The sequence below is a fragment of the Lipophrys pholis genome (assembly GCF_963383615.2).
Source record: "Lipophrys pholis genome assembly, chromosome: 2".
NCBI classification, from domain to species: Eukaryota; Metazoa; Chordata; class Actinopteri; order Blenniiformes; family Blenniidae; genus Lipophrys; species Lipophrys pholis.
Window position 1 is genome coordinate 6,107,694 of NC_137636.1, and position 56,873 is coordinate 6,164,566.

At 39.8% G+C, this 56,873-nt stretch overlaps 2 protein-coding genes across 2 annotated transcripts; both read right to left on the minus strand.

Moving 5' to 3' along the window:
• Nucleotides 1–11,364: 11,364 nt before the first annotated feature.
• LOC308128515 (uncharacterized protein) lies at nucleotides 11,365–25,121 on the minus strand. Its single transcript, XM_080493505.1, has 5 exons — nucleotides 25,000–25,121; nucleotides 22,325–22,580; nucleotides 17,469–17,527; nucleotides 15,741–15,934; nucleotides 11,365–12,396 (listed from the first exon to the last, which is right to left on the minus strand). Exons 2-5 carry the CDS (start codon nucleotides 22,574–22,576, stop codon nucleotides 11,585–11,587), a joined length of 1,317 nt encoding a protein of 438 aa, XP_080349631.1. The 5' UTR covers nucleotides 22,577–22,580; nucleotides 25,000–25,121; the 3' UTR covers nucleotides 11,365–11,584.
• Nucleotides 25,122–27,556: 2,435 nt separating this feature from the next.
• Nucleotides 27,557–47,316, minus strand: LOC308106348 (aggrecan core protein-like; the record flags this gene model as incomplete). Its single annotated transcript, XM_080458046.1, has 20 exons — nucleotides 27,557–30,699; nucleotides 30,811–30,993; nucleotides 31,470–31,614; nucleotides 34,366–34,448; nucleotides 34,542–34,700; nucleotides 38,737–38,850; nucleotides 39,972–40,046; nucleotides 40,396–41,811; nucleotides 42,046–42,609; nucleotides 42,698–42,796; nucleotides 42,898–43,191; nucleotides 43,828–43,955; nucleotides 44,147–44,321; nucleotides 44,418–44,681; nucleotides 44,898–45,191; nucleotides 45,280–45,407; nucleotides 45,521–45,695; nucleotides 46,198–46,489; nucleotides 47,051–47,142; nucleotides 47,229–47,316. The coding sequence occupies 20 exons, from the start codon at nucleotides 47,314–47,316 to the stop codon at nucleotides 30,629–30,631; spliced, it is 4,839 nt and encodes a 1,612-aa protein (XP_080314172.1). The 3' UTR covers nucleotides 27,557–30,628.
• Between the last annotated feature and the right edge of the window lie 9,557 nt (nucleotides 47,317–56,873).

Sequence of the window (56,873 nt, forward strand, 5' to 3'; positions counted from 1 at the left end):
ACTGCTGATTGGTCACTGAGGCAGGTTGTGTCCCAGGTCACACCACTGTACTGGAGTTACCAGTACCACAGTCAGTAAAAATTGTCCCATAGTGCATGTTATTCATTCGCTGCACAGACACAATGCAAATAACATGGCCAAACACAACCGCACTGAGTTTACCCTTCAGAAGTCAGATGTCAAAAATTCTGTTTCATTAAACATTGGTAAATGAACAAGATACGTATAAGTAACCACAATTCTAAACACGTGGAAAACACCTGTGAAGGTAGTCATCATAAGGCATGTGACTAATGTGCATGACTTGTATTTTATGTATGAAATAGAAAGATAAATTTGCTTAATATTCACCAGCCATACTGAATTTACCCTTTTTTAGTGTAGAGACTGAAAACTGCCACGACACGGGGCATAGCGGAACAATCATACTTTATTAATTAGGCCCCAATGCATTAACCACTGCAAATACAGATTAAATGCGTATTTTACTGTATACAAATATGCACGTGTTTCAAAAGTGTAAAATCTTCACTGAAGAAACACAATGATGAGTTGGAAAGACAGACAAATAATGTCCACAGGAAATGTTCTGCAATTACCCACACCGTGTGCATACATGAAAACGACTGGCTGTTCCAAACAATACAGAGGAGAACATAATCAAACATGTGGGTGACACCATCCACTGAGGCATGTGTTAGCATTAGCATTGTTACTAATTGACTAAACTCCTGTTTACCTTGATAATCCCCAACTGACGTATACAGAAACGCCTGTATTTCATACTTCCGTGCACAAAGTCAAGCAGGGTTTGACAGGAATCAACGTTCCCCTCTAGAACCTTTTACTCTCCAGTGACTTTTCTCTTCACAGTGAACTCAGACGTTCTGAAAGGAGCTCAAAAATAGTAAAAAAAAAAAATACATTGGAGTGTATTTTTTATTTTTCCCTTCAAGGAGCACAGAAATATTAATAGATTTTTTTTTTCTTCTTTTCTCTGTTACTTCCTCTCGCTACATTCGTCAGAGATCCATTAGCGTTTCAAGTCTGGTTGCATAGAGGCTGTTTACTTTATAGACGCCACCATGCTGTGGTTTGCTTTCATTTCCAGAACGGGACAGCGGCTTCGTGTTACTTCCGTATGAGTAATAAGATCTGTCAGAAAACAGCATGCTGTTGTTGTGCACCTCTTTTTGAAAGGAATTTTCATAATTTTACATGGCATGATGTTTCTGTATGGTGAGATTACTGCAGCGGGTACCAACAAACTTTAGTCTATCAAATGTCAGCCTGGTGGTACAAAAAAGAACAGAGTTGGTTGTTATTAACAGAATTGGACAATTGTTCGCAGAATGTTGGGACAGATGATGCAGAAGTGGTTATTATAGGTGTTATGCCAGCATCTAATTAGACCTACAAGACACAGTTAGTGTGTAAACTACAGTAGAACTGTTTTATAAAACTGGTCCAATGACATGTTTTCGATTTATTTAAAACAGGAAAATAATGCCACAAACATAGAAATGATGGTTCCTCAAGGTGCCTTGGGCCCATCATTAGCAGAGATCAGCTAAAGTGTCACCAAACTCTACTTTGGATGAACAGAAGACAGAAGGGAATCATTTCATTGAAATACACTGAAAAGGGAAATTATGCTACTTTTTTTTTAAGAGTTTCAAGTGTCTGATAGTTTTTTTTTTATTTACTTTTGATTGTATGTGTGTTTTTGTAGGTTTGTGTGTAAATCCTCCTCTACTCCTCTGCTATATGGGGTTCCACATGGCTCTATCTTAGGGCCACTGCTGTTTTGTCTGTATTTTATTTCCTTTGAATTTTTAGAAGTATGGTAGTACTTTCCATTGTTACACTGATGGAAGCCACGTGAATGTACCACTGAAAAACAACAGTGCTTTTTCTATTACTTTAAACTGGTAAACTTTGGAAATTTATATGAAACTGACATCATCTTGTTTGGTCCCAGTGGATCCTGTGATTGACTCCTGGATGTTTTGAGGTGTTGGAGGAAGCACAGAGGGGATAGAGGACTAAAAAGCCAAGGAGTTTTACTTTTTGTTTTGGTAGCTGGTACCTCAGCCAGAGCTGTCAACACAACACATCTTGATCTTTATGGGACTTCCCAGCAAATTGAAGAACACAAATGTATTTTGACACTTTTGCTTCATGCAATCCTACAAAGTTTAGACATTTCAGTTTAGCATCTTTATTCTATTTAATAGCTGAGAGGTTATAGCGAACCATTAGATTAGGAAAAGAGAGGAGAGATGACTTGCAACACAAGTCTGCTGGCTGGCCTCCAACCGGAGACACTGCAATTACACGGTGAGTGCCTTCACACCGACAGCAACATGAGCCACCTGAAATCTATCTAACCTTTCAAAAAGCCCCTTTTAAAGAACACAAATTGGGTGAAAAACTATTTGCTGGTGCCTACTCATTGCTACGCTGGAAGAATTGAATTTTATTGAGTACATCTGTGCAATCTATTGTAATTCATTGCACCAGTTCTGCCACAGGAATCACCTTCACAAAGATTGTAGTCTTGACATTTTGGGGAAATTGTGTATGATATGGTAATACTACTGAGGCCATGGGTCCTTGTTGCTGTCAATAGTTTAGGAATACGTTTGTGCTTGGTGGTCTGCATGATAAATTGAGTACTTCTATTTCTTCAGGTGAAACAGCAGTGCAGAGGATTAGTGGATCAGCGTGATGACCCCCCCCCCCCCCCCCCCCCCAAAAAAAGCCTTCGTTTAAACCTTATATCCTCTCTGCAGAAAGTATATGTGTCAAACGAGAACCTTAGCGGGTGAATCAAACAAATATTTATGTCGGACTCGATGGTTCACATGTGGATAAAGACACTCAGACAGAAAATGCTGTCCTGTATTGTTTCCACCTTTCATCCATCTCTGCATCTTATATACTGCTTTATCCAAGTCACTGTCATGGAGCGCTGGAGCCAATCCCTGCTGACTTTGGGCAAAGCGAGGTACAACCTGGACAGGTCACCACTATCAGGAGAAATATAGAAACACACACTTACGTTAGAGACAATCCCAGACTCAAACCAGAGAAATTCTGGCTGTGAGGTGAGAATAGGAACCATCCCACCGTTCTCAGTGTATTTCATTTCATATTTTGTTCAAACCTTGCTGGCTTTGACTATTTTCGGTTTATTCGTTCATTAATACATTTGAATATCGTTGAAGATTTTTATTGCTTTACTACATTCTGTGACTTTTGTTGGTTTGATTTCTGTTGGATTAGTTTCGTATTGTTAAGCTGATTTCTGTTTGAAAACAACTCGGTAAAACTGTAAAAAGATTCTAGATAAATAGTGATTTAAAAAAAAAACTGGACAACTGGCAAAAGGCTTAATGTCAAGTAATTTCACAAAAGTGTAATGATTTGTCAGAGTGCAACCTCAGAATAATTTCAGCAAATAAATGGCGAGAGCAATAAATGTCAGCGCTGGGGGCTCACAAAGTCACAAAAATAGAAAAGAAATCCATCACGGAAGAGACTCGTCCTCAAAAGACACGTTTTCAGTTGAAACCAGAAGCAACTGTTCATAGAGCCTTTTCTACAAAGGCCATTTCAGGAATGTAAATAAGAATGAACTGGAGAAAAATGTCGACGAGGTAGGGAGTAGAGTAATAAGATGGAGGGAAGCCGAGTCGCCACACGAGGAGATGATGTGAAATACATTCGTTTCCAGTTAAACTGTGTTGATCTCAACTGTCTGAGCCACTGAGCAGAGTCTGCTCCCTTCCTCCTGTAAGATCAGCAGCTCTCCGACCGGCTGCTGCCCGTGGACCACAATGCACTGCTCCGCACCCTCCGATATCACCACCTCCACCAGCTCTTGCTCGGAGCCTGCGGGGAGCGAGGCCTCCGAGGCCAGGAGCAGAGGGGCGGAGTTTGGCGTGGACAGGTCATCTGTGTGGAAGTATACGATGGTGTGCTGGACATTATCCGGGTCCTCTACTTCTTCTCCTGTGAAGGTCTCGCCGCTCTGGAGAGTCACTTCCTTCTGCTCCTGCTCCCCTTTCCTTCGACCTCTCCTTCTCCTCACCTCACCTCGCTCCTTCCGCCCTGCGTCAGGGGGGAGCGGCGAGCGCTTCTTCGGTCTGCCCCTGACTGGCTTTGAATGTCCACAATCTGATGGCACCTCCGTGTTCGCCTCCTCGCCACATCCTTCTCCTGACTCCACCTCCTTTGTAGCTCCTCCGGGTGAACAGTGCTGCGCTTGATGCCTCAGCAGACTTTGTCTGACGGTGTAGGAGGCGCCGCAGTGGCAGCTGAACGGCTTCTCCTTCTGGTGGGACGACCTCATGTGCCTCCTCAGTTTGGTGGCCAACGTGTAGCCTGGAAAACAAAAAAGCACATAAAATGAGCCATAAAAGCCATTAGTTAACTCATTCAAGTTGTTTATAGAGAAAATAATTGACTGCTATGATTACAAAACTAAATGAAACAAATTTGTCACTTAAATGAAGAAAATAAAATTGTTCTATCATGAGCGTGACTTAAATAATTAGATATGTTGCATTATGATGGTAGATAAGATGTGTTAGTTAGTAATTAGTTAGTTAGTCAGTTAGTCTTTGTCTCATTCATTAACAAAAGAAGAACAAAACAATTCAATACACAAACGTTTCCAAACGTCTGAATGAAAAAGGAGCATAAAGAAGATAAATCTTAAGTATATCGGCCCTTTGGTGTCAAACAATTGCAATGTGTTAAATGTTCCTAAAGTTATTACTGCAGTGTTTTTTATAATTTACAATAGTAATAATTATAATATAACAAATGATAATTTTGAGGGATTTCAACCCGTTTCGTATTATAAAAAAACTTTAACGCAGACATGAAACCCAGAGAAACTTCTTAAAGCAAAAAAAATTCTAAAGATGCGTTTACATTTTTTAATATGTTGAAAGAAAAACAAGTAAATAATCATAATAATAATAATAAGAAGAAGAAGAAGAAGAAGAAGAAGAAGAAGAAGAAGAAGAAGAAGAAGAAGAAGAAGAAGAAGAAAAAATTCAACACATGTTCAATATGTATTGATCTCATTCACAAAACGTTCTTTGAGTACATAAACAATGCCCGTTGACTGCTGGATATTTGGTAAGCTTGCTTTAGAGTTTTGATCAAAGTTGGGTGTCTAAAATGTAATTGTTTTTTAATGTTCTTTGGTTTTTTTTGGGTCAACGCACTTTAAAATCGTTCCATATAAGTAAACACATTTGTAAGTACTGATTTATTCAACATGTCAGGAAACATGCTGGTTCCCGCCTGACGAGAGAAACAAGGGCCTGCGAGGCAGCCATGAGGGAAACAGGGTTAGAGATCATCAATAAAACATGGTGAACTCCAGCACACACGTTTTGGTGGCGTTAACGCTTCATAAAAAGAACATGTTGACAGACTCTTAACCGGAACTTTGTGCTTTTCCCATCATACAGCAGGATAGCCCATCTGCAGCCTGCTGAGTAAAATAGATGAAGCTGGTTGGAGAAGAACCCTCCAGCAGGGGCTTCATGTCTCTCGCAGGCGTTTTGCTGACTAACATTTCACTACATGCAACATTTTTTAGAGATTCTTCTTGAAAAAAAAATTAAAACAATAAAGTTGTGGAATCAAAAAAAATATATGAATTTGAAAAGATTTGTCAGGAATGTTGCACTTACAAACATTGATGTGTTAACTGACACTGTAAAACAGCAGGTTCATAAAACATGAGCCGTCGCACCTCATGTGTTTCAACAACATTTCGTGGCGACGACTATTTTTGCTGACCTGAAAGAAAATCCACATGTCTTACAAAGTGCATTTACATGTCTCGATAAGTGCTGCTGCATATGTGGACTAAGCTGCAAAAAGTCGGTGGATAAATAGATAAACTATGACACTTGACGTTTTTGTTGCACTCGTTCATCCTGTGTGAAATTGATGAAGTGTGATCAATTCTAAATGTGTCCATGCAAAGTGCATATAAATGATTGATCTTAAAAGCATAGCTTCATCCACCTGTTGACTTACACAGGTAAACTAATACCAAATAGTCGGGCTTTTCCAACTGGTAAACGGAGTAATTATCACTTCCTGCTTTTCAAACAAGTGTATTCTCACCTACTCACCTAAAGATATTTACACGGGAGTCCTGTTTAAGCTGCTTTATAGTTGCGTTTTTACGTTAAAATAACATCGTCTTGATATTTACTGTGTGTTACCGTTAACTAAATAAGAGTGGGAATCAGAGAAAGGATGTAATAGTACCCAGAATGCTGCAAATGTACTTAAATGTTGAATATAATATCAATAAAAAAAAAAAAAAGTGATTCCTAACAATCAGCTGATTTCTTTCCCCCTTTAAATAAGTGCTGTGGTGGGTATTGAAGAAACCTGAATATTGGATTTAAATTAAATGCTTGCACATATAATCATTCCCTATCCGTTTTAACTGAAGTGTAAAGATTAAAAGAAAAATGAATTTAGTTTCACCAAAAACTTTTAAAAAGTGGTTGTTACAGTGATAAGCTCTGCTGCTCAGAAGGCTCTTTTAAAGTGGGACCAAACTTTCTCAAACTACAAGTAAGAAGTTATTAGAGGGCGAACCCTCATCGCCTCCATCCCTCCGCAGAGTTTCCCTGGACTGTTTCATTCTGATACCACGTGCTGACCTTTTCCACAGACAGAGCAGCAGTGGGGTCTTTCCCCGGTGTGCAGCCGCTCGTGGGCCCTCAGGCTGTGGGGGTCCCTCAGCGACTTCCCGCAGTAGCTGCAGAGGAAACCCCCTCCGGTATGAGAGAACATGTGCCGGCGGAGCTCCGGTTTCTGGGAGAAGGTCTGGCCGCACTCGGTGCAGGCGAACGGCTTCTCCCCGCTGTGAATCCTCAGGTGACACTCCAGGTTCCCTGAGACGGTCAGAGGGGCAGAGATAGAGCCGGTCAGAGCCGCGGCGGATCACAGCGGGATGAATATGCAGCTATCATATAATATGCAAGGCCAGGTTCTCTCATGGAAGTGATGCTGCCACTTTGAAGGATGAAAACATAAATTGCAGGAATTGATCACAGCTGGAAGCAGAAAAACAACTGTGTAATGGTCTCTTGTTAAAAGTAATCGAGTCAGAGCATCACATCAATATCACCATAAATAACCCCTCGTGAAAGATTTATTCTGACAGTGGAAAACATCGAGTTCAGAACATAAATCTTATTAAACTGTGCACATATGACAGGCTGGTCTGGAGGTAATTCTCTCTGAGGAAACTTTGACTCGGATTTTTCACGACATTGTTTTAACTAAATCAAGTTGAAGAAGGGAAGAGTGCTGAAAATCTTGATTTAATTCATTTACAATCTGTCCCATGTGTTTCAACGTGCAAATAGTTTACACTTATTCCACATAAACTAAAAATCCATAGCCTTTAAAACCATCCATCCATCCATCTTCACCTCGTCTGAAGGGAAATAGCCCAAACAAGCGATATAATCTCTTCAGCTCATAGTGGGCTCGTTTCCCAGTTAGATGTGCTTGATACACCTGGAACAAGTCGTGACCAGGGGGCTTTATAATCGCATGGCCGAATGTTCCTTTCAATGATTTAAATTTATGATAAATGTTACATGTTAGTGAAAATCTCAAAATGTTGTATTCAACAGAAAAAAACACAAGTGGTGGTCAAATTGTTAGAATTTTCCTGGTTGGAGCCAAAATAGTTTTTCTCTCAGAATAATCATATCAGCAAATCCAAACAAAAGCTTTTGCTCACATTCATGTTTTAATATAAGACTCCCCGAGACTTTTGTTTTTTACAGACTTTGTGATTTGTTTGCATGTTCTCCCTCTGGATGTTGCTGTTTTTTCCAGCGCCCCCCCCCCCCCCCCCCAACCGTTTAAAAACATACATTTAAGGTTAATTGGTGAAAATGGAAGAAGTTCCACGGGCCTGCCTGATGAGACTGAAACCATGCATTCGCCAATGGTGAGCTGGGATCGGTTCCCCATGCTAGAAACAGATTGAGGTCGACCTTTTCACTTCCTGTTTTGGTTTGGTGCTGAATTATTTGTGTGTTCTTGTTTGAAACTGCCTTTCTTTATTTTGCTTTCAATGTGCAGGTTTGTACAATTTGTTGGCCTTTGACAACAAATACTGGCAGGGGAAAGATAAAAAATTAAAAGATTTGGCCGCAGCACAGCTGATTGCTGGCCAACTTGTATCACACAGAATCACACCCGAGCATCTGAGTTACCTTTCTGACTGAAGCACTTCCCACAGTGTTGACAGATGTGCTGCTTCTCCCCAGTGTGAAGCTTCATGTGGTTCCTCAGAGAGCCTGAGTTTGCCAGCAGCTTGGGGCAGACTGAACACTGCATCTGAGAGAAAGGGAACAAAACCACATAAGGCTCCCGTCTTTAAATAACATTCTCTTTTATCTAAAATAAATAACTCAATTTATGCAATAAAATTAAATAAAATTTGATAAAATAAAATTTGATAAAATTTGATGAAATTTGATAAAATTTGATAAAATTTGATAAAAATTTGATAAAATAAAATAAAATAAAATAAAATAAAATAAAATAAAATAAAATAAAATTAAATTAAATTAAATTAAATTAAATTAAATTAAATTAAATTAAATTAAATTAAATTAATCCACAGTGATAATTTGTGGCTCAAACACTGCAAAACTACATGTAAGATGTAACATCATATCTGTCAAGTTTCTTTGTCATCCAGGCATATTCTCCTTGTTTGGGGGTCCATGACCCTGTAAAAAGTTTAAGTTGGATGTGTAAATATTTCTCAACAATGATACATCTGAAATATGCCTTTCCTCCCTCTTACTTTTTCTGCTTCAGGTAAAATTCCAGGTCGTCAAGCATCTCTCACATGTGCCTCTGTTTTAAGCCAAGTTGTAAATCCTTATTTGAATGCCACCCTTGAAGACTCTTGAAGAATATGGTGATGTGCAGTTGTGAGAAGCTCTAACTGTAAAACCCACATATGATACTTATGGTTCAGTACTATGGCTTAATTTATCATTTAGATTCATCTACGTTATATTCAGTTATACTCTCCACTTTTTCCTCTTTATCTAACAGTCATAAATCATGAGACAGGAGAAAGCTTACTTAGAAAAGCCTCTACTTCCTCTCTTCCACACACCCCAACATGCACACAACTTAAAGTTGGCACCAGCTTATCCAGGTCATGGTAAATCCAATTTGTCATGAAAGCAGACATTTTACCTCTCATCCAAAAGGCTTCATCAGTTCTGACTGAGTAGTTTTGGGAGTTCAGGATTTGCTTCAAACTTGCTGTTCGAGGAGGAAAAACATGACTGGCATGAAAATTTAAAGATGTGACGGAAAGGATTTGAAAATTTGGTGCAGAGACGGACTTTTTTTTCTTCAAAGACACATTTAAAATTCTGAAATAGTTGCTTCAGGGAAGGAGAGGCGGCAGTAATTTAAATCATTACATGTGACAGACTTGAGGAGCTATACTGTACCCAGGTGAATTTATCCATCTCATTAAAACAAGGCTGATCTGAGAATGTCACCACAGATGAGTAAACAGGGAGATAAACGCCTCCCTACCTTTGGAGGCTGGGTGTAAGTCATCCTGCTGCAGTGGAGGAGGCGATGGATGCGGAGGGACGGCCGGCGTGCGAAGGCCTTGCCACAGTGCTCACACGCGTAGGGTTTCTCCCCGCTGTGCAGGACCATGTGCTCTTTCAGGTCCCGCTTCAGGCCGTACGTCTTCTCGCAGTGAGGGCAGGAGAATGGACGCTCCCCGCGGTGACTCATCTAGGAATAACACCGCTATTATTTGAAATGATACGTGTCAGCGCCGCTGCCATTGTTGCGCTTCACTGTGACGGCTAAATTGCCACTGTGCCTGATGACTAAGCTTGCCGTCATCAGGGCCCCCACACCCTACGTATATTGACCAAAATAATAAAAAAAAAAAACCAACCAAAAAAAACCTGTGTGTTCATGTTGGCAGCAGCGGATCGTTCACTATGAAAACAGAATACTTTTGGCTTATTTTTTCCTCCTTTGTCATCTTGTTTCTACAGACGTGAATTGGGAATGAGATGAACATTCAAACAAGGACTAAATCACTTTGTTTTGTTTTGATGGATCACATTCAAAGGAAATTAGAAACTCACTCACACACTCACTAGGAACTTACACAGCTTTTTTTAAAAATAATATTTGGAACAGTGAAGAAAAAAACTTGAGAAAGTTCTGCAGTGAAAAGTCAGAACCGTCACAATTTCATGGACCTTTTCCATTCATGGTTTTGTACTAAAGCTTTATTTTTTTCATGTGGCTTTCGCTTTTTCATAATAAATTACATTCGATTCTAAAATCAGTGGCTTCATAACATGAATGGCATTTCTGAACTCATTGCTATGAACATGTGACACGTTTCTATCAGAAGCAGCAGTTTAAGCTGCAGGAGCTCGTCTGCCTATTTGTTCAAGTTTGTTTTATTTTACTTTTACTACGTAATTGTACCTTAATGATGTCGTTTCACGTATCTTTTATTATATTAGTTCTCTCCGAGGGAGTTGCTGTAAAAGCCTCTTGGAGTTTCTCTGTCTAAGTCTTATATTCAGACGTGATGAATTAATAATTGAAAAAAAAAAAAAAAAAAAAGGCTTTTGGTGTCAATCACTCACTATCAAAGAGAGGGCGCTTCTGTGTGGAGTCGCTGCTGATTAATCAAACAGGAAAGCAAAAAAAAAAAGAAGCACCAAGAGCCTTTAAGAGGGAAAGTTTATCTGATTTCAGCGTCGTACCGATGCATCACTGCACTCTGCATGTCCGCTGATGGGTATCGATAAATTGCAGTGCAGCGTGAAAGCTCCACACTCGTTTCCTCTGGAAGCGCATCATTTATTTTCCACAGCACACTTCCGTTGCTATTTGTCGTTTAAATTTCTTTTTGGGGGGGAGGGGGGGTTCTGAGGATCAGTCTGGTTGTTATGCTGTGATCTTTTGTAGAGTTTAGTTCAGTTTACGAGTCACTTCACATCAGCTCCATCTTTTAGTCTCATGTTGTTGAAATATACTTTAGTTTCTCAGTTGGCATTGTTGAAACTTTTTGTCAATCTATGTTTTCTTATTATTTTAAAACATTTTATTGTCTTAAATATACTTAACATACTGTTAGTTGCTCATTTACTTTTATTAAATCATTATTCACCAGTATTGTTTTACTCATTTTTAATTTTCAAATTTTCAATACAGAATTATACAGATGAACTAATTATATCACTTGCTTTTTCTTTGGCTTCAGTGTTTTTTTTTTTTCCAAAGTATTTTCTTATTTTACTATAAGTGCTGTCCTTGTAACAGCAGACTGCAAACTGCCAGTCATTTTACTCCCTATTTCCTCCTGTTTTAAACTCATTTTGGTAAGTTCTTGTTAACGTTCTTGGTTGCATTTTAAGAGAAAGAAACGTTTTGTTCTGATCTCAGTGTGGGTGTTTTAATTATTTCACGTTTTGGTGTTTAAGAGCTCATCGAGCGACTACATAAATTCCAACTCTTGAGTTAAGAAGGGCCTTGCTCGGGCCTTGTTTTGGGCGTTAATAGTAATAAATGAGGAAACACTGCATCCAACCCCCCCATCCTCTACCTGATGAGCTCTGAAGCTCTCTGCAGAGGTGTAATTCTTCCCGCACTCCTCGCAGCTGAAGGGTTTCTCCTCCGTGTGGCTGAACTGGTGTTTCTTCAGGTGACCGATCTGGTAAAACCTCTTTCCACAGCTGGAGCACCTGTACCGCCGCTCCCTGACCTCTGAATTCCATGTGGGGGTCCTCCCGGTGGGAGACCCTGCGATCGCCTCGGGGTCACCTGATTTCTTCTTGGAAAACTTGGCGCCGTCCTCAGTGGTGTTCAATCTTTTCCCTCTAGTCTGCTCGGGTGAGTTAGGGCCAGCCGGGGGTCTCTTAGATCGGGTGGCGAGACAGTGAACGTGTCTTGGTTTTGAAGCCAGACGGGAGCTGCAGCGAACAGTAGGGGGCGCAGTGAGGCCTCGGGGGGCTTCGGCTGGCAGGCCGCTCTCTGTTCTCCCAGTGTGTCCACCAGCTGCCGCATCAATATCAACTGTCAGAGGGGCAGCTTGTTTTTCTGACTGTCTGTCACTGGAACAGATTAACTCCACTCGCCTCTTCCTCCCGTGATGCCTGCTGAGGTATTTACGTGGATTTCGCTTCTGTCGCTCCTCATGTGCGCTCTCCTTCGCTTTGTCTTTCAACTCCGCATCCTTTACTTCACTGATTGACATTTTGGCGACTTCAGTATTTGGGTCTTCTTCCTGAGTCATCATTTCGTCTTTGGCTGTAAAACACATTGAGGATACACAAACACCAAATATTTTTTGATTATAGCATCTAAAATATAGGAAAGGGAGTCTGTGTTCTTTTCTCTTTACAAATCTATAACCCGAGCCAAATGATCTCCATCTCTGAGTCTGCACCTTTCTGATAAGCTTTTCACCTCCCCTGTTGCCTACACTTGCTTATTAGTCACTTTAAAGTAGAACTTTAAATCCCTTGAGGTGACTGTGTGAATGTGAACTGGAGCTTTTGTTCAAAATTAAACTTGATAATCTGAAAGATATTTCAGAATAAAGAAGCTGGTAGTTTAACAAATGCAAGGACAGTCTAGAGTTTGTGTGAACTGGACCTCTCACCACTTGTTAACAAGGGAAAAAAAATAAAAGTTTTGCAGGTATTTTTCCACAATGCAGTAGTGTTGTCAGTTAGGGTTAGAAAAAAGCAAAGCAGCTTGGATTTTTGGTTAATTTCTTCATTCGGCTAAAAGAAAAGAAAAATGCTGGAGTTACACATTAATAACAAATATTTTCCCTAATGGTCAATACAAACTCTAAGTGTATAATAAACGGCAATGCTATTGGACAAGTGGAACATACTCAGCTATACTCTAACATACTCAGAATTTACTCAGGATTCATAATAATACTTATGTGTATTTTTTTGGGCTAATATATAATATTTATACAGTAGGCACATTTTTGGATGTACGTATGCATACGCGCGTGTAGTAGGATCAAATACATCTTGCTTCTTCGTGTTATGAGTCAGTCTCTACACACTATCGTTACATGGATACAGGTACATTTATACATGAACTGAGTATGTAATTTTGTATATATGTAAAAAATTTCCGAAATAAATTTGCAATCATTCAGTCAAATATCGCCTCACTGAAGCTTCAATGTCTAGAAACTGTATTTTGTTTCTGTGACTGTATTCATCTGTATGCATTCTGAGTAATTCATTGATGTGTTTCATTTAGAATTTGGTCTGAAAGGAATTTCACTTTTTACACTCCATCCCTCTTTCATTAATTATGTTATCATTTCATAATAAATCTGTCTTTCATAAACTTGCTACTATACTTCTGCCTTTGTTACAGTTTCATTTTCTGCATTAAAGTCTCATATCTGCCGCCGCAACAATGTAACGCTTCTTATCCTCTTATCTTTCGTTTAGCATTCATAATTGTTTTGAAGATGCATCCGAGATTTATAGGCTTAATCTGTTTGAATCGGTGCGCAACAAGAGCTCAAGTTTAATAAGATATCCACAGTCTGTTGCTGCTGGATATTTTCTGCATGAAGCTCCTCCACTAATTCCTCATCAATCACAGCACATAAAGATGCTCCACAACCCAGAAACAATAAAGCAGCTTGGATGGAGAGATCATCATTTTATATAGAGGAAATGCCTTTTAATGATATTTTCTAACCTGGTGTTTTGATTCAACAGACGTTTTATGTTATTATGTTAAATGATGTGCTATGTAAAGCTTTAGATATATTGTTTTCCTGCTTTACTCCTGTTTTTGTTTTGTTGTTGTAAATCATGTTGACAAAGGTATTCAGTAACTGAGCAGATCATTAAAAGTATTTGTGTTACATCCTTAAAATTATTCATGTGATATACAGGCCATAAGAACTGAGAATGTAACAAAATTGCATCTTTTGGAGTTATCATTTTTGCTGTAAATTATCTCATCATGGTCTCATCTAATTTTCTGTCTTTTTTTTATGTTGCTATAGGCTCATGTTTTTAGCTCCGGCGACCTCACGGTGGTCATGCAGGTGAGACAGGGTCTGTCTGGATACTGGCGATGTGATCTAGGTGACTGTCATCTAGCCTCCCAGAGATGTGGAATTTTCCGATCGACTATTTAGGAAGTGTATCCAATATTAATCACTTTCACAGAATGTTTGCTTAACAGAAGAATTCATACAGAATGTCCTGTGCCGTCTCTGTGTCAGGATTGGTTGGTGGCCAATACGCTCACGTTCAAATCTCTGCATCAGCTGAACCTGATCTGATTGTTGTTATTTTTATAATATAATGACTGATGGCTGAATTCTAACAGGAGGCCGTCTTTGAGATTGTTAATCTTTTCCTTCAAAGCATCCTCCAGGCCTCCTTTAGATCATCTTCATAAAGAAAATGTATGTACTTGTCCAAACTTACTTTTAAAATCTGGTAATCACTATAGCAAGGTCTGCAACCTTTAAGAACAGAAAACCTGGCGTTGCCCCCCCTACCATCATAAAATCAGTGCAGAGCATCTGAACAAATTAAACCTTTGGATGAAGATAACACGGCAATTAAGTCTGTCTACAACAAGTTAAACTCTCTTTTTTTTTTTATCTCCAAGTAATTTAATATATTCTATCAAAGGTTATCTCACTGATGGCTGGGGCACGTAGAAGATTGTAGACACTAAAACAGACATCACTAAGTATTGAAAACATTGAAAAATATATAGTGTCCAAGTTTCGATCGGGCTACTTCTCTGCATTGAAGGGAAAGATGTAAACAAAAAAAAACTTTCAAACTTACAGACAAAGTTGTGATCTAAGATATATGCAATGAAGTTTTTTTTTTTTTTTTTCAAAAGGCTTTTAGTTCAGGCTGTCTCAGTTCATACTGGACCATTTTCTCAGTTAAGTGACTTCAGATATATACTAATAGGAGACTTTATTTGATGCACCGTGCTTCTCCATTCTTTTCACCCACTCCCATTTATCTGTGCTCTCTCTGTCCTTTCCCTCCGTAATGTGCTCCAGGCCTTTATGACTGAACATTCTTCATCTGTACTGTACTTTAGTCAGTGTCTGACCTGCGCTGATCTCTTCTTAATACGTCCCAACACCATCTGGTTAATGAAGTGTCCCACCACCTCTGAGTCGAGTTTCAAATTTATTTTCAGTTAAAATTTAATTATTTCTCCAAACAGTCCGACTGCAGGGTTTTGTTTTGTCGTTATCTTTATTTCTTTTTTATTGTGAAGTGCCATGAGGTGACTCCATTGTACTTGAGGCTCGATAACTGTAACTAATTTGAATTAGACGTGAATCTACTGCAAATTAAGCTTGTGTTATTTTTTGCTGTTATAGTGTTGCCTACATTTGAGATAATTATTAGTGAAAGAAATCGAAAAATGCTTATGACAGTGTATTTTAGACAATTATAGCATAATAAAGCAAACCAAGCCTAAATAATATAAAGGCAAGAAACCATTTTTCATACTTAAAAGTGCTAAATGATGATGATAGCACCACTATAAATCCAGTGTGTTTACACTTTTGGCTGCTTCCTCTAAAACTCTATGTGTATGACAATCTCATTCCTCACCTGTGTCCCATGTGGCATTTCCTGGTGCTTGTTGTTTCCCCACAGTGTCATCATAAAAGAGCAGCTCTGTCCCTGGCTGGATGTCCCGACACACACGCAGACCCACTCGCAGACACTCGCCCTCACACACCTCTCCACACTCGCACTGCACCGTCACATTCTGCTGGGCTCTGCTTGATGACCGGCAGGCAAAGCTGTGGGGGAAATAATCACATATGTGCTGAAAACCGCATTTCATATTTCCTTCTTATACTTGTTATGTAAGAAATGCTGTCATAAAGTCCAAATAGTAGAGGATAAAATACACCTTCGACACACGTGTGTGATGTTATGTAGAAGCTACATGGTAATTGCTATAAGTGAGTCTTTATTCTGTGAGTTTGTGTGACTGGAGGTCCCCTGAGGCCCATCACAGGAGACGAATCTGATGGTGCTGGTTTTTTTGTTGTTGTTTTTTTATATCTCTTCAGTCTCAGTCACTCTCTGGGAGACAAAAATAGTCCCGTTTTTAATGAGAACACCACACAACACACAGCCCGGAGCAGGAGAAAATGTTGGCAGTACATTCACAGCCAGCGCTGAAACCAACTGCTGCTGACATACAAACTGCAATGTTGACAAAATATAACACAATCAACACGGGAACAATTTTTCAAATGCAGATGGAGGAGAAGTGGCTTAGGAAAAAGGAGGCTCCTCCGTGAAAAACAGGGTCTTATTGAAAAGGTGGCTTAGGAGACTTTTTAGTAAAGACATTTCCTGAACAGTATGTGAATGCTGAGCCTCACGTTTATATACAGGTCTTCCTATAAGCAGCTCCAAGTGTGAATGTCCATCGTCTCCCTGGGCAGGTGCAGGCTACAGATCAACACTTTTTTTTTTATCATGACAGAAAAGGGAATGGGTTGAGGTCAAAAATAATGCATGTATGAATGTAAACTAAATCTGTCAGGTCCAGAGGTTGCTACGTCATGTCATTGCAGCTTAAACCATCGACTTGGCCTGTTCTGATGCCCTTCAACCAAGATGTGAACTCAGGTCCTCCACAATCAAGGTCAAGATTCAACCCGAGGGTGTATTAATGTAGAATGTAATGCTAATGTAATTATGAGTAATTAAAATGATCAAATAACAAATTTGTATCCCTGTGAATGGTTATTGGACACTTTTGTAACATTATCGACCAGTTATTGCATTTAGTTTTTTATGATATTATTCTTTAGAACAATTCGGGTCATAGTTACATAATGGGCTCTAACGGGGCCAGTAGATAAGATGCTCACTTTGTGATATAAAACTTGTTAAATTGACCAAATATAAATTTTCACTCACTTAATTTGTGGCAGCAAGCTGTGCCTGGCTGAACTATGCACATCGTACCTTGTCTAGTTAAACAGAAGCAAGATTTTCAACCTGTCAATGAATCTTTCTCTGCCAATTAACAGCAGACCTGATATGTACACTGCCAGCTGGGCATTGCAGTGATTGATGAGGAGGAAAATGGGAATGGACAGAGCAGCATAAGCTGATCCCAGTAAACAAATACTGTTTTGTTACTATGTGCCTGAAGGACACTGATCAGGTGTTTCACTTTCCGAAGACCTTGATGCTTATCAAGTGATCAAATCAGGGATCTTTTTTACCTTCCAGAGATTCAAAATGATATCAATTACATATATGCCATGCCAAGTGAGAGGGTCAAATGTGTGAATGTCTATGTTAACTCACTTGATCCAGATGCTGCTTTGTACCGAAGGTTTTTGATCGGCAGTTTTTCCCATCGGTGCCTGCAAAACATAACGCACACAGTTACTTTACTTTACTTTAAAATAAAATCCATCCATCCTCTTTGTTGGTGCACCTAGGAGTCACCAATTAGCCTCAGAAGCATATTTTTGTGTGTCAAGAAACTGGACGACCTGAAGAAAACCCACGCCGTCATAATAACAACACACAAACTCTCACGTCAGGCTTTTCTGCCTGACGTGGACTCGAACCCGCAACCTTCTCAGCGAGTGTTGAACCAGTGGATAAAACAAGCATCTTTATATTAACAAGATGACATTGCGTTGTATTTGTCGCCCTTGATACATTTGTTCACTCCTCTTGAAGGTTATTAACAGGTGAAATCTTTGTAATAACTTTTATCACGGCTTGCTGCCACTTCACAAGCGTCTGCGATTCAAATTGATCTAATATATAGAAATATTTATTATCATCTTCATTCAGACAATATTTAAAAGCTACAAATTTACACTGAGATACTTTTGTTAGTAACTTTCACTCAGAAGGCAACGACATAACTGAATCGGCTTGTTTAGCGTTAGAAATGTGACTCCTGTTTGCACATTAGAGGAACCTGAGTAGAGGAGAGCTAATGTGCTAAATGATCAGCTGCTTAGGGAAGAGTTGCAAAGCGAATAGGAGCTGAATCATTTCGGCTGTAGTTACAAATAAAAATGAATTTTGGTTTCCTGATTAGACAGATCCTTCCTCAGAACTCAGGATTACTTATGCAGAATCATTTTCATTTCTTTTCCACTTGATTGTAAACAAGGGATGTCCTGATCAAATAGTCAGTATCAGTATCTCAACTTCTGTGTTTCTCGATTAATCAATCTGAAAATTCAGCCAGGATAGTATAGGAGAACTGTAGTAGAAAGCAAAAACAGTCCACCAATGCCAGCATTTCAGGAGGCGGAATCGTCAAGCGCTTTGTTCAATACAACCAGTTTGATAGGACAAATCTGCAAACTGGGGCTCAGACTGAAGAGGTGCAGTAGAATAACACGCGGATGCAACTAATCTAAGCTGAGACCTCGACGAGCAATGCAGATGACTTTATAATTGCACAGCTGTCCACAACAAATAATGACAGTGAAGGGTGTGGCGTGTTCAGTAAACGCCTCATGAAGCGGGGCTTTAATGGCACAACAACCTGCATAAAAGCAAAAAATAAAATAAAATATCCTGTCTGCAACCACAAGACTGTAACACTTTTGAAGGTATATTTCAGACTCGGCCTTAATGGAGCTGCACAATAAGGCACATCCAAACATACAAAGTCATTTAAAACCTGAAGTGACCATTTTAGTTTTAGTGCAGACAGTAGGAGCTCTGACGTCTGCCTGGCGTCACTGCTAAGCCTCACTGCACGCTGGATCGATACCAACATTATTTCAATTAAATCCAGGACTGTTTGCAAGCATGCCACATAGTCTCATACAGCAGAGCATGTGGAAGATTCAAGATAGTGAACAACGGGAGAACAAACAAAGAACAAGCTCATGTCCTTTTGCATCATAAAAATATTTTGTAGGTAAATAAGTATCAGCCAATCAGCAAGCAAAGAAATTGGATCAGGATATTCCTACACATGACAGTGAGAAAACACAGCAATGCATGAAGCCATATTTCATAAACTAAAAGGGACATTGAAAAACTGTTGATACAAAACAGATCAGAAGCTCGGGCTCCGAGGAAAGTGGATTTCACTGCCGGTATCTTCGAGCTCCCTTCGCTGCTGTGTTTTCTGTTTCTATCATCTGGAGGCTGAAGCAGGAAGATTCCAGGAGGTACTAGTGGATGCAAACAACTCCCGATGCATTTCATGCTTTTAGGTTACATTCCATCCTTTTCTTTCAGTCCACTCACAAAGCAGAGAATCATTCTTTGTTTGTGACTTGAGCCGCCACGGCGTTAGTTTACCAATAACTGCTATTAAAACTGTAGATTCATGGCCACGTTGAGAGTATTTACTCTGCCGCTGGCTGACTAAAGGGCTTACTCATACAGCCATTTCTCATAAAACCCATAGTCCGTTTACAGCACACCTTTTTTTTTTTTTTTTAAAACATGTCTACAAGAGCTAAGAGCACTTACATTTACTGACCATGTTGCCGACTGATGTGAAACAATAACCTACAGAAACTCCATTTAATATTACAGCCCTTTGATAGAATGGCGATAAAGAAACGCAGCGACAAGAAACATCACTATTGTACGTCATCAGCTCAACCTGTGCTGCAGTCCTAAAAAACTGATGCTACCTGGAGGTTGGAAAAAAAGAAGTATTAAACTTGCAGGTTTATAAAATACTGGAAATATGTACTGCTATAAAAGCTCCATATTAGGAGAGGAAAGATTGAACATGATCAGACCTACAAGAGTTACTCACAGTAGTATTGATTAGTGTCTGATTGTTCTTCAATGTGTACATTGATTGCAAAGGCCTTGTAATTAATCATTGAACATCTTTTTTTTAAATCCTCTAACCATCTCTTTTTATGTTTTTTTTTCTTGGTAAGACATTTTGTGGAAGTGACAAGGACTAATTCATCACCTTCCCGGAGGGTTGGTACTTAATTAGGCAGAAAGACATTCACTGCGCTCCTCCTGTCTGCCACAGTGACAATATACTGTCAGACAAAAGGCGTTGCTTCTGGAGAATGTGAAATCCTCACAAAGAATCTCAAGACTGGCTCAACAATCAGATATCTGTGCATCAGCCTGCAGGGACTCAGGCCTGGAATTTTATTCTCTTAGACTGACTTGACAATTCAGCAGGTGGTACGTGTGTTTCTGTTTCGATGGGAGCGGCGGCGTCACTTCCAGGCGTAGAAGTGTATTTTTGAACCACGGGGAGGATTTTGGAGAGCTGGTGCTTGTTCAGGTGCAGCCGCGATTCGGGCCTAAACATATGATAATTGCAGGTTCCCGTACGGGCAAAATCTCGACGAGCTGATAACACGCTCCATCTCGGCTCCCTGAAAAACGCACAAGTGCGAGTAAATTGGGTGAGGCGTCCCGGTTAAGTTGAGTGTGCGGAGAAAACTTTTATTGTCAGGTGCATTCACGGTGACGGCGCCTAAAGAGGCAAGAAAACAAAAAGCTGGCAGCTGCGTGGCGGGGAGTTTGCAGACGATCAGAGTGAAAAACGGAAGCTGTGAGGTCAATACTGAAAACACTCAAGAAAGAGGGAAAAGTAGGTTTTCAAATGAGTTTCAGGATGTTGTTCAAAATTAGTTTGCTTATAACAAACTCAGGTGTAGCATTTGTGCGGGGTGTACGCCGACACCCGAACACTAGGGGGAGCCAAACGTGTGAACCAAATCCCCCCTGAACAGATTCAGATGAACAATTTGAGACTGGGGTCAAAGCTGGAGTACTATTCTCAGGGGATTTTTCACAGTTTGAAAATGTATGAGGAATTCTATATAGTCGGGGGGAATTCCAATATTCACATAAATTAAAATAAATTGCTATGATACGATACACCGGAAGCACAAGTTATCCTCCGTGTGGTCTGTTTAGAGCCCAGGCTTCATGCTTCATTCAAAAGCCGAGACTTGCTTTTCAAACTGATGGTGTCAGCTTTGTTTGGTCCGCATCAGGGTGCCGATGGTCGCGGTCACACCAACACAAAACACAGCCAGTGCACCAGGATTGTCAAGAATTTCCTCCAGGATTTAAATATTTCTGAGTTTTGATTCTGATTTATTTTAATCGCACCAACTGTCTTGAATTTGAGCTTGAAATAAATCGCCGGCGGTTGTGAATGTGAGTGTGTGTGATTGTCTGTCTACTCATGTTCGCTCGGTGATGGACTGGTGACCTGTGGAGATTTTATTCTGGCTTCAACCAGAGTGAGCCTGTATTTGCTGCAGCGCTCCGAGTTATGCTGAAGCATAAAAGATGTACTGATTGATGTTGCTTGTAAAAAAAAAAGCTTGAAAACTCTTTTGATACAATATAAAAAAAAATTAATAAAAAAAATAGCTTGAACCTGAGTGAATTGACAAAATAAGATTTTTTTTTCTGGATCTACTCCTTATTAAATGAGCCAAATAATGGCATGTTATGATAAAATATATATTGCATAATACAGGAAGAGCTGCATGAGTTTCAGATTTCATCTATATTTTTCAGAGTAGCTTACTTTCTCCAAAGAATTTTGGAAACAAAAAAATGTATCCTGATTTTAGCTCTCAAGATGACAAAATATTTCTTTACAACTCCCTTCTAAAAACACCAAATGCAATCAACTGCTGTAAATCTCTAGATTCCACGGATGTTTTTCACATCTGTTTTTTGGGTTTTATTGAATCAGCTGTGAAACCTGGATTATTGTCACTTTGAAATTAGTCTAAGAGACTAAAGATCCACACTTTAGTTACAGCTTTTGAAAGCAAACCAACACAGCTATAGAATTACTTCTTTGCTATTCCGGCTGGAACAACGTGAGCTTTTCCTGATTCTTCTGGTTAAAAATTGCCTTTTGAGAGAGAAATCTTCTACCAGAAAGCATTACAGTGTTGCACCCAGTGAGAATTAGTCCACTTCAGTTATTTACAAACCATGGGGAAGCTGTTTGGGGTTTGTTTGTGGTAATTGATCCGATTTTTCTCTGGACTGAAACAACATAACATGTTGACGTAGACAAGAGTGTTGAATGTGTGATGACTTCCAATCAGAACTACATTTGATGCAGAAAAGTGTTTGGAATTACAAAGCTTTACAAGATTTGTGATCATTATTGCAATGGGAGGATGGAGAGAGTTTTCCTGGGAAGGAAAGCGCCTCACCTCGGTGCTGTCAGTCTGAGCCGTGAGCTCGGGATCTCCGCTGTGAATCACAGAGTCGGAGTTGGAGTTGGAGGCGGACCCTGTGTCGCCTGGCCTCCCCACCAGAGACCCCGCCTCCACCGCACAGCCAACCCACCACAGCCCCAGCCGGTCCCCGCAGAGTCGTGAAGGCCCCACGGTGAAGTTAGGGGGAAGCGACGTAAAGAGAAACGTAGCGAGGGCAGACGGGACGGGATCGATGGAAGGGGCCATTTATCTGTGGAAGAAAATAGAAAGCAGGTTCGAGGCATGAATTAAACCAAATTTAGTTTACACCAGAGATATCCAACATTTCTTAGGCTAAAGACCGTCAAATTAATTAAAACGCAAGGCCCCATAGTTAAATATCAAATTGCAAGATTGTGTTTTGTCTTAAACTGTGCTTAGTACATGTATAAACATACTCTGTTATTGTGCCTTTAGTACTTTAGCGTACAACCATTCACGCAAAAGAAAGTGACGTTGATTAATGTGCACATTTCAATCCATTTACGACAACGCGTTGAATTTGTGTTAAAACACATTTTAATTTGTTGTTGGAAAAAAATGGGGGGAAATTAAAAATACACATGTAATAAATTGTCTTATGAAGCAAAAATGTCATTGCAACATTATAGGTATTATATTTTATGACAAACACTCCAATGGTATGAATCTGCATTTGAACATGTGCATTAATAATATGTATTTAAATATATGTGCATTTAACTATGTCTATTTCTTACTCATCAGCGTGTATGTATTTTTTGTGACTATAAATACAAATTGTGTATATAATAAACCAAGATCAAATTGTTCCTATTCAGACGTGTGTATGCTGGCGCAAGAGGAACAAAATCCCTCATTTAACTGTGTGTGTTTGCTTCAACTTGTTATGTTTTGGTTTTGACCTCTCAAATGAACTCATTCAAATCCTTTTAATATTTTAGAAAGGAGAGGTGCTTTTGACCTTTTTCACCTCCGATCACATCTATTATATTTTATTTAACTTATTCGGCTTAACATGCATTAATAATAAGAATGAAAACAGCATCCTGTTGACATGAGTGGCCTGCTGTGAAACTTAACTGGAGCTGATATTGTCATTAAATCCTCCTGTGAACAATGAAATTTCTCTATACTTCAAGCAATGACACTGACCAGCTGTTTTTGCATTGTCCTGCACCGAGACCGTTTAAATAACATAGCTGTCACTACACCAAACACAAGTGAAAACTCCCTCCATGATGAGGCAAACAGGTGCAACATGCTGGAGTGCTGAATTGGATTGTCTGTAATTATATGCCGCAGGGACGCGAGGACGTGAGCCATACCTGCATTTAGTCTCAAAGTTATATCTGAGCTATTGTTGGTATTTTAACAACTTCAGAACTAAAGTAGTAACGCATGTATTTTTTAATATATAAAACCCTTTTAATCCAGTTGTAACCAAATACTCTTTGCATTTAGTGTGAAAATACATTATTATACAAAAGCACATAAAACAAAGATAAACCGGGACACACATTTAACATTTAAAATGAACTGATAAAGACACAAAACAAACACAATACAACATAAAACAACCATCTAGAAAACTGATTAAAAAAAACAAACAAAGCAACAATAAAGAAACATGGAGTACCATAAAACTACCACATAAATGCAAAATGCTCCCCAAAAAGCACAAGTGACAAAAGAATAAAGGAGGAAAAAGCCCTCTTTCTGAAGATTCACAAAAAAGTTAACACATTTAAAATGATGTAAAACCAAGACTCTCTACATCAAAAAAACATCAAGCTCTTCTAAAGTGGACATTCCTGAAACTTTGATTGTACATATTATATTATCTCAGATTAAATCTCCCCAGTGCCTTCACAGTGTTTTTTAACAGAGGCACTCATTACCAGTGTGATTTCCATAATATAATTTCCACAATCATGTTTAAATAAATTTAAAGTCAAACTCATTCATGTAAAAGTGACTGGACCTAATCAACCAACCTTGAACATAGTTTCATATATTATTCACATTTCTGGAATTGCATTCATGTTTATTGCATATTTATTGAGATGATGCGTGAACAGAATTTATATTGGTATCTATATACACGAGTGCCTTAGGCTTATGTCAGTAATGATGAGAAGTTTCGTGTTAATTTCTGCAAGTTTTTACTTGCAAAGTAAATTCTATAAATTCTATTAGATTGTATTAATTTTCGTTGTTAATTTATATTTATTTACATAAAGGTGCTTCACTATAATTTATCGAACAAATTGCAATCCAGATAATTCAGGCTGTCTCTCCTTTCGGATTAAATGATTAAATAAGAAGTCTGTAATCTAACTCGATGTCTGGAAAACGCAGGGAAAACGCATTTCTGGCCAACAGCGGCTTTGCCATAGCAGCTGTTTGGGAGATTTCAATCTGAGAAATACTCTGCATGTTATTCTTCTTGTTACACGTAAAGTCCTTGAATGCAAAGTGCGTTTTAACGAACAAAAAGACAACTGTTGACGGAGAGAGTGGATGTTTTACAGCACAGTTTTACACGCCATGTTAGCATTATAGCATTTTTTAGATCGGCAACCGGCTCATAACAGTCAGATTTACGATGTAGGCATATATATTGAAAACTGAAATAATGATGTACATACATGGGGTGCGATCGGTGTCTTCAGTCAGTTATTATCAGAGTCAGAAAGCTAAAATCGTCTTTTTATCAACTCTGGGAAAGCTATCGTTAACCACCAAAATCACTGAGGGCGGTCCTTCTCCCTTTATTGTCCGACCTGAAATAAAGTTTTCAGATGTTTGGTTCCGCAAGTAGGCAACACGTCCATCCATCCATCCATCATCCATCTTCTTTCTTCTTTTCTTTTTTTGAATATTACGTACAGTTTTTTGTACAATTTGCATATACATAAAATAAAAACGTTTTGAAAATAAGAAATTTAAGAAGACAGCAAAAAACTCTTTTGTAAATGTATTTATGAATCGTGTTCAAAAATGACAGAAAGAGAAAATTGAAAACAAACTAGATGAGTAGTCATTAAGTTTGTATATTATCAGTAAAATGGCTTCGGAAAATGTTTGAATTATTAATATGAGTGCTGTATTTAAGAACTCATATTCTATTCACAATACAACACGCAGCTGTTGAAAGCATACTATCTTAACATTTAATGAAAGATATTAGCTCATTTAAAAAAAAATAAATAACACATCTCAAACACATTCTCAAAAAACTTGAGACAGGACCATGTTTACCACTGAGAAGTGTCCCCTCTTCAATAGCCTGGAAATATTGAAATATTAGAGAAATAAGGAAACCATAAAGACAATACTTAAATAAATGTCTCATTATTGTCTGATTTAGTTATTTTTTGGCACCAAATGTTTTTCATTGTTGAAAGCTCAAGTCAAACTCAGAAGCCTTGCTATTATTAATTCAGTTGCTGTTATTATATTGTTCAATTTGATTATAATTCAATCATCACACCATATTGTGTAAACATATCATGCTGTGACGTCTACATTTCTCTGTTGAGAGTCCTCACAGATTCCTTCTGCATACTTTCATTGAAGCAAGTGGTTATTATAATTACTGTATTTGCATTTGCATCATGTCTGACTCCTCTGAATATTCTCTTTGGATATCTAACCTAAATAAACTGTCTTGACAGCTACTGCTTAACAGATATTTTCTCTTTTCAACAGCATCCTCTTTAAACCCTATAGGTGGTAATGTTTAGATATCCTAATGGATCAGAAACTTACAAAATACCAAGAACAACAATCACACTACCTTTAAACCTGCTTAAATATCTTTTCTTTCATGGCTTGATCAGGTCTACACACCTGAATGCAATGTGTTGCTGCTGCTATGTTATTAGATGATCAGATAATTGACTCGAGGTGCAGCTGCAAAGGTGTACCGAAATGTAACCTGTGGAACGGTATCACAGAATTGTATTGAGACTCAGCTGTGGCTCAGTCAGTGGAGCTGGCCATGTGTGATCCACCATTTTGCCCTGTCTATATGTCAAAGTGTCCTTGCGAAAGTCACTAAACTATAAGACACTGTCTCACATTGATGTGGTCAACCTTGCATGGAAGTGGTCACAACTGGTGTGTGACTGTGTCATTGCTATTTAAAAGTCAAAGGCTATTTACAATTTATTGGAAGCCTTCAAATGTTCTCTTCTGGCAGCATATTATTCACTTCAAAAATCTTGACTCTGCAGCATTTAGCTTATTGCCATCTCTGTCGAGCTGCAATGACAGCGGCTGCACCACCATCTTGTGGCTTTTCCCACAAAGAGCACCCACAATAGGTATCAATGTAATTAGATGATAGGAGCTGGCGATTTTAAACCAACACAAGGTTAACAAAACGTAGATGGACAATAGAGAACAGATGTGCTGAAGGGGAACAAGTCAACAATCCAGTGTGGTTGGGTTCCATTGATGTGTGTGCAGCTTAGCAAAGTATCATAAAATACAACAAATTGTAATTACTATACATGACACTTACATGATTTATATCAGGATTTCAAATTTTCCCATGCTTTTTTGTCATTAGTATTGCTGAACCTGTGCACATGCAATACACCCTGGACATGTTGCCGGTCAATCACAGCTGGTAAACACACACAGAGGGCCTCCATTCACCTCAATAACATGTTTTGGGGATGTGGGCGATAACTCAGAGAAATATTGCCACTCTACTCGGAATTGAACATAGTGTACTTTTTTGCATGAGGCAAGAGTACTAACCACTACTCCTTTGTGCAGCTCTCCAATTGAATACTGTGCAAATAAAATCCTAGACGACTTGATTGGAGAGGTGTATGTATTAAAGTGTATAGGCACTACCAGCCAAAAGACTCAATATTTTTTTTATTCATTTCAGTTCAAGTTCTATTAATAGCTTGAAATGGTACAAAGGTAAGTTGTGAACTGCCAGAGTCAAAAAAAAAAAAAAGAATTAAAAAAAAGGAAAGGTTACTCAAAACTGATAACTAATGTCCATGAATGAAATGATGCAATGAGTCAGAGACTCTCCCGATGTGCTCAGTTTTGATTTATGTTGTTTTGTCCATGTACCACAGATTGTTATGGCATATTAAAAATGACAGGCTCTGACATACAGACAAAAAGAATTATAGACCAGTTTTGAGCAAGTGACTCAAAAGAAACTTGTTTACTTGTTGAGACTTTATTTCCATTACAAAGGTGCAAACTACAACATAGTTCCAACTTACATAATTAACAGCAATTTAGCTTTCAAAGAATACTTGGAAATGTGTTCCAGTCATTTTCTACCAATTAGAGCAAACAGATGATTCATGCAGAGGCCTTGAAGGCAGAGACGTGAGGAGGGGTGTGTGGAGGGTGGAGCTCCTAAAAGGAATCCATTCAGAGACAAAGCAACCCTGTGCAAACCCAGCCTGTTCAGCAAATACAAATTTACCGTAATTTTATTATTCCAGCAAGTCAGCTCTATGGCCTGTTTACTCCCAGAAACACTGAGCTCACTGAGACTCGGGATGGAAAGGTGAAAGACGTGTTTGTTGTCTCTACCTGGAACATCTGGGCGGTGTCCTGCAAGACGACTGACTGACTGACTGACTGACTGATCTCCAAGTTGTAAGAGAAACATGAATCCATTACAGGTCGAGGAGCTAATTCCCACGGAATGATTCCAAACACTCAGATGTGAGACTTATGGTTTAATATCAAACAAATATCAAAGCACAGGGTTGTGCTGCTCTTTCGTCCCTACATTGCTGCTGTCGTAATGAATATGACCACAAGGGGCCATAAGAAATGTGATGGTGAGCTCCAGTCGGTGCAGTTGGACCTGCAACAACTACCTCATATCTTTGGATCCGATGACTGACGACCACCATTCAGTCCAACTGACATACATAATTTCAATTAGTTGGCATTGAAGAGGCACGTTTTTGTTTTTGAATCAGAGCATTGCTATAGCTGAGCTTTAAAGCCGAGCTCTGTTTACCAGTCAGCCTGACATGAGTTTTCTCGGCATACGGCAGTGGTTATGACAGAATGAGGAGTTCAGCCTCAAAGTCTATCACACTGAGAGGAGTCATCTGATTAGGATGCTCCCTGGTCACCTCCCGTCAGAGGAGGCCCCGTGGTCGGCCCAGGACTCACTGGAGAGATTATATTTCTGGTTTGGTCTGGGAGCAGCTTGGGCAGAAGAGCTGGAGGAAGTTGTGGGAGACAGAGAAGTCTGGGCTTTTCTTTTCTCTATACTGCTGCTGCTGCGAGTCCATATGGCCTAAGTGGGAAAGAAGATGGATGGATGGTGTTGCGTCATAGCATATGTTTTTTTAATGACACATTCGTTTGACTTTTTCATCGAATAATGGAAAAACGTGGTGATTGTGAAGAAAAGTCTCATTCTTTGGTTTATTTTGCAGCAGATGACATTAAGTTTGGGAGGCACAGCCTCCACGTTTACAGCAACAACGACATAAAACAAGTGCACAAATGAAAGCAGCCAAAGTTGGAATAACAGAACAAAACAAACAAAACCAACAACGCTGTGGACAGTAATTTCCTCTGAAGTTACAGACATGGACGAGGTTTGTCACACCCACCGCACAGAGGTTCTATGCACTGCACAGCCTCGTGGTAGGTGAATAAACATAGAAAAGGAAATATAAAAACCAGTAAACATAACAGTCTGGGAGTCAAATCATCCTCTAAATATTTGGAGTTATTAAAGGGATTTTTTGTGTGTTTCTGCTGATGTTGCGCAAAAAAAGCAGAAAGGCAGTTACTTTATCCTTACCCTTTTCCAACTGTTAAATTTCATAGCTGCATACACTCTTCACCTTGAACAGAGACGTGAACGAGTGTTAAATCGTCTCGCTTTATAAAAGTTGTTTGTCATGCCGCGTCAGAAGAACAAAAGGCAGCAAAGTGCTTCTTTTGACGGAGGAAATACAAAACCTTCAGATAGTCTGAGTGAGTCGGCAGGAAGGACCGAAACCATGGGGGAGGTCTGATGATTGACACAGATTCTGGAACGAAACTTTGCCCCGTTAACTTTGCCGATGGGGTATCTCCCTACTGATGTGCTTTCTTTAGAACATGAAAGAAAAGCAGTGCAATGTTTGGGTTTGAAGCCTTCCAGTTACTGTGTGACATGCATGGATCAGCCTTAACAATATGACCACTGTTAAACAGGTAATGTCCACAGGGGGCGAGGTTTCAATCTCTGTCGCACTTCAACATGGCGTCATCGGAAAGGGCTGTAACAGCTAATGATGTAGTAATGCACAATAACATAATTCTTGCCAATGACATAATAATTTTGGTCATTTTAAAATATAAAACAGCCAATAATGTAATGAAATTTATTACTTTATTAGCCATTATTACATTATAGGTTGCTCCAGCTTTTTCTGTGCTACAGTTCTGATTGAGTATTAACTTCTGCTGCAGTTTCTGAGCTGCAGTAACTCGTCAGCTGGAAGGAACCCTTGAGCCAGCTTTCAATCAATGATCTTTGGTCATCCATGTCCCTGGTTCACTGTTTCTTTTTTCTTTCCTTGGGCTTTCCTTCCATTTCAGAGATAAAAGGTACAACTAGATGAGTGTAAATTTCCTTCTACTCCTTTTCAGACATGTGGAAACATACTTTTTTGTTTGGTATTGGGCGTGTTGTTGTTTTTTTAATTGTTTTTAAATTCACATGTTTGTAATACATAAATTTGCAAGAAAGAAAGACAAAATGTATTATGATCGATACTGAACACAGCAGATCTGAAGATGTTCTGGCTCTGTTTTGTCAACTTGTTTGACGTCGCACCCTTAGGCATTTGTCCTGCCTTCTAACACATCAACCTCGAGGACAAAATGTGTATTCGCAGACTAAAATATCTCAGTTTTCACGATAAAGAGATAAACACAGTTGTTCACCTCATCTGTCAGTGGTCATAATATTATGGCTGATCGACATAGATCGACGATGAACGGGGAATTTACCACCGTCTATCAAAAGGATTCCCAACACGGATTTCACTAAACAGAATTATCTTAGACAACACACAATTATAATTAAATAAAAATTACTATTAAATTAAAAATATATTAGGAGGGGCCTGGATTCAGTTGGGCAAAAATCACATTACCATAACATAGCACCATTTATGTGTACTTTGAACAACTTAACTCTTACTAATACAGAAAATTAGTTTTTGTGCTCTTGAGCTTGGAAAATTGAAACAGATGCTTCTTGTTTACTTCTCAGTGAGGCTGGGCAGTGTTGGACTGTGTTGTTTTGTGGATATTTGATTGTATTCTTCTTCTGGCTTTCACTGTAGAGATGAGAAAACCAAACAAAAGAGGAGTTATTATTAGATGATAGCTTGTCCGTGAGATATTTCTTCCAGCTACAGTGATAACTGTGTGTATGAAGACTCACTCACCATCAACGCACTCCACTTGGGGTTTCTCCCACTCCCCGCTCGACTGACAGCGGATCACGGGTACATGGCGCTGTCGAAATCCTGGGTTGCACTGATAGCGGACGATGGAGTTGACAGGATAGACAACCCTCTTTTTTCCAAACGTGCGAGAGTTTTCCACTACTGGCGGGGCACCGCATGACGCTGTAGATGGAAAACAGAGGAGAGAACATTGTAGGAAACGAAGTGTCATCACATGCTGCTCCTATTTCTCTTTTCTCATCTTGATTATTCTAGAAAACCTGTGAGCATTTGACCATTCACTTTGATTATTCCTTTACCAGGGTTGCTCTCTGAATAGCGCTAATTAACCTTACAATGAAATCTTTTGATATTTTTTTTTTCCACTAGAAACTTAGAAAAAGAAAAAAGTAACAGCACCACCTGGATGTCAAAAAGTTCATTTAAAATTAAATTAAAATGTTTCTCTGGAAGATAAATCTGTGATCCACTGATCTGTATAAGTAGTTTAAACCAAACCACATTGGAAAATAGACTGAATGTCTGAGTGAACTTCAAAGTGAAACTTGACAATAAACCTCGGAATGATTGTTGCTTTTTAATGTCTTTCAACTATGAGTTGCCAAAGACTGAAACGTGGCTTTGAAAGTTTTGCTTACTTGTGCCTTTCTTGCATGTGAATGGCAGGTGGTAATTGCAGGGTACGTCGTTCCACTGCCCGTTCTCGTGACAGATCATCACCACACAGTCTTCCTCTGCGCTGGAGTAGTTATCTGGCTGATTTGGCCTCCAGTTCTCATATTGCTGAAAAAGGAAAGAAAAGAAAGGATGTCAGATGTGCTAGTATTCATAATTCTGCATTATTCTTTGTTAAAGTGTTTACTGAGGTACCTTGTAATTTGTCTTAGATTGCTGAATGGTATTTATTGCCAGTTGAAGTGTCCATTTAGGACATGGGCCAGCAACAAATAGGGTATTGACTTCGTTTCAGAAGTTTAATTAAAATGCTCATTTGTATTGACAAATGTTTGAGTTATATAGAAATCAGCTAACAAGTGGCGTTTTCTTTTAACAGTTATGGTTTTGTTCACAATAACTGGGGTTATTGTGAGTGTTTTGTTAGTTGTTTTTGTTTCATGTATTTCTGCTTTGATTTTGCGGCACTATAATAATTCAGAAGGTATTCACAGTTTTTTCTATTCGTCTCTGTGGATGTTTATTGTCGCCCTATTTGTGTCTTTTCATGTCTCATATGGTCTTATGTCTGGCTATGTCATTAGTCAGGCTTCTGTTCCACGTGTGGGGAGTGTTTTCATTAGCACTTTCTCTCCTCCTCGTTGCTGGAAGCAACGATCCTGTGGGGACGACACCTTCTCCATTGCTCCAAACTCCAGAAGTCAATCCCTCTCCTTCACATTCAAGGAATCACTCAATGCCGTTTTGTTCAACACTGCGTTGCACCCCTGACAGCGCCTCCTCCTCCTCATACCTCCTCCTCTATTGTGCTCTGTTATTTATTTCATGGTTATGTAAGATGCATTTGAGTACCTTAAAGTGCTTCATAAGTGTCATCTATTGTTGTTATTATTAGTGTCTTGTGTCTTTACCCTCCATGTGCCCAACCTTGATTATTCTTGAGTGCTGTCAGCTGTGACTCATTAGCGTCCCACTCACAGTCGATATAAATGTTCCGTCCTCGCTGTTGCCGTTTGCCAGTTTATCTCTCTGTAAGTGGCTACACGGTGTGCGATTCTGCCAGCGCGGACTCCACGCTAACCGCTCTTGATGATGTCTTTGATCGGGTCCTATGTCAGGACAGCCTGACAGTGTCAGCAAATTCAAGACAGCCACTTCACAACACTGCTATGAGCTGCAGCATCATGTAATCAGACATGATGACTTGGGTACTGTTGTACTGCTATGCTAAGCTCTGCATCACAACAATAACAGAGCCGAGAGGAACATGTTGACTGAATTTGGCAGCCACCTGAACGAGACAGTCCAACACCATGTGCCCACAATGAGGGACTTTATGATCGTACCGAACCTGTATGTGACCAGGAAACATTTGAGAAGTTCAGCAAAGTTACACCCTGTGTGCCTGTATGTGCACCAGCATGCTGCTACTGGTATTTAATATTTTTTTAATAATGTTGGTTCATGTCATGTGGGTTGCAACAAGTTTTGGTTTTTAAATGTGAGGCTCGGAAAAGGATGAGTTGTCTTGTTTCCTGACCCATGTGGATGTTTCAAATCTCAGTGTGTGTCAGTTTTAATGTTTTCATGTGGTCAGAGCTGACAAAATATCATCAAAATAATTAGGCCAAGAAGGAGATTCAAGAAAAAAAGAGGAGACACATTTTTAACAATGGCCTTTTAATTATAATTTTTCCACATCTTGCTGGATCTGGTACAGAACTGTGACTCTTTAGAATCAGAAATACTTTATTAATCCCTGAGGGAAATTCTTGATTCTTGTTTCACTTCAGTGATGTCGAAGTCAGATTCATGTCTGATTTGGAACCACTTATGAAAGTGGACTGGAAACATTATGAAACTATTAGATGTGTGATTTGGGATTGGGGCAAAACAATTCAAATATAGTTTACATACGTTTAAAAAAGTATGTTTTGTCTGCAGTATTACATTGCCTCTGTCACCATGAAATGTAGTTTGTGTTCTAGACTTTGTATCAGTGTCTGCTTTGAGTCCTCAACCTGGCTCCCTGACCTTTTGTTATTGTTGTTTTACTGTTTATCTCTTTGATTTGCTCATCTTTGTTGTTGCTTTGCTCATCGTTATTTAAATCTGTGTTTTTGGATCAATGACCTCAAATGATGTGTCTCAGATCTATTCTGTAATTGTTTTGCTCATCTGCCTGATCGTTTTGCTTCTACTTGAGGGGCGCCAGGGCTCAGTTGGTAGAATGGTCATCTCACAATCAGGAGGTTGCCGGTTTGATTTCCATCTTCACCTGTCCACATAGCAAAGTGTCCTTGAAGAAGACACTGAACCCCAAATTGCTACAGATGGATTGACAGCGACCTGCATGGTCGGGACTATTGATGTGAAACGCTTTGGGACTGCTCACACAGCTGAAAAGCACTATATACAGTGAGTGAAATCCATTTATCACACATCGTTGTGTGCTTTTGAGGCTGTTTTTCTTAGGGACGTGAATGCTTTGTGTTTCGTTTCTCTGTTTGAAATTGTTCATCTGTCTTAGAATAATCTAGCTTGTCTTTGTTTGTGAAATAGTAGCTTCGTTTTAATTTTCTTCTGTATTGTCATTGGGCTGCACTGTTTTGGTTTCCTGGTTATTTGTTGTTGCTTTATGTCTTATTTTATTGTCTTTTCTCACTTTGCCATATTGAGCCTAAGTTAAGCCTTTGCAGTAAGATTTTGTTCTTGTATGCACCTATGGTGTGTATGTATGAATAGTGATAAAGTTCTATCTATCTATCTATCTATCTATCTATCTATCTATCTATCTATCTATCTATCTATCTATCTATCTATCTATCTATCTATCTATCTATCTATGTCTTCACTCACCAGTGTGGCGCCATCTGTCCACTGGAAGTCGTTCTCCACCATCTTATCATTCAGTCCAATCCACTGATAGTCCTGTGCTTTTGCTGTGGAAGGAGAATGACGCCTTTCCATTATATATATATTTGCAGTCTTTCGCTCTGTCAGCACAAACACACTGATCACACCCAAACACTCACAGTTGACAAACTCCTGTTCCTCTGGTGTGTTGATGCTGACCAGGTGGGCGCTCAGGTCCCGGCAGCTCTTCTCGGCTTCCAGCCACATCTCTCGTTCAGTGAAGTGGATGTAACAGTTCTCCTCAAACCGAGTCCAGCCCTCCTCACACTGCCCGTACTCTGCAGCCGCAACAAAATGAAGTCAACAACGGTGAAACTGCTCTTTGAGGGGAAATTATAGCTTTCTGAACAACTTTTAATTTGATAAAATAGAAAAATAAATTGCTTCCAAGTGTAAGTGAGAAAGATTGGTTGTTTCCAATCAGGAGACCCTTTTGGGGACATATCAGAGAAACTACAAATGTTACATAATTTAAAGCACAAAATGGGAAAATGCCAGTGGCTTTTATTTAGAAGACTTTAGTGTGATGATGAGTGATTGTGTCCAGTGCCAGGTTTTACTGTGATGTTTTATTTAATCATTGATAGGAAAAGGGGTCTGCAGCTTTTGTTAGGGCATCTCTTGGGTCTACAGAGAGAAAATAATTGAGAACAACTGGTTTAATCATAAAGGTTTTGCTTCTGATATGATAATTCTCTGTTTTTTCTTTTTTCACAACCCATGTCGCGGTCTATTGCTGACAGTGAAACACTTCAGGTGTCCCATTATAAAATGGAAAATTAAGCATAACGCTCCATTACAGCGAGGAGGACCAAGCCAGGTCTACCTTTTTTTTCCTTTCACTGTCACATTCAAAGGCTTCATTCATTCTACTCCTCCACCTTACTCAGTTAAAAGGGTCAGTTCAGCCAAATTACAGAAGTGCACTTGTATTATTTTGTCTTACTTCTTGTACTCTTCCAACCACATAAACATCTATGACTTAATTCATCATGATAAGTATCCAAATCTATTATTTCATCCATTGCAGCTTTAGGACATGTCGACGACTTGACCTTGAGTACAGCGCACGACGTGTGCCATCTATCAAATAATCTAATAATCTCACTGACATTTTCAGCACTTTGAACAGCATCTCACCTTACATGGCAGAGGGAACTTCTTGTTAACAAGCAAGAGAAAAGGAGGAGGATGGAGACAAAGAGGCAGGCGTAGAAGAAAGGGGAGAACAAATATCAGACCAGGTAAGACAAAGGAGGCTATTCCCTTTGGATGAATAGGTTATTCATTTCATCAAACGTCAACATCCATAGAGATGACGAGTTATACAACAAATTGGTATTTCAAAATCATAACTCAGTGACGAGGCAGCAGAGGTGGCAGAGGTCCACTATTTACTCAGTGAAGCCACTTACTGAAATACACAAGTAACAGTAAAAATTGTGAAAGACATTAAGCCCATTGCTGCTGAGGATAACAAAATATAACAAAACAAAAAAAAGCAGCACAGGCTCTGAAATGTAAATAAAGTAAAACGGAAAAAAGTGGGTAGAATAGTACTTGCTGTATCTTCTTAACTCGGGTCCATGAAACTATATTTTGAGGTGGATTCAACCGATGCTGATAGATCATGAAATACATTGCCATTTTAATTAAAATGAAAAGGTATTGAATTGGCATATTACTGCCTGAAGAGGAGAGCCATAGAGGATGGAAAGCGATAGAAAGGTGCAGAAAGCAATGAGTCAACGAACATCAAGAGTGAAAACCATGAGGACAAGGAGGTTATTTACATCTTTAAAGGTCAACCTGGAAAACAAAATATCTCTTTGTACTCTCTACTCTACAAGTCTGATCATGAAGAGGACAAATCAAAGGAGAACGAGAGGAGGGGAGTAACAAACACAACCTCTACTGCACAGTTAATAGACTTCCAGTACACTGCCCATTGGCGGCAAATAAATCAAATTCCTTCAGAAAAGCACATCCATAACATCAAAATAACACAATTCTTATGGGGTTGTTCCATTTTAAATGCTTTTCAGATTAACCTGATATCCATTCAATGTCATTTTATTGAGGTCACATCGAATTGTATCACAAAAACAACCAAATCGCTTTTCTGCCAAAATGAATAACCCCAAAAATATCCATCATATGACAATAACTTAATATATCATATTATAGCACAAGAAAACTTGAGCAGCTTTAGAGGACAGGAGTTCACGTTTTTCCTGGAATTGCAATGTTTGTCAATTTCTGCCATTTTCCATCAAAGGTCATGAATGTGTTACAAAGTGGATGAAATTTATTTCTGTAAATTAGCTACAAAATAATCCTCCACAGGACATTGTAGGGAGTACGATGGATTCCCTTTTTGCATCTATTTACTTTTCACTTTGTGGCAACCGAGGACACCAGAGGATTTATGGGTCTTCCAGCTTTATTTCTTCCGACAGCAATAAGGAGAGGATAAGAATATAATATATGAAGGTCCGGGATTCATAATACAGACCTGAAGAATTTCTTTTTAACCTCCCACTTGCTGTGCTCCTCAGAATAATACAACATAACGGTGAACAGGCTGTTGTGCTGTAGGTTCTGCTATATTGCTCATGCATCATTATCAGTGCCGCGGGGGGAAAAAACCTAATTATCTGAGTTGCTGATCTGTATCAGCGGAGTCTCACCTGCACACATGTGCCTGTGTCTGCTCTTTACTTCTAAAGATAACAAATTGGTCTCCTCGGGCTGTTGGAACCTGCAGGTCAAGCTGATCTCCTTCTGTTCTTTTTACTTCTCTGTGCAGAATAAAAAAGGCCCCAAAAGGAGTTTATTTTCAGCCTGCTGTGTTTCCCATGAATGTGTGTAGCGTGTATAGATTCATCTCCATTCTGGAGATTATGAGAAAAGGGGAGTCTAATAGTTGATTGCCTTTCTTTAAAATGGGTTAGAATACCTCAGTTTTTATAAAGACAGGCCAAATATTGCACCTTTTTTTCTGACAATCCAAGGCCTCACTTTGCATAGTTTTTGTGTTTTCGTTTCAGAGAGGTTTCACATTTACACAGCGATGTTCTGAAAACGATTTCTGTTTACATGGCAACGGGGGAAACACTGGAAACAATGTCCTTTTCAAGCTCTCAAACTTCTGGTAACAAGAACTGATATTGCACAATGAACCAAATAGTCTTCTAACAGTCATTCACTTTTGTCAGGTTAGGAGCTGGTTGCTATGCTACAGTTTGTATTTAAGTTATCGTTACTACATTTTCAATGGGCTTGTTGCTTCCATTGTTGGTGAAAACAGAAGGCTGCAGAGGAGCCTGTTGGCATCAGCATTATCTGAAGCAGTTGTCTCAGGGAAAAAACAACAACAACCAATTGTTACTATTTCACTAAGCTCCTGTTTACTGGGGGATTAGTGGCTCATCAATTCTGAACTAACTTCTGCCAGCAACATGAAAGATGTTGAATTGGATATTATTCATTGCACTACTTGTAAGATCTGCCTCTAGTTTATCTCAGCTGGTTTGTTGTTGTTTATTCCAATTTCCTTAAATCTCTTTCTTGAGCTTATTATCAAAGAAAGTGTTTTCATTAATAACTTTGAGAAGACACTATTTTTAAAGAAAAATGAATAATAACAATAGAATCAGAAAGCCTCTCTGCCACAACAGGCAGAGATATGAACCAAAGTGCCACAGACTTAAGTCAAGAACTATTGTCTCACCAGAACTCAAATAATTCACACTGGGGCTTCATTGTTTGTTTGATTTACTGTTAATATCATAAAAGGCTTCAATATCTTACACAGGCTAATATGCAAATAACAGTAGACATTTGAAATAAACAATAAATTCTACAAGCTGATGTATATTGAGTAAAGCAGCTTTTCTTCCAGCTCCCATCCACTTTGCCTCAACTTAAGCTCTCAATTGTTTAGTTTTTTTCTCAACTTGAAAAGTCTGTGAATTGGTGCTTTTTTTTTTGTTGTTGTTGTTGTTGTTAAACTGTTCAATGTTTTGAGATGTGAATTACAAAAAGCATGACCTGATTTCACGAATTAACTGAACTTACTGTTCAGAGAGTCACCTTTTGCCATAACAGGAAAACAGGTTTCTGCAAACCAGGTGAAAAGATGCATGCCATGTGTGATGACATCCATCTTCTACCAGCAATCTAGAGGAGCTCATCATGACTATATGCCACACTGAGTTGCAATGCCATCTTCTGGTGACATTGTGCATCTCTCTGATCAGTTGTTTTGGACAGGCTGTTGTTAGTATTGATTAGCTGAAGCTGATCTCATACCGATCTCACAGCGTTCTCCTCCGTAGCTGGGAAGGCAAAAGCATTTGAAAGAGTCTGCAGTCTCCACACAGGTGGCTCCATTGGCACAAGGGTTGGAATAGCATGGATCTACCTCTGCAAAAAAGTTGGGGGAGCTGGTCACACTACTGTTTCAGCAAGGAAGTGAGTTTGGTAGGGTGAAGGACCTGTGATAGCAGGACTATCACTCCTCCAGACAGTTAGTAAGAAAATACTGAAGCTGCTGCAACAATTTGGGCTCAGTTTGACTTAACGTGCTTCACACTGTAAATTAGGATGTATAGAAGGATATTGGAAGGTGGATCAATTATGCATCTATTTTCTGTCAATAGAATATACTCAAAAACAAAATGGCAGTTACTCTCCTGGTAAACTTACAGTGAAAATGTCACATGGTATACAATATGGAGAAAATATCAAAAGATATGACAATGAGCTGCTTTTGACTAATTCTCAACAAGTGTTCACAGCTCTTCTATAAATACGTATCTGAAGCATAAAATAAAGACGAGAGAGTTGACCTTGGTCTCTGACATGTTGACAGTATATCAACAATCAATGAAGGCATACAGCCTGGATTTATTTCTGTTATTAGTAAGTCTTTGTTTGAATCCACGATTAGTTGCAACAGAAAGTCAGTATTTCTGCAGGAGTGAGAGAAACACTCATATGATGCCAGAGTAATGCATATGTTGCCTCACATTCAGCATGCACACATAGCAGAGCGGAGGCAGCGTACTGGCACAGCAGAACCAAAAACAACACATAGGCTCAAGACAGGGTTGTAAAGGCAGGAGTCTGAATCCTCACAGCAAGGCTCATGTATATTTGACAAACGCCTTAACGTTGAAATCTGCTACACAACACTAAGAGACCGATAGCCAGGCAGAAAAACAAATGAAATGAAAATGAACACGAAACAAGGCAGAAATATGATGCAAACACATTGGGGACAGGAGAGCAGGGGGACAAAAGACGTTTTAAATTAAAGTGATTTTATTCATGAGGACATAATCAAGGGAAAGTTTATCTGGAAAAAATAAGTCCAGGTAACAAGCTTGTGAAGACTTTCAAGACAAACAATGGAAAACATGCAAACATAAAACACACACACACACACCAATATGCTACAGGCAAACTCTGTCAAGCATTCATCAAAACACTGAATTCAAATGCAATCAAGAAAGAGAAGAGATTATATTACCCACTGAACTTACCACAGATTGCATCCCCATCCTCAACTATGCACGGAACATTACCACAGGGATTCGGTTCACACGGGTTAAAGGTTCCTATGAAACAAGTAACATTATTCTGTCATTTCCCACATACACTTTTAGCTTTCAAATAAAAACATTAAAAAGAAGGATGTATGGTGGCTTTTGAATGTTCTCCCTGTTTTCCCTACTTGTTACTTGTAAAAAAAAGGCTACTAATATCACCTAAACTTACAGCCACACAACGGATATCTAATTTTCACTGATAATAACCACAACTTTGATCACAACTTTTAGATTTGCCTAAAATCAAATCTTTATCGTTGAAGGATTTACATTATATTTAATTGTAAAGCAGTTATCAAAAATGTGATACAGGTGGCAGAACATGCAAATGCATGCATCAAAGAGCAGGTTTACATACCATCCACATTGCCTGGTGTTGCTTCAGGGGCTGATGTAGTTACAACAGGAGGAGCTGCGAGTCCTGCAGGGACAAGAGCCTGTCCCAGACTCACATTGATGTCATCATTGGTCTCTGAAGTGGTTGTGGTCTCTTGGGTAGCCTCTTCTAGTCCAGTGCTGATATCTGGTAAAGCCTCCTCTTGTACCGTTGTTTGCATTGGTCTGATGGTGGTCTTTGGCTTTGGCGGCTCCTCTGCTTCTCCTGTGGTGGTCTCTATCAGTGCTTGTTCACTGATTGGAGAAGATAAATTCCCTTCGAGAAGACTATCAGAAAAAGCTCCTGAAAAATCATTGCGGGTTGTGGTTGAGTCTCCACTGCCAGAGTAAAAGCCACTGGAGCTTTCCTCTCCACTGTACTCCACTGAACCCTGTCCAAGCTCCATAGAAGGTGTGGCATCTCCAGCGACTTTTGGCACAGGGTCTACATTGACGAAAGTAACACTACCTTCATCTCCACTTCCACTAGTAGACTCTAATCCAGAAATCGATCCTGACATTTCTGATCCAGACCCAGAAACAAAGCTTAAGCTTCCAAATCCAGACAAATGTTCACCAGTTCCAAGTCCAGAGCTGTAGAGTAAAAACCCAGAGGCCTCCTGTTCTCCAGAGGATGAGCCTGTGAGCTCAGTGTACCCTGACCCCACAAATATCACATTTGAGTTTAACTCAAAGTCGCTTCCAGAGGCTGAGCCACTGTGATCGCCACTGAGACTACCAACTCCCAAAACATCTCCAGAGCCACTGAACATCAGAATGTCTCCACTCAGCTCATACTCTTTGTTGATAACAGGGGTGGAGTCTTCGATTATTGCATCATCTATTCGTAAGATTTGAACACGGCCACTTCCTGAAAACTCCCCTGACTGCCCACTTCCACTTTCAGAGGGGAAACCACTAAATCCAGAGAGGTCTTGGTTGGTCAGGAAACCAGATGACATGCCAGAGAATTGTTCACCTTCCCCAGAACTACCTACAGAGCTAAAACCAGACCCAGAGCCAGACCAGGACATATCCCCACTTCCACTAAGGCCTCCAGAGTCTGCATCAGGGAAGATGAAGATTCCCGTGCTTCCCTCGCCAGCTTCTTGGTGATCTGCTGAAGATGAGCTTTGCACTAAAAGAGAGCTTTTGATGCTTGAGAAGGAAACAATGATTCCAGATCCTTCTCCACTGAGGTCTGATCCAGAGATATCTGCACCCCCGAGGCCAGACTCTTCACTAGGCAGCTCAGCACTTGCACTTCCAGAGTCCCCAGAGCCAGACCAGTCTCCAGACTGAAACACACCACCAGTTGTGAAATACTCTCCGAATGTAGCCTGGTCTCCAGAGCCAGACAGAGTTCCAGAGCCAGACAAGTCCCCAGAGTGAAACATAACTCCAGTTGTAGAATACTCTTCAGCTGTAGCCTGACCTCCTGAACCAGACAAAGCTCCAGAGCCTGATGAGTCCCCAGAATAAAATAAAACTCTAGAAGAGGAGTTTTCTTGGGTTGTACCTTGATCTCCAAAACCTGAAAGGTCTCCAGAGCCAGACTGACCTCCTGAGATAGCTACCTCCCCAGAACCAGACTGATCTCCTGAGCTAACTGGAGCTTCAGAGCCTGATAGATCTCCAGAGCCTGACTGGTCTCCTGAGGTAGCTGCATCTCCAGAAGCAGCTTGGTCTCCTGAGTTTCCTGGGTCTCCAGAACCTGACGGATCTCCAGAAGCAGCCTGGTCTCCTGAGGTAGCTGCATCTCCAGACCCTGACGGATCTCCAGAAGCAGCCTGGTCTCCTGAGGTAGCTGCATCTGCAGACCCTGACAGATCTCCAGAAGCAGCCCGGTCTCCTGAGTTTCCTGGGTCTCCAGAACCTGACGGATCTCCAGAAGCAGCCTGGTCTCCTGAGGTAGCTGCATCTCCAGACCCTGACGGATCTCCAGAAGCAACCTGGTCTCCTGAGGTAGCTGCATCTCCAGACCCTGACAGATCTCCAGAAGCAGCCTGGTCTCCTGAGGTAGCTGCATCTCCAGACCCTGACAGATCTCCAGAGCCAGACTGGTCTCCCGAGTTAACTAGATCTCCAGAGTAACCTCCGGAATGTCCATCAAGCCCAGACCCTGAGCCGAATTGTCCTGAGCCTGAACCAGACCCAGAAATGTCCACAGGGATTGGAGTAACTATGGACGGACTCACTGAAAAGACATACCCATGAAATGATGTTATTAAAAAGGAAAAGTCAGGAAAATGACATCATTTCTATATAAAATGATTAGAACCTACCAGGCTTCAATAAATCACTGATTGATGTCATGTTAACAAGAGCTTCCTCAATATCTGTGATGTTCAGTCCAGTTTCATTTGCTATCTGTTGAATATCCGCTGCAGCAATTAAACGGTGGGAGAAATTATGAATTTGTCTGATTACAAAAAACATTGAAAAACTGACGAGCTTGTTAAACCACATTGGTCGAGCAATTTACCTCTGAAACAGTACGCGTCATATCTGGCATCGAGTTCGGGATAGCCTGTCTGGTCTGGGTGAGTGTACACAGTGTGCACGCCTGGTTTCCCAGCACCACACTCAGCGCGGGGGTTGTTGATGGGATAACGAACACTACGATCCACAAGCCAGCCGGCACGACACTTGTCGAAACCCATTTTCCAGGCTGCATAAAGCTGTCCGGTGGAAGCTAACAAAGCGTTCTTCTCTTGACAGCTGGAAACAGCCTCGTCGTAGGTGAAACCTTCAGCAGATCCCACGTGGAAAACCTCACCTATGAACGGAACAGATTCACATCATGCTCATCATAGGCATAAGATTTACACAATCTCCTTTGAATTTCATTAAAATTTAATAAAAACATACAATAACTTTCATTCATTCATTCATTCTGCCTGAAAACATATTTAAAAGACTTTGAATTTTCCTAGACATTAATCTTTCCACAGCATAACTTGAAAATTTGTTCTGTTTGTGAGTCACAACAGTTTCCTTTTATAGGTGACAATAAATGTACTTGTGATATTAAATTATATATAAACATTGATGTTTGAACTCAACTCAAGTGATAACTCTTCCCCTCTAACACGTCTTTTCAAGGATATATACACATTTGACACTGTAAATTTGAAATATACACATCAGTTGTTGTGTACAATTTTCCAGTAATGTTCTGGCTGTGGTAATGTTATAGTTTCTGTTACTTTTACAGAAAAATCTGCAAAAGTATGCCATTAATACCACAACTATAATTATTTTCTTTATGTTGGTTTTAAGGTCTTTTTGTTGTTGTTGATCGACTGTGGCTTAACAACAATTTCATTTGAGTGTAGTTGCACTATAGAGCCTGTTATTTTGACTTTTTGCTATTAATCTTCTTACAAAATAAACAATATATGTTAATTGTTACCTTTGAGCCCATCAGTGTAGCAGTACACGTCATATTTCTGATCTGCTGGCATCAGACCGTAGGATCGGACCCCTGGTTGATCTCCAAGATCTCCAGCACACCTCTCTCGTGGGAAAACAATGGGATACCTGAAATTTAAAGGCAATAATTATCATAGAGACAAGAAGTTTTTTCCACCCTGGACCCTGAGATGCACCTTTTTACATCAATCTGATTTCCTAACAGTGTCAGACAGCAAGTGCAAATATTAATCAACACATTTAAATATTGTTTTTCACACGGACAAAACCACTCAATATGAAGAATTGTTTTGATTTACCTCACACTCTGGTCTCGCAGCCAACCAGCATCACAATGGTGATATCCGGCCTCGTACGCTGCCTGCAGCAGCTGTGGTGTGGCGATGGTGGCTCCAACACTCTGACAGGCCAGCTGGGCCTCAACAAAAGTGAAGGCATAGCGGCAGTTGATGGAGCGGAAATGGAAGACTACACCTGTACAGAGAAACAAGAAATTCCTGCGTGGAGCAGCTTATATTGACACTCTCTGGGGCGGAGGCCATGACATGCACCGGCGCTTTTGCCACTGACCAGTCGGCGGCATCACAAATCCCACTTCTGGGGGGCGGAGGATTGGTGCTATCAGGCTCGGGATGACGACTGTTGGTGGAGTCACTGGTGACTCGGTGGGGATTTCTGTGTATGTAACAGTAGGTTGTTGAGTCTCCACCTCGCCGAATGCCTCGCTTTCAGTAGTTGTCCTCCTGATGAAAACCTCCAGACTGTGGGTCGCTGTGTTTATATTCGGGATGCCGCTCCCCTCGATGAAGCCTGAACCTTCTTCATCAGGAGACTCTGAAGGTCACAGTGAAAGAGAAGGATTTATTATTACGTGTAAAAAGCTTTCACCTTTGCTCAAACATGCTCATTTGGGAAATTTTTTTTTTTGGTACCATTTGGTAAGATTTTGTATTTCCTGTAAGTCAAGTTAAAATTCATTAAAAAAAAAAAATTCATCAAACTATTAGCTTTTACACCCTCAGTGTCTTCAACCTCTGTAATAGTGTCTACCTGTGTAGCAGAAGGCGTCGTAGTGCGTCTCAGGCAGCGGGTATCCTGTCTGATTCGTGTGGAGATACACTGTTCGCACACCCAGTAGACCTCCTCCACATTGTGGCCGACGAATGTTGATGGGATAGCGGACACTCCTGTCTCCCAACCACCCAGCATTACAGACGTCCATCCCGCCCTGCCAGGCCAGGTAGAGCTCACCAGTGGAGGCCAGTCGAGCTCCCTGGTTCAAGCAGGCCAGCACAGCCTCAGACAAGGTAAACTTCTCTGCAGCGGCAGTGTAGAAAACTCTGCCTGTTCCAGATAGGAGATTTCTATTAAAATGTGATTTGATAATGAAGGACTGAGCTTGAAATGCATCACAGTGTGCACAATTGAGTACCTGTCATCTTCTCAGCAAAGCAGTAAACATCGTAAGTCTCACTGAGGTTTCTGACTCCATATGTCCTGACTCCTGGAAGATCTTCTTTGTCTCCATAACAGTTCACTCGAGGGTCATGGATTGGGTACCTTTGGATGAATTATGATGAGATTTAGTGCCTTCAAAATGAGAGGCTACCGTATCCTGCTGATAAATCTTGCTGTTGATGTTTTCAGTCTTTCCCATCTGGAGATAAACTCACCTCACTGTCTGATCAGATAACCAGCCGGCGTCACATTGGTGGAAGCCATCATCATAGGCGGCTTGTAACTGTTCAGGTGAAGCCATGATGGCGCTGTTCTGTGAGCACGCTGCCTTCGCCTTCTCAAAAGTCAGGCTGTAGCGGCCCATGATGGCTCGATAGTGGAAAACAATACCTACAAGTATGAGATGAAGGTGAATTCAGTGACAGCAAATTAGAAATCCTCTTGGAAAGTAAAAAAAAAAGTGATTTTGCAAAAAACATAGATAATTCTTTTTATTAAAATAATGATTATACTTCCAATAATGTAATGGTTTTAAAAGAGAATTGGTGTTACAAAGTGTTAAAAAGCATACATTACAATACTAAGAGCAAAATAACAGCGGTTGAATATATGCCTTTCAAAAATAGGCTTGACAGAAGTCTAAAAGTATGTCCCCTTTAGTTTTGAATAACGCTGTAGGAACTGCTTGCAGTCGACTGCAATTGGCAGCACACAAAATATCCATATAGATATTTGTAAAGCCAATCGAGGTCAAAATGTTGTAAAGCACTCAAACAACATCAGTGTCACCGGCAATCCAGGTTGATTTAAATATAGGGATTGATCTCAGTTTACCAGTTTCCCTGGTATAATGCTTCACTGGCTTTACTGAACACCTCTTTTATTTGCATACCTTGAACGTGCACGTGGACGAGGTCATGGTTGTCCTCAATGCCATGCTGAACCTCGCAGCGATACACTCCGGAGTCAGTGGAGCGCAGCTCAGATATCTGGATGCTGGCGTCCGTTGGGGTCTTGGGGTAGCCAAGCATGTAAACTCTGTCCATGTAGCCCTCTGTGATGAGCACCTTTCCCTCCAGGGCTACAAGGATTGTTGTGACCTTTTCTTTGGTGACAAGGCTCCATTTGATACGATGAGATAAAGGGGTAATAATGGGAGCTCCGGGGTCTGGGACAGTGTGGTCCTGTATTGGAATTAAACATGGTAAACCAACTGGCTGACTGAATATTGTGTAACTGTTTTGGCAGACAGACCCTCTTTACTCCCTGATGCAAACAAATGATCAATAAACTGATTTTTTTGTCACAAAATATAAATTTTCATTTTGAGAAAAATATTGGAAACTAATGTTTTTCTGTTTCCCATCCAGTGGTTATCACTGAAACCAGAGGCCTCCCACCCAACCACAACCCTCACGCACAGTTTGCCTCTAAGAATTAGATTTCCAAACCTGATCTCTGATTTATCAATCGCTGATGACACAGCCACTCTTACAAGCTTACAAAGACAGAAGCTTCCGAAATTTCCCCTTTCCCAGGTCTGCTTCTGATTCTAAAAAGTGTTTTATCTTGGCTTTATTAACATGTGCACATTTCATTTGTAAAGCCTCAGAATCCCAATGTGCTCTCCTGTGGTCTTTCAGAGATGTCCCTGAGCATCACACATATGGTGCTACCTTTTTGTGAAAATAATACTGCAGAAAAAGAAAACAGCTCAACTTTAACAAGCATTTAAAACTACACACCTCAAAGTAACATGGTAGTACCAACGTTCCTCCCAGTAGAGGACGCTGTGGCCCTGCCAGAGCGATGCTCACACTCAGCACATCCTCTGGGTCTGGGAAGAAGACAGAAGCAAAGTTGTAGAGCCAAGAAGTTCTGCTCTTGAAATCACACCTTGTACTTCTCAGGATGATTTCTTACCCAAATAGGACTGCTCCTCTAAAATATAATCAAACGTTGCTGAGACGACATTCAGGCACAAAGAAAGCACAACAGTCCACCGGATCATACTCAACCTGAAACATTTCCAAACATAAATACAAATTTACATCTGTTATTGGTACAGAGATATCCTTATCAACGTATCATGAAAGATATGTGGTCATTGCTTGGTGCACTCACTGCTTTTTTATTCTTTTGTGTAAATATTCAGTAAAATATGTAAAATTAGCAAAACAACACAACAGGAACAAATGCAGTTGAAAAAAGAAGCTTTGTTGAATATGCCAACTATGGTAATTAAAGGAGGCACATATGCACTGAACTTCTTTTTATTGTATTTGTATCAGGCAACAATATTACAGTGCATACTTGTCCATATTAGCTTTTTATAAAAATTTACCAGAAAGATAGCAGGAATTTGAAATGATGCTTCAAAGATAAACCAGGGGCAATGGCAAAATGTTTCTAAGCATCTGACAGAAGAATATTTTGTGCAAACCAAGAATATTTCTGGATTGAGAACAGACACTTCTAAAATCATCATATTTGTGTAATCTGTTAGAAGAACTGAGCTACGTGTTTTGTTTTGTTTTGTTTTGTTTTGTTTTGTTTTGTTTTGTTTTGTTTTGTTTTGTTTTGTTTTGTTTTGTTTTGTTTTGTTTTGTTTTGTTTAAGACCTTATTATCCATTAAGTCAAGCCCAGTGCATATTGTGAAGCAATAATATAAGACAGAGAAACTTTACTTATGAGAAAACCTGAGATAAGACATTTTAGAAATACTGCTTTGTTGATGTGCGTTAGTCCAACTTGTGTCCAACAACATAAAAAAAACAATAATCTGTGACCTGAGATTGTAAAAAAAGATAGTTTTTATCTGTGTACATTGAGAGCCAAACAAAAAAAAAAGAATTGTTGCCACTGACACCTGTTAGAGACCATTTCAAACCTAAGCTGCAATTGGATTTTACATTTTTTACAGTTAAACACATGCATAATGTGGATGAAGTACAAAGAGTCTAAAACCGAGTTGATAGAAGTATAACAGCTCAACTCATTTTAAAATGTATGCTTAATATATCAGTTTAGTTATTTGTGTTTCAATGAGAATCCTATTGTTACAAAGTAAAATAGTCACATTTAAACTCTACATTAAAACAAAGTTATATTTAGAATCTGAGTTTTTACAATGTGTCATCATATCATCCATTCATCCATTTCTAATCTCTGTCCAATTCATCAAATTCAGCCAATCCAAAGCTATCAATAAAGGAAAGGTGCATTAAACTTTGGGCAGGACACAAGTCCATCACAGGAACAACACAGACAGACAAGCTAATTCACTAAATAAGCTGCAGCATCTGGTGAAAACCAACAGGCACATGGAGAACATTTCAATTCCACATAGAACCCCCCCCCCCCCCCCCCCCCCCCCCCCCAAAAAAAACACTGTTTGTAAACGTTCTTTAGAACTATTGAGTCAAGTAATGACTAATACTGTCATATCTGCAGTTTTAAGTTGATATTCCATTTTAAAACCATTCAAATCTGACGTCATCACGTATACTCATCAGGATTTCCCCTCTTGTTTTTTTTACTCCTGTCAGCACCTTATCACAAAGAGAAATCAAATCTACGTATCCAAACACTTCTTGAACCTGCAGGGAGCGTCTTCTAGGGATGGAGACGTGATGTTTGGACTTCAGTGACAGTTCATCAGCAGCCAAGAGCCGGCGCCACACTACAGTCATTCAAACTGCTCTGTGGTTGAGGTCCACTCCCAGTAAGGGGAGGGGGGCCCATAAAACCAGATCTGTTCCCCTGCTGAAGCCTGTATTATGGCAGCTCTGACTACATACAAGGCCTATGTAAACAGGCCCGTGTGTATTTCAGAGTCCGCCCTTTCCATCACGTCTCAACACTGCTTACATTCAGGCCGGAAAGTGTGAGACATGACGGGGTTTGATCCTCACCTGGACATCTGGTATTTAAGTTTTCTCTCTTCGTGAGGCACATTTAATAGGGGAAATTGTGATATTTTGGAGTTTTGGGAGTCATTTTCCACCAAGAAATTCCATCCTAATGTGTTTTTGTGGCATCTTCAATGTGTCTTTGACTGAATACATTATGTGTGTATCATAGTTTAGAAAAATATCAAGCACCATTTCCAGGCGTTTTGTTTTCCAAGGAATCATCCTAACATGACCTCTGATTTTTAAAGGTTGTTCAATTACAAAATATGTGCCTGTTTATGATTATTTCACTTAGTAGCACATTATTTCTTATTGCTAGACCATATTTGATACAACATCATGTTGAGTGCATCATTGCATATTAGCAACTATTAATCAAACATTATATTATAGCCAATTATTATAAATATAATAACAGATTCCAAAAAAGTCTAATCTAATTTATCTAATTTTAACACAAATGAAAAGTTCTTAAAATCTCACTATGCCTTTAAAGATACATTTCCTTTTGATGAGTGAAAACATGAATCTGCTGGCTGGGTCAGGAAAGTACAAGACATTAAGTGTGTTCTGTGTAGTTAAAGATGATGCAGGTTGAAGGAATGTGAAATGTGAAATGTGAAAACGATCATGAAAAAAGAAAATCACATGCATGGAGTAAATCAAATACCTTTAACGCCTCATAAAATACACTTCAGCGAAGAAACAAAGTATATCACTCACCTTGTTCAGAAACTCTGTCACACCTGTGGATATCAAACTTCCTTTCTGTGGTGTATTTTTGCTGCCAGTTGTCGAGCTGCGTGTTTCAAAGTCCAAACAGGCAGCAGCAGCAGTGGAGAGGTCAGGATGCTTGGTGCCTCAGTGAGGAAGAAGGATCCTGGGACCAGGTATGGCTGTCAAACCTCAGAGGGGAAAGACGCTGTCAAGCTGCTCACAGTCACACACAGGGACTTCTGACTCCTGCTTTCACAATAAATGCGGGACAGCTCTCTAAATCAACCCACAGGAGGAGGAGTGCTGCTCAGGATGTTTTTGGTTTTTTTTGGCAACAGTGTGTTGATATGATTTTGGTTATTATGTCACAAAAATAATAACTAGTTTTTCCTGAATTATCATTTGCCTAAACTACATGACACCTGTTTTAGAGTCCTGATATCATTTTAGAGCTTAACAGATGCATTATTGTGTGTGTAATTTCATTTCAAATCATCATTAGCATTGTCTGTTTCGTGTCAAGTGAAACAGACAATACTGTAATTCTGCTGAATTACATTGAGAATCGCTGCCCCCAACCATAATCAGGGTTTCAATCCATATCTATCTGTCTGTCCTATTTTTTCTCTCTCCTTCTATCCCCTAACCTTGGCCAGAACATCAAAATGCTGCCACCTCTGAGCCTGGTTCTGCAAAGGTTTCTTCCTGTTTAAAAGGAGTTTTACTTTTTCACGGTAATTTATGCTTGCTCATGTGGAATTGTTGGGTTCCTCTCTGTCAGTGCCTTGAAATGACCGTTGTATTTGATGTTACAAATAAAATTGAAATTGAATCTATTTTTCTAAGGATGGCGATGTCTGCTGTTGCAAAGTGTAGAGATTAGGCAAGTACCACGAGCAACAGCACAGCTCAACAATTATAAACGTGACTTAAAAACATATTAAAAATCTGCCTGCTCCAAGGTTGTGAAAATTAGATGTGCACATGTCAAAAATATAGAGCAGACCTGGAAAACTACTCTTAGCCTTTACTTTGAAGACTGCTGCTTTTCCATGTTGACATGCCTGACTCATTGTTGGGGGCAAAATAGGGAAAAAGCCGATGAAGGCTGAAGGGTAAGTACCATCCCACCCATTTGGTAAAAAATGAGGTAATGATGCTTCTTTGGGGTGGACTCTGTTAATGGAAAACAATCAGACTAAGTTCATTGAAGCAGTGACTCCCCAATTGATTTAATTGGCCAGTTTTTCCCTTATACCACTCTGCATCAAAGTTCATAAATCCTTCTATAAACGTGATTCATAATGAAGTCGGTTAATCCATGAACCCAACAGCCTCAGATTTCTCAGACGTCTCTTAGCTCTCTTGTCCCGCCGTCACCTTTTGACTCATCACCGGACTCCTGAAACACCTCGCCCCTTTAACTTCACTCCGCCTACTTGATTTCACTCCTGAAAAGAAAAGAGAAAGAAAGGAGAAAAAAGCCACCCAAAGTGGGGGGACAAAGCTGTCCTTTCAGTCGGGTAGCTCTGAGCTCTCGGAGGGCAGGAAGAGGTAATTACAGCACATTCACGTGGCTAAAAATGCTGCTGGCGCTGATACAAATGAGTCCCACTTTACAGGTACTTAGTCTGGTGTAAGTGGATCACAATCAGGGTAATGCACTATTTGCAACAACAGCACACGTTCAACCTGCATTATAATACCACACAATTTTCCTTTATGCTATCTTGAGTGAGAGTTTGCTCTTGTAATTACACTGTAACTTCACAAACACTGATGAGAAGCTTCAGGGGTGCAGGAATGGAGGGAAAGCTACACTTTAGAGTTTTCGGGTCAGACTTGCCCCGTGTGGGTCGGTCTCTGTCGCTGACTTGAATGTCAATAGCATGGGGTAACTGGACAAGGCTTTAAAGGGGATCTGTTCCTGCCCACTGCTCCTTTACTGCACACTTGTACCTTCAATTCTGCCTTATGGAAAGTCGTTTGAGCATTTATTTGATATCCTTGATATCAAACTTAAGGTCCATGTACTAGTAAGCTCTTTGTCCTCACTGGTAAGACAATACCATGCACTAGTAGAACAACTAGCGCACACTCGTAGAATGGCTGTGTCTTACTAGTAATGGTTTATCCACTACTAGTGCCACTTTTAGCCGACTGGTGCACAACCAAACTTCACTAGTAAACTACTGTGCTGCACTAGTAACACTACTAGGTCCAACTAGTAGGCATGTGCCACTCACTAGTAGCCTCCTACACCCTACTAGTAGTGCTAAAATGCCCATTAGTAGCACAAGTAAGGCATTTTTGACCTCACTCATACTACTAGTGTGGTGAAAATGTCCACTAGTAGTAGGCTACTAGTGGAGTATGTTTTTGAGTTTGGGTGTCTTTTTTCTCCTTTCTTTACTACTAGTAACAGCAACGATGCCCATGAGTACTACTAGCAAGGCACGATTCTTACTAGTACTACTGGTAACATAACAAAACATCCTACTAGAACTACTAGTGGAATTAAATGCTAATGTGGAGGTGGGGACAGCACAACACAAAGGCTTCCTATTGGTTCTCCACAGAGAATTCTTCCTAGACAAAATTTAACCCTATAAAGCCTGAAAAGTTTTCATTGTTTTTAACAATAATCAAAATCATAAAGCAAGTGATGGATGGATGGATGGATGGATGGATGGATGGATGGATGGATGGATGGATGGATGCAATTTTTGACCATATATATATATATATATAATCAATAAAGCAATGTCAATAGAGTCGCTGAAGTTTGAATATAGAAAAACAACATGGAACAGACAACATACACCATACATGTATTCAGAAACATGCGATTATGTAGTGTAACTTCACAACACTTCCTCCCATTTATTAACTTATTGATGACAATTGTATGTTTATCAGACAGTGATACAGTTTGCCATGTATGGATCAGGTTGACAGGTTTGTTGAGTATCTGGTAGAACTGAGAACATAGATCTCAGCAACACATAGAACAACGGCTGTGTAAGACACATTGGTTACTGTGGATCTGTACTGTGTATTCATCAGCAACATCTCACTTGTTGGAAGATTAACATTAGCACGGAGCAACGTGAGCTGACGACAGGTAGACAAACAGCCATGATCAAGTTACCGCTTGTTAAACTGTAGCAATAATACTACAGGACCTTCAGTTTGATATGAAGGATATGAAATAAATGCTCAAACGGATTTCCATACTGCCTTATTTTCTCCGTAATGTTTGGCTTTTTCCACTTTTAGGATGTTTGTCCAGAGTCTTTGGGACAAGGTGTGTCTGCATGAAGGACGGGCTATTTATAATGGAACCCGAGGGTTGGCCGAAATGACTAAATTGTTTGACAAAGTGAAGACATTTGCACTCAGGCTCCACCTCAGCATGCGCTCAAAAACGAACGACTGTTTTCCAGCACGGTGTGTTGCAATGACATAAGAATAACCGTTACCTTATTCATGAGTGTGTTTGTGAGTGTGTTAAGATTTCCTGCTACTGATTCACACTCGTCACGAGATGGATACAGTTAAAGTTGAAATCCTTCACTTCATTTACAGGATTGTTGTTTTTTTTCGGAATATGGTTGCTGTCCAAGTTAGTGTTTTGTTTTTAGTTTTTAATTGAAATAGCCGTTATGATCCTGGCGCAGGAGTTTGTCCACCCTGGAACTCCAAGAACATTTGAATGCAAGCAGCTTAATTCATTCTCAAAGTGAGAACAAACAACTGACAGCTGAAACCTTGACCCCAAAGATGAAAAAATACTTTCTCACACCAACCAGCTTTTTAATTGTTATCACTTCACTGCTGGCAATAAAAGGCACTTATGAGACTTTCAAAATGCAAGTTATTATACATATTTGCCCTGTGAAAATTTGTTTTATTCCTAAAAACTCTCAAATATATTGAATTGTTGTCTCAGTGAACAGGTTCTTCTGCTGCTGCTACATATAAATGAATATATGCTCTCACTCACTACAATTGCTTTCTGTGTGACCTCCACCTCCCCTAACTTGAACAGTTCTTCGATCACACTTCTGATCTCTTCTTAAAAACTCGGTCAGGTCGGGATATGCCCTGTGACCGCCTTTAAATTTCACCTGTGACAGTCGCCACTTATATTCTTCTTTAAAATGAAAAATGTGCTCTTTAAATTAATGTTCAATTCTTAGTCTCATTAAAGTAATTAGTTCTCCTCTGACTTTATTTTGTATTCAGGTGGCAAAGCTACAGACTGGTTGAGCTTTTAAAGCATAATGTAGCTGATTGGGCAAATAGTAAGGAAGTATTGAGTTCTGATGGATCAATCATGCTCTTTCTGCAGCATGACAGACTAACTGAAAAAAAATCTGACACAGGGAGGACAAAGTCGGTTACAAATACGCATGTGACCAAAGAGGATATTTTGCATATTTGTCTTTAGTTGTATTTTTTGTCACGGCAACAGACTGGTCAATTTGCTGTTTTGGTCCAGAATCAAATACACCGTGAAATACAACTCATCTTTCCTTCTACTGTGTCCTCGTAATCAAACTCAGCTGAAGGAAAAACGGTCACAAACCCCTGACAAGACATTTGGACAAAACTGAGCATATCGTTGGATTCTGTGTAGGAAGTCAGCGCACTAAGAGTAAAATCCAAGCAGGCTCAAAAAGAACATGTAAACTCCACACACTGATCCAGAATTGTAACCAGTGATGTTTTTACTGCGATACAGCCCAGACTCGCCACGACTTAGTGAAAACAATCATATCCTCTGACTCTCATGAAGTAATTTCACATGGTCGTCTCACGCCGCCTCCATTGGTCCATTTGAACTTCGGAGAACTGACAAGTTTCCTTGGAAACTCAGGAAGTACAGCTCTGTGCTGCTGAAAGGATTTTCCTAGAAACCTCTGAGGCCAACCTTTGCTGAAAAACAAAGAATGCTTACTTTTTTTTCTGGCTATGTACCTGAATGAATGCCCTCATCTTATGAGAGAAATCTGGAAGGTAACTGTTGAATACAAGGCCTGCTTGTATCTGGAAGTTTAACATAAATAGTCCAAGTTGAACTTGATTTTGTCTCACAGCCAGACTCAAAATGAAGGAATGAAATTTTATTTCCTGTTGTTGTTTTTGCTGCTGTTGTTGTTGTTGTTGTTGGTGGTGGTGGTGGTGGAGGCTATAAGCATAACGCAAAATCTGCAAGCTTGTGTTTGTTGAATATCACAAACCATTGTTTTATATGAAAATGTTAAAAAGGGATTCAGAAATTAGGCTGCTGAGGATTTCTTTGTTGTTAAAGAGGCTTCTCTTCATGAAAGGTATGAAATATTGAAACTCTTCAACACAGCTGTCTGAATGAAATGCAGGTTTTAAAGTCCAAAAATTGATGTAAACAATGAAAGTTTCTCATAGTATAGTAACACTTTTGCCAACAGGACAATGCTCAAGTCAATGCGAGGCCAACATTTTCTTTTTGAAGATCAGAATCAACACTTCCTGTGGAGGTGTTTCTAAGAGAACGTGTTTCCCTCTCTGTTAAAGTTACAGAGCAGACGTTCTTCTCGTTGACCAGGGCTGGAAAACACAGCTGATAAAAGACGACGTCCACGCACAACCAGACCGCCACCAGCTTGCCTTTACTCCGCGCGCGGGGTCGTAAACGGCAACGCCACTCACGTGGACGTCACTACACGTGCCTCTGTGGTTCAAAAGAGGTCTTGTGTGTATTTTCTAACGGTTGTCTGACACCATTCTGACTGCACCAGCACAGTGAACATGCCTGAGAATGATTTGGATAATTTGTTATAGGTGCAAGAATGTAACAGAAAAGAAAATTCACCGATTCCTTACAGTATCCAGATGTGATAAACAACGAATGACAGCATTTACACAGTATAAACCTGGTTTATAACCTTTAAGGGCTTTATGAAATTAGAATCACATTAACCCAATTTTTATCATGTCCATGGGCTTGTAGTTAATTTATCTTTGGATCTGTGCCAATTAATTTGTTACAATTCTTCCCATCAAATGCATATTCTTTTTCTTCTTCCCACCCGGGAGGCTCATGCAGCAACTTGCACCTTAAACGGTTTCACTGAAGAGAAAGTGGACGAAACAAGAAGTAGTTCATAGGTGAAGGCGTGGTTGGTGGAAATTTCCACATCAGGGTTTGGTTCCCCCGCAACATGGTGTTGCGTTATTCCATTTTAAGACCAGTTTTGATATACAACTCCGTTGGGGGAGTCTAATGCGAACAGCCGATCACGGTCTTGATGAGTTTCCCCACTGCAGAACAGACCAACTGAATACTGGTGCATCATGGAATTCATTCCACCTGCGACCAAACATTTCTGTTCAATGTTAAATTAGCAAATGCTATTGAGTGCAGACAGTAATATGTTGATAGTATTTTACTGGTAAATCCATCACTCCTACAGGAGGTCACTGGTGTACAAACTTTAAGATATTGGATGTGCATTTGTAATGACATAGGTTGTCCTTACCCGACCTGCTGCTGTAATTCACAGTCAGTGTAACACCCTTGACGTTAGAAAATGGGAGCCATATGAGGACTGTGGGCGGACGAGAATTCCTCACAGAGGCCCTTTGTGACAAACACTGAGAGAATTGAAGGACAAAATAAGAGCCACTTAGATTAGTCTGAGTGAAAAATTTACAAAAGTTGCAGCTTCACTTTACAGAACACAGAGATTTTACCTTTTAGTTTGCATAAAAAAAAACAACGATTTCTTTATTGATTTTTGTCATTGTTTGTGCTCAAATATACGATGAAAGCAAAACAAAAAGAAATGGACTCTAACTTATTAAAACACCCCTGTTTGGCAGTGTTTTAGTTCATTTTGTTCTAAAATGAGAAACTGACATGTACAAATGAAAGTTTGGCTTACAATTTCC

Bases quoted from the DNA above. Each gene is read 5' to 3' on its own strand.
- LOC308128515 (XM_080493505.1), bottom strand. From the start codon at position 22,576: ATGGCCCCTTCCATCGATCCCGTCCCGTCTGCCCTCGCTACGTTTCTC. The intron at 17,528-22,324 runs GTGAGGCGCTTT...TATGTTTTGCAG, and splicing joins CTCAGACTGACAGCACCGAG to GCACCGATGGGAAAAACTGC. The intron at 12,397-15,740 runs GTGAGGAATGAG...TGTGTTTTACAG, and splicing joins AAATGCCACATGGGACACAG to CCAAAGACGAAATGATGACT.